The 66,866-nt window shown below is 47.6% G+C and overlaps 10 protein-coding genes and 2 pseudogenes across 12 annotated transcripts in view; 7 read left to right on the top strand and 5 right to left on the bottom strand.

Moving 5' to 3' along the window:
* Positions 1-4,606, bottom strand: part of LOC117863642 (uncharacterized) — a 5,569-nt gene extending 963 nt beyond the window's left edge. The window contains exons 1-6 of one of the 2 annotated variants that reach the window (XM_034747446.2): positions 4,366-4,606; positions 3,260-3,399; positions 2,565-2,608; positions 1,856-2,463; positions 1,185-1,265; positions 692-754 (exon numbers count right to left, since the gene is read on the bottom strand). In XM_034747446.2, coding sequence (XP_034603337.1) covers positions 692-754; positions 1,185-1,265; positions 1,856-2,463; positions 2,565-2,608; positions 3,260-3,399; positions 4,366-4,431 — 1,002 coding nt within the window. In that variant the 5' untranslated portion in view covers positions 4,432-4,606. Of the gene's footprint in view, positions 1-691; positions 755-1,184; positions 1,266-1,855; positions 2,464-2,564; positions 2,609-3,259; positions 3,400-3,674; positions 4,299-4,365 lie in introns of those variants that run through there. The other variant, XM_072295135.1, reaches the window with a different exon arrangement.
* A 1,637-nt stretch (positions 4,607-6,243) lies between these two features.
* On the top strand, positions 6,244-12,783 carry LOC117864098 (CRM-domain containing factor CFM2, chloroplastic). Its single transcript, XM_034748102.2, has 12 exons — positions 6,244-7,661; positions 8,128-8,917; positions 9,006-9,136; positions 9,474-9,773; positions 9,850-10,003; positions 10,678-10,970; positions 11,055-11,186; positions 11,281-11,403; positions 11,499-11,606; positions 11,677-11,875; positions 11,955-12,085; positions 12,163-12,783. Exons 1-12 carry the CDS (start codon positions 7,041-7,043, stop codon positions 12,352-12,354), a joined length of 3,174 nt encoding a protein of 1,057 aa, XP_034603993.1. The 5' UTR covers positions 6,244-7,040; the 3' UTR covers positions 12,355-12,783.
* Positions 12,784-18,647: 5,864 nt separating this feature from the next.
* On the top strand, positions 18,648-24,501 carry LOC117865746 (probable long-chain-alcohol O-fatty-acyltransferase 4). Its single transcript, XM_034749990.2, has one exon. It carries the CDS (start codon positions 23,244-23,246, stop codon positions 24,270-24,272), a length of 1,029 nt encoding a protein of 342 aa, XP_034605881.1. The 5' UTR covers positions 18,648-23,243; the 3' UTR covers positions 24,273-24,501.
* A 4,735-nt stretch (positions 24,502-29,236) lies between these two features.
* On the bottom strand, positions 29,237-30,685 carry LOC117864743 (uncharacterized). Its single transcript, XM_034748846.2, has one exon. The coding sequence runs from the start codon at positions 30,554-30,556 to the stop codon at positions 29,489-29,491; it is 1,068 nt and encodes a 355-aa protein (XP_034604737.2). The 5' UTR covers positions 30,557-30,685; the 3' UTR covers positions 29,237-29,488.
* A 129-nt stretch (positions 30,686-30,814) lies between these two features.
* Positions 30,815-34,397, bottom strand: LOC117864402 (plant UBX domain-containing protein 4). Its single transcript, XM_034748506.2, has 4 exons — positions 34,106-34,397; positions 32,328-32,625; positions 31,535-31,630; positions 30,815-31,437 (listed from the first exon to the last, which is right to left on the bottom strand). Exons 1-4 carry the CDS (start codon positions 34,276-34,278, stop codon positions 31,054-31,056), a joined length of 951 nt encoding a protein of 316 aa, XP_034604397.1. The 5' UTR covers positions 34,279-34,397; the 3' UTR covers positions 30,815-31,053.
* A 1,154-nt stretch (positions 34,398-35,551) lies between these two features.
* On the top strand, positions 35,552-37,298 carry LOC140223470 (protein NRT1/ PTR FAMILY 6.4-like; annotated as a pseudogene).
* Positions 37,299-39,194: 1,896 nt separating this feature from the next.
* Positions 39,195-44,094, top strand: LOC117863858 (aminoaldehyde dehydrogenase 2). Its single transcript, XM_034747727.2, has 15 exons — positions 39,195-39,454; positions 39,580-39,722; positions 40,429-40,509; positions 40,601-40,749; positions 41,505-41,597; positions 41,670-41,793; positions 41,900-41,965; positions 42,132-42,198; positions 42,288-42,364; positions 42,435-42,548; positions 42,915-42,992; positions 43,067-43,218; positions 43,315-43,375; positions 43,492-43,598; positions 43,718-44,094. The coding sequence occupies exons 1-15, from the start codon at positions 39,340-39,342 to the stop codon at positions 43,806-43,808; spliced, it is 1,518 nt and encodes a 505-aa protein (XP_034603618.1). The 5' UTR covers positions 39,195-39,339; the 3' UTR covers positions 43,809-44,094.
* Positions 44,095-44,171: 77 nt separating this feature from the next.
* On the top strand, positions 44,172-48,298 carry LOC117863857 (pentatricopeptide repeat-containing protein At4g39952, mitochondrial). Its single transcript, XM_034747726.2, has 3 exons — positions 44,172-47,127; positions 47,427-47,635; positions 47,756-48,298. Exon 1 carries the CDS (start codon positions 44,294-44,296, stop codon positions 46,610-46,612), a length of 2,319 nt encoding a protein of 772 aa, XP_034603617.1. The 5' UTR covers positions 44,172-44,293; the 3' UTR covers positions 46,613-47,127; positions 47,427-47,635; positions 47,756-48,298.
* A 1,223-nt stretch (positions 48,299-49,521) lies between these two features.
* Positions 49,522-51,538, top strand: LOC117863930 (uncharacterized). Its single transcript, XM_034747842.2, has 3 exons — positions 49,522-49,820; positions 49,963-50,035; positions 50,354-51,538. The coding sequence occupies exons 1-3, from the start codon at positions 49,755-49,757 to the stop codon at positions 51,280-51,282; spliced, it is 1,068 nt and encodes a 355-aa protein (XP_034603733.1). The 5' UTR covers positions 49,522-49,754; the 3' UTR covers positions 51,283-51,538.
* Positions 51,539-53,179: 1,641 nt separating this feature from the next.
* Positions 53,180-56,591, bottom strand: LOC117863931 (L10-interacting MYB domain-containing protein). 2 transcript variants are annotated; one of them, XM_034747845.2, is made up of 4 exons: positions 56,412-56,591; positions 54,241-54,555; positions 54,092-54,152; positions 53,180-53,986 (listed from the first exon to the last, which is right to left on the bottom strand). In XM_034747845.2, the coding sequence occupies exons 2-4, from the start codon at positions 54,547-54,549 to the stop codon at positions 53,373-53,375; spliced, it is 984 nt and encodes a 327-aa protein (XP_034603736.1). In that variant the 5' UTR covers positions 54,550-54,555; positions 56,412-56,591; the 3' UTR covers positions 53,180-53,372. The 2 variants fall into 2 exon arrangements, with proteins under 2 accessions (XP_034603736.1, XP_034603735.1); XM_034747844.2 differs by having other exon boundaries at positions 54,092-54,164; positions 56,412-56,588.
* A 5,193-nt stretch (positions 56,592-61,784) lies between these two features.
* On the top strand, positions 61,785-64,421 carry LOC117862519 (anthranilate synthase beta subunit 1, chloroplastic). The gene is made up of 8 exons (XM_034746011.2): positions 61,785-61,990; positions 62,102-62,268; positions 62,768-62,838; positions 62,947-62,984; positions 63,070-63,180; positions 63,266-63,365; positions 63,827-63,962; positions 64,088-64,421. The coding sequence occupies exons 1-8, from the start codon at positions 61,879-61,881 to the stop codon at positions 64,187-64,189; spliced, it is 837 nt and encodes a 278-aa protein (XP_034601902.1). The 5' UTR covers positions 61,785-61,878; the 3' UTR covers positions 64,190-64,421.
* An 899-nt stretch (positions 64,422-65,320) lies between these two features.
* LOC117862468 (uncharacterized) lies at positions 65,321-66,266 on the bottom strand (annotated as a pseudogene).
* Positions 66,267-66,866: the final 600 nt, after the last annotated feature.

Below are 66,866 nucleotides of genomic sequence, written 5' to 3'. Positions count from 1 at the left end.
TTTCCCCTATATTGAGAGTTGAGACATCAGCTCATTTCTACTGGACGATGAGTAAATAGAAACTTGCTAGCAGAGATGTTAAATAGCACAACACAAAGCCCTCTTGTTTGAGAAGAAACGAAGTAATTGTCTTCTGCCTACTTTTTCTAGCCATTATATCCAACGTTATGGCAAAAGCATGTAATATAGTATAGTATATTCTAGATAAGCTCTGCAGCTCCATTTCTAAAAAAAAGGAAATCAATTTACTTTGCTAACAGAAACAGTATGATTCTACTTTTTGACAGAAAAGAACCAGGTGGCCTTACTGTTTGCATTGAGCACCTACCAAGTGCATCTCAGAAATGAAATGTAGCAAAGCAGGCGTTTTCATTCCAATCACCACAGTTCTCCATTTGATTTATTTTCTTGTCTTAGAAGCCCTAAAACAGCATGCGCTCACATCTTTGCACGCATTTTGGCAAGTCCACATCCTAATAAGTTTAATATCTATGGATCCTTGATAAATTTAGCAAATGCACAAGTGTCCTTTTGGGGGGAAAATGTCATCATCCTTAAGATCATATTTGCTTTTCCGCAGAGATGCTAATATTTTTCCATGCTAGCATGGTACATAGTAAAAGGCAGAGCACGGCAAATAGTAAAAGGCAGAGCACGGCAAATAGTAAAAGGCAGCACACTTCCCACCTACCATAGGTACCCCCATGTCTTTGAGATCGCTCTCTCCCATTTGCCTCAATGCAGCCATATCCACCTGCAAAAAATAAAATAGCATGCCCCAAAAAAGGATGTAATGTTGTCACAATAATCACATAAAGTCTATGCAGCCCAATAATCTCATAAATCCAAGTCTATCATCACAATAATCACATAGAATGTCTGGATCTGGTGTATTTTTTTTTTTAAAAAAGGTGACAACTCTTGAACTATCCCATCAGAAAACAGGTAAAAAACATGAAGCTGTATCAATGAAATAGAAATAGATAACGACGCAAGAATAATGACAGAGGACCTCAGAACAAAACTGCAAAGTTCTACGAATTAACAAGCTTTCAGAAAACAGCAAGAGCTTGTTCATAACCCATGCAAAGGTACAAGAAGAGAATTGAAATAAAACGCATCATATCTACACAGAGAAAATAATTAAATAGATTGAAGCAAATAATTTAGTAATTGAAGCTTACCTCCTCAGCCTGAAAGAGAACAAGATACTTCTCAAGTCCCAGAGAATTCAGCAATCCAGTAACCGTTTGTGGGACTTCTGTCTGCAAAATAGCATAAAGCAATGTATAACAAGCACAAACATTAGTGAAGGATTGCATAGACTAATAAAATTCATGTCACTCCATAAAATTTGTTAGTACAATTTGGGTAAGGAACTTGGATTCCTAGATAACCACGGGCAAACTGAACAAAAGTTAACAGGTTGCATCTGTTTCAAATTTGTTTTTTCTTTGATAATCATAGCAAGTTTCAATAAGCAGTATCAGAAGCAGCAACGAATGATCATGTTTCAATGATGTTAACTTCAGAAGGTTGTTGGTGTTCTAAATTGTAAGAAGATTCCTGATACAAGCAACAAATAACCTCAAAAATGAGCAAATATACCACCAGGACTAAGCTTGCAACAAGGACCTTACTGTCAGAGATAGATACTATGTCATAACTTTACATTCTGGTTTAATGTTAATTTCATAACGCCAGCAGCATTGTAGACCAGATGGCAGATGTGATTTAGGAAACATTTTGAAAATATTGAGCGCAAATAAAACAATGAAGTTGGATCCAAAAATTCCTTTCTTTCCTCAGAAGCCTTGGTAAATTCAGGTCTATGAGAGGAAGTGCAGATACAAACCATAACAGGGGCTGTAGGCAGAGCTGCACTAGACGGAGTGATTCCATTAGCTTTCGGTACTGTATCGACAGAAATGGTGGATTTGCCAGCATAAGTTTGGGTTCTTGATGTGTCGGGAGCATCTCTTGTAATAAGACTTTGAGGTCTTAAAGAACCAGCAGATCTATGGGATGGCATGGGCCTAATCTGATCAAAAGCTCTTGGTGGAGACGCATCACCCCGAACACTTGTAAGCCTTTCAGGTGATCTGTGCCTCAAACCATCGGCTGTCCATGAGGAGTAAGGTTTTCTTGAAGAATCCAACTTCAACAAATCATCCACACTTCTTGCAGAAGGAATTCGACTTGCAACAGGAGAGGGTCTTGATGCTAGGACACCCTCCCTCGAAGAATATCTAGACCTTAACTCTAGCGGGTTGTCTCTCATATCATACCTAGCCCTTGATTCTGGAGCACGGCCACTTGCATCGTATCTCGGCAAATTCTTATGGTTTCGGGAAAGCTTTTCACGGAGATCCACTCCATTCTGTTCTGCGCCACCATTGCTCCTCTGTAACAAGCCTTTCCTCATAAGTTTCAGTCTCAGGTCATCCTTGCCGACATGGCGATCTTCAAATATTTTGCAGGCCAATGCAATAATGTAAGTAGTGTCGGACATCTTCAATTCAAATCTTAGTGAACGAATACTAGAAGTTAAGGTTTATTATCACCTGAACCATCATCTCCAAGGGAGCTATTACTTTCTGTCTGTTGCCTGCAAAGTGTAAGTGCAACCACAGTGCTAAGCAATCAATTACAAGTTACAGAAGAAGTGACCTAAAGCTAGCAGTGAGGGAATGTGACAAAAAACGAACACAAATGGGACCACGTGTACTATGGCCTTTCAAAAGCAAATGATTTACAAATTTAAGATAAAATAAGGCAAAGAAAAGTGGATGCAATATGCAACGGAGGGTAGCTTAGTGGATGACAAGTGCATGTCCATATATATAGATATGCTGATTTGCTAAAATATGAACAAGAGTTAAATTAGGGAATTGAGATGATAATAAAGTCAATGCCACACTCGAAGAGAAAACAGTACCCAAGTCTTCAGTAAATTAATAACATCTTCTTAAGATGATGATGATGATCACCAATAAATTGTAAAAAAATGATAGTAATAGCGGTAATCCAAATACACAGGCTACATGATGCACTGAAGTTTACACTTAATACATAAGAAGCATTTAGGCAAGTGCGAGTGATTAAGAATTTAGCATCGTGAAGCTAATGCCATGACACACAATTGGGGCAAAGAATTATGTCCTTATGTGATGCGCAAAGAATCCTTTGGGTATTACAATGTAGCTAAGAAATTTGCAGCATTTAAAAACAATGGAAATAGCAGATCCAAGAAAGATACCTTTTGTTTCTATGCCGGCTTTCATAAAAATCAGAATCAGCCACATTAGTTCCTAATCTCTCCCTCAAAGATCGCTTTTTCCCTGAGAATGGCACTTCATCATCATTAATAGTATCAGATATAGCCCTCCTTTTGACAACCTGTGGTGAAGAAAGTAAAGGTGAAGAAGCTAATACAAAAATTCATCAAGATTAGGGAAGCTAATACCAAAATTCATCAAGGAGAGTGGCTTTACTGAAAATGATCAAATGATACTAATAAGGAATCATATGGTATGCGTGCGCGCGCAATTTAGACCTTGTCACTAATAGCATAAAAGATCTGAATGCAGAATGTGCACACAAGACACAGCAGATTGGTAATCTTCAACATAACCAACGGATATGGATAATAAACGCCACTGGAAAGGGCATACCCTAAACAACGCTTGCAAGAGAAGATCCATTACATGAGCTTCTGTAGTTTTTCGCCAAGTCAAAATATTATGCAGTCATTCAAGTGATACTTACCTCATGCACATAGCAACACAAGAATGAACATGATCTGCAAAACAAATCCCACCCATTGACATTTCATTCCAGCAATGCACCCACCGCGATTCACAACCATTACCAGTCCCCTCTTAGTTCTCTCCAAGCATATTGAAGAGACATGCAAACAATAAAACAGCAGTAGATCCAGAGATTCCTCTGCTAGACTCCACAACATTAGAACAACCATACAGGCATAGCTTGTGCCAACTCACACACCTAATAGTCAAACTTAAAGCTATGAAGTTGTCAATCGCCCACAAATCAAGCCATCTTCACAAAATCACACCTGCTAGCATCCCTCGAGTTGAGGTGACACGGTACGTTTTTTTGTACCCTCGGCAGACAACAATCGAATCCAGCAAAATACATCGACAATTTGACACCCCAAATCGCATATCGTCCCTTAAACTGATACGCAACATCGCGCACACTAGATTCGACCTAAGTTTAGCCAATAGCTCTACACAGACCTCCACCAGATCATCTGCCCCGTTTCTTCTTCTGCTCCGTTTCTAATCAATACCCTGAACGACGGCAAATCTCTGGCGGGGGATGATGACAGGGACGGCTCACCTGACCGCTGCGGCCGAGGGTGATGGTGACCTGGTGCCTCGAGGACGCCGACGACGACGAGGCCATCTCCGCCGCCGCCCACGCGCAGAGAGGCGAGGGGCGCGACCGCGACAGGGAAGCGGCCGAGGGCGGCTAGGGTTTCGGGGAATGGAGATCGGGGCGTGCGCGGAGACGGAAGTTTACCGGCGCTTGGGACGGGATGGGGGAGGGGCTCGCTTTGGTGGCGCTGCGCACACAGACGGAGGTCCGTGCGGGCCTTCTTTTGCGCTTTTCGACCGCATTTTCAATATTATTATTACGGAAAATTATATATGTATATCCGATTTGTTTTGTTTTCCTTTGCAGTTTTTTTTTTGAAGAAACAAAGTAAACTAAAGTTTAAGGTACAGAACCTAAAAAGAAACGCGGAGTTGTTAGCAAGAGCCCGGAAAAAGGAAAAGAAAACATGAAAGATTACAGGGCCTCCAGCCAAGCCATCCTTGCAGGAGCCCAGGTAGAAGCGACGTGCTCACGGCGAGCAAGGATCGCAGACGATGGCGGATTAGCCACGTGACTGGATCCGCTGCACGTCATGATCTTTGAATCTACTAACGGTTTTTCTTTCGTGAGAATGAGATGCTTGAGATCGAGAGTCCTTTTACTCTGGACGTTGTTGGTATAAAATTCAACTATTCAAGGTAAAGTCAAACCGTAGACCATGAGTCCTTTCACGTCAAAAGTCAAAACATAGAAAAGAAAGTCATTTGAGAATTTGTATTATTTTTAAGGAGTATATGTTTTAAGTAAATAATGTTTAGAACTAGCTAGTTCTTTATATTTAAAATAATTAGCTTACCGTAAATATCGTACATTTAAAAGTCTTTAGCATCATTTATTTAAAACAGGCATAGTACTTTATACCAATTATAACAAGACAATGTGATAATTCGCAATGTACAAATCTAAATGAGTTTAGAGAGGAGAAGTATATGTTCAAGAATCACCTTTAGAATGCTCCCATATTTGGCAAAAGTAACACGAAGTAGTTTTTATCCACAGTTCAAGTGTTGTGACTCATTTTCAGTTGCTTCATTCCAAGGTTATAACAAAAAGAAATCTCAAAGTTACTTAGGAAAACAATGAAGCAAAATAAATTGATCTAGAGATGTCTTTTGTCACAGTTGTAGGTTGACATCATTGTTCACTATAGGGGTGTTTGGGAGGGGGGCTAAACTTTAGCCCCCCATTTTATCCAGATTTTAGCCCTCTCCTCCCAAACACCTAGGTTAAAATGGGCTAAAATGGAGGGCTAAACTTTAAACCCCCATAATCCATTAGCCCCTTGAAGGGGTGCTAAAATGGACTAAAGGGGGCTAAAAGTGGTCCCCCAGACCAATTTCCACCCCCTGCCCCCTCCCCTCTCTCCTCCCCACACGCTCCGCCCAGCCTCGCCTCTCCTCGCCAACCCCGCCACCGCCACCGCCTCCACCGCCTCCGCCTTGCCGGCCCCGCCACCGCCGCCTTCCCTCCACTGGCCTCCTCTCCGCTGGGTCCCGCTGCCTCCGCCTCGGCGGCCTCCGGCGACCCCGCCTCCTCCGGCCCGACCCGCCGCCTCCGACCAGCCCCCGCCTCCTCCGCCTCCGCAACCCCCTCTCTCTCGGCGCCGCCGGGCCCGTCCTCCCCGTCGGCGAGGGAGACGGGGAAGAGCAGTAGGACGGTGGCGACCGGCCGGATCCGAGGCGGCCAGCCGGATCCTCGCTCCCCATCCTTGTCGCCACCGCTCTTCCCCTCCTCCTACCTGCCCCCGCCGATGTCGTCGGCCCCCGGGACATGGAGCGCACGCCTAGAGCACTCCCTTCCCCGCCAGCGGCCCCTCCTCCTCCCTGGCCACCTTCTCCTCCGGTGGCGCGTTCCATGTTGCATGGCTGCGAGCGGAGGCGGCGGCATGGCAGGCGAAGGCTACGACCACTAAGGCGCCAACGATACTAGTACTCGCCACCAGGAAGGGCGCCTAGACCATGGGCGGCACCGGCGAAAGTGAGACGCCATCGACGATGCTGGCATCGGGTTGCAGATCCTGGTCCAACACCGCCACCACACGCGGGGTAAAGGAAGAAGGAGAGGAGGGGGTAAAGGAGAGGAGGTAAATAAGGGTAAAAGAGTCTTTTGACAATCAAAATGCTAAAGTTTAGCCCCCCATTTGAGGAGGCTAAACTTTAGCCATGGCTAAATTTTAGCCCCTTCCTTCCAAACAGGGCCTATACCGTATCTTAGAAATAAGATGCATCGTGTAGTCAAGTTAACAAGATGTCAAAGCAATGAGATATAAAAGTATATACTACAATAAAATTGACAGAGTGTCAAAGACATGAGATATGACAAGAATCCACAATTTTGATTTTTGAAACAGGCATTTAAAACCCCCGCGGCAAGGCCTTGAACACAGTCTTTTCTATACGCAAATGACTTTTTTTCTTTCGTGCTGTACGCCACGAACTCTCTGTTTTTTTTCATCGGGTACGCACACAAGCTCACGAAGACACCAACATTCACCAACACGCATCTCGAGGCACCGGTCACCCCCTTCCTCCCTCCATCTCCCTCCTCTCGACGCCTTATCCTCCATCTCGCCACGGCTCCTCAGTTAAACCCCGTCTTCTCCCTCCACTCCCACCCCACCATTCCCACGCAAACAAATGCTCCTCTCCTTCTCCCCGCACCCTTCCCCTCTTCTCCTCTCCCTCCCCTCCACCTCCGCCTCCAAGCCCCGCGCCCGCCTCCAACCTGTCATCGCCTCCGCCTCCGCGTCCCCCTCGCCGGAGCTCCTCGGCAAGTCCGCGCTCCGCCGCATCTCTGACAAGCTCCGCAGCCTCGGCTACCTCGAGACCGGTTCCGAGGCCCCCGCTCCGGCGCCGGTCACGAGCGGGGATGCCCCATCGGCCGGTGAGATCTTCGTGCCCACCCCGGCCCAGCTCCCGCGCCACCGCGTCGGCTCCACCCTCGACCCGAGCTGGGCCACGGCCGACGGAGAGGCCGGCTCCGCGACGCGGCGGCGGGGGAGGGGGCGCGGGAGGGATGCGCCGGGGTCTTCTTCGATGCCGCCGTCCGCGGCGGAGCTCGCGCTGCCGCGGGACGAGCTCCGGCGGCTGCAGGGGATCGGGATCAGGGTGAGGAAGAGGCTCAAGGTGGGAAAGGCGGGCATCACGGAGGGGATCGTGAACGGGATACACGAGCGGTGGCGGAACGCTGAGGTCGTGAAGATCAGGTTCGAGGATGTCTGGGCTATGAACATGAGGCGCACGCACGAGATTCTCGAGGTGAGTGCTCCCTGTGATGTTTGTTCTTCTGGCTGTGCATGTCCAAGTACAACATTGTGTTGTCCTGGGCAACAGGCTTAGTAAATTAGGTTGTTGCTTGATATAATGATGCTTGTTTATGTCAAACGCCTGAACACCACTGTTAGTTTCGTTTCCCGAGTTGATAGCACAATTGAGCTCTTAGTATATGATCACACACTCTTGGTGTGAAGCTATCAGTGAAAAGAAATGAGCAGAATATCTGGTTAAAATACTGGGTTGATGACTTTGAAATTTGAACACATATGATCAGGGTGTAGTGTATTAGCAATTTAGGCATTCAGAAAAGTATTGCTTCATTGAAGTAGTTTTCATTTCAAGTTCCATTTGACAAATGAGACATAGGAGAGAAATAGTGTATAGTTGGAACCAACTATCTCGGCTTGCATTTGACAGTTCAACATGCTCTGTTTCTTTTTGGTGATAGAGGAAAACTGGAGGTTTAGTCATTTGGAGATCTGGGAGCACCATCATATTATATAGAGGAACCAACTATAAGTATCCTTACTTCCATTACAGAGAAAGGATGGGTGGTTTTCTTGACGAAGAATCATCAGAGCAGAGCAGCTCTGGGGATGAGGATGAAGATCCTGGTGTAGAATCAGAGGCGCTGAGTAACAGTGCGGAGGAGGATGAGACTAGTTTTCATCATGATAGCAGTCATGAGAGTAGCGAGAATCCTGTTATAGCTTGTGCAGAACAGAGGAGTACAGGAGAGGGAAAGAATAATAATATAGGATATTTGAAACAGAGCTTAAGCAGAGAGAAAGATACAGCTCATCCGATATTATCTACCAAACGGCTTGTTTTTGATACACTCGGGGGCAATTTGGACTTGAGAGCTGGAGCTCCAAATCAACAGCATGCAAGATTGCACGTAAAAACTCATGCTGATCATCTCGGTAAAGTTGGTCCTAGAGATCGATCATCCTTAGTGGCTGGTGTTGGTTCTCCAAATAAGTTCCGATTACAGTTGCCTGGGGAGGTCAAACTTGCAGAGGAAGCAGATAGATTACTGGATGGGTTGGGCCCAAGGTTTTCTGGTTGGTGGGGGTATGATCCCCTTCCAGTGGATGCAGATTTATTACCAGCTATTGTGCCAGGATACCGTAGGCCTTTTCGCCTTCTTCCTTCAGGTGTTCCGCCTAAGCTAACAGACAGGGAAATGACTATCCTTAGGAGACTAGCTCATCCCTTGCCCTTCCACTATGCACTTGGTAATGTTTGGTACTTTGCTCTTTTCCACTTCCTTTGACAATATTGATAAGGATTGCTGGTTTTAGTTTTGTGGTGTCCACTTTCCAGGAAGAAGCAGTAACCTTCAAGGGTTGGCTGCATCCATGATCAAGCTATGGGAAAGATGCGAGGTAGCAAAGATTGCAATCAAGAGAGATGCTCACAACACTGATAGTGAGCTCGTCACTGAAGAATTGAAGGTAGGTAGGTACTAATGAATTCATTGCTCAATGCCCAGTCATACAGTACATTTTTTGTGTGCTCCTGGATTGTTCTGGTAGAAGTGGCAGAGTTTCAGTTTCTTGCCATATATCATCAGATTTGGAGATGTAAAGTGTCGTGTATGCTTCTTACTTGCTTTTTGTACACTTGTTCATTGCCTCTGTATATGATCAGAAATCAGGCAAAATACATGCTAGTATCTGGTGTTATCCAAATCTATATGGAACTTCCGGCTTTCATTATTTTTTCATTGTACTTAGATTATCCATTCCCAAAATCAGAATGGTAAGTCCCATTTTTTTTAAAATGTTGCAGGGATTGACAGGTGGAACCCTATTATCAAGGGATAAGGAGTCCATTGTATTCTACAGAGGGAAAGATTTCCTCCCCCCTGCTGTTTCTCTGGCAATAGAAAAGCGCAGAAAGTGGGGCAGTTCTACAATCTACAAGACCAAGCCTAACGCTGAAGAAAGCACGCTTGCTCAGGATGCTTCTGTACTGAAGGTATCAAGTGATGTCTCTGTACAAATTCATGAAGAGGTAACTTCTGTCTCAGAGAATAGAGCAGAATCTCTTAATACTGTGGCCCAGAATGTGGAGACTAGATTATCTCAGGTATGCTTTCAGCTATCATATTTGTTTTTCTTTTATGTCTGCTGTCTGACTAAACATATATACAAATATTTTTCAGGCCATAGCAGAGAAAGAGAAGGCTGAAAAACTTCTTGAAGAACTAGAAAATGCATCTCAGCCTTCAAAAGCTGACACTAGAGAGGTCATCACGGAAGATGAGAGGTACATGTTGAGGAAAGTTGGATTGAAGATGAAACCATTTCTGCTGCTAGGTGGGTATTCTCCTCGATAATTTCTGAACATTGTTTATAAAATACAATTTCCACTCTCTACATACCGAACAATTAGGTTGCCCCTATCTTAGCTTTAACTAGATTAGCTGATTGAAAAACAGTATTAAATCTTTATATCTAGAACTATAATGAGTTTGTGGATACAACAATTCCAATACTTTCTGATCATTTCTCAGTTCTGACATTGACAGGGTGGGTCCTATGTGATTTTTTGTTGCTTGAAGCACACAAATTTGGAACTATTCTTTTATCTCCTGTGAATCACCTGGGAAACTTCTGTTTCAATACAACCCTATACATCACAATTTGTCTGTTGTCACTTTATCTGCAATAGCAATTCACTCACCCCATCCAAACAGAGCTAGAGGGAGGAGGGACACAACCTGTTGCAAGGATAATAGCATTATCCCTGCCAAGGCACCTAATAAGATGCATAACTGGTTTAGGAACACATCTTACATCCTGGTTCCACTTAGTTAATGTCAAGTCTGGGCATGTAATACAGAGATTATCTTTAGGGAAAGGTTATATTGTGTAGCTAGGGCAATGGAAAGATCCCTGTAGTTTCTCCATGGAATGTCTTTCTCGCTCACTTATGCTTTACATTTATTTCCATTTTTCGGTCTTTAAATCACCTTTTAATTGATTTGCAGGGAGGAGAGGAGTTTTTGATGGAACTATTGAAAACATGCATCTTCATTGGAAGTATCGAGAACTTGTCAAGATTATCTGTAAAGAACACAGCCTTAAAGATGTTGAATATGCTGCTCGAACTCTAGAGGCAGAGAGTGGTGGTATTTTGGTGGCAGTGGAAAAAGTGAGCAAAGGGCATGCTATTATAGTATATCGAGGAAAGAACTACCAGAGGCCATCAACTCTCAGGCCAGAAACTTTGTTGACTAAAAGGGATGCTTTGAAGCGTTCCATGGAAAACCAACGTTGTAAGGTGCGTCTTATATCCATTGTTTTGTTATGATTTTCTTGTGCTGGCATCCTTGGTATTCTTAATAATTTATCTTGTTCATTGTAGTCCCTGAAGCTTCATGTGCTTAATCTGTCAAAGAATATTGACTACTTGAGGGACCAGATGAATTCTAGCTACTATTACAATGCCATTCATGATCCTAGTGTCAACTCCGGTACACTACAGCAGAAAAACGAAGTAAACATATTCAAACTTGAATGTAATTCAATTGCCACTCAGTGTATTCCATAAATGCCTGATTATTTGTTTTATTTCCATATAAATGGTCAAGGAAGTGCCTGAACTTGCTCCCATGAGTTCAGAACCAGAGGTTGAGGAGTGCACTTCAGTTGAGATGGATGGTACCTTAAATTTAACAAAGTCTGGAGCTCCTTTTGATGACAATGATATGCAGGTCATTTGTCCTCCCTTATGGAATCCATACATTATAGTTTGGTCCTTTACAATCAGTTTATCTGAGCTAATGTGGCTACTGCACTGTATTTACAGAGCAAAGTCTGTCTCAACAAGCCTGGAGATGGTCCCTCTGTGACCGTAAGTCCACCATGCCTGACTGGGAGATCTAGCACTGTTTCATTCAATGGTCTGAACAGACATGTAAGTTTGTCTGCTTTCCCACCATATGCATTTGTTGTTCCCTGCTGATGCCGATTAACTAATGTTGCAGCAAAACCAGTATGGCTCTACTGTGACATTCAATCCAGATAGTCATAGTGAAGGAGATTCAAAAGATGTGGATGCATCAAAATTTGATCTGGAATCTGATCCTCTCTTGCCTCTGAGAGCAACACCACTCACAAATCAAGAAAGGCTTATGCTAAGGAAGCAAGCGCTCAAAATGAAGAAAAAACCAGTACTTTCCATAGGTATCTTTCTTGATCTTATCCGAGCTATTGTCTGCACTAACTTTTAACTGCTTCGCTAAGCATCTGATTTATGTCTTAGGGAGGAATAATGTCATCACGGGGGTTGCAAAAACAATAAAAACACACTTCAAGAAGCACCCTCTTGCTATTGTGAATATTAAGAACAGAGCTGATGGGACTCCAATCCAGCAACTGATATCAGAACTGGAGGTATGTAAGTTGTAACATGGAATAGATCCTGAATACCCTGAATTCATCTGAGCTTCTTTGATGTCCAATGGAAACAGGAGGCGACAGGATCGGTTCTAGTGTCACGAGAAACGAACAAAGTGATCTTGTACAGAGGTTGGGGAGCAGAAGTGGCCCAGAAAAGCTCAATGGAAAATAGTGCAGATGGAGAAGAAAAGGAGGTGATATCGCCTCAGCTCCTGGAGGCCATCAGGTTAGAGTGTGGATTGCTCCCTGGCGAGTCAGGATAGCTGGATCCCGGATAACCTCCCCACTGATCATGTGCTACGGAGGAATCGTACTATTTTTGCCGGTGGATTAGTGGATCATACACATATAGAGCGCATGTATGCAGCGAAGAACTGAAGCTGCGTAAGAGCAACGTGTGGAAGAACTGCTTGCTGACGTAGTTGTGCCATGCTGTCGAAGTGTCGATGCATTTCTTTGTCGCCGTCGCAATTGTTGGCGGCTGCGCATCTTTCCTTTCTCTTCGTTTTCCTGGGCCATTACATCCAATTATTATCCATTCGAGGCTCTTCCGTGTTGTGCAGATAAGAACGCAGACATGGGCATGTTTTAGCTGTAGTGTCTTATCTTCTTCCCTGTAGATATTAGAACGACCTGAGTAAATTTTCCTGTAACCTGTAAACCTAATGCCTCAGAAACTCGTTAGCTGTTAACATCCGGCACAAGGTAGTGCCGCCCGTCTGCTGGAATCTGGCAAAAGACCTGCTGCAACGGTGATGTCCGCAGGAATCCCACTGAGGGCAGCACCTTTGCTCGCATCAGCCATCCATCCATCCATCCGTTTGCCCTGGCCTGGCCATTGCAGCGTGCAGACTCCAGACCGCAGGCGGGCAAGAACAGTGGTGCTACATGACCTGTCGATTTGTTTCGGCACTGACGACACCAAGGTTCCAGTTGCCACTACCAGATCTCCTCCTGCCTATGCGACTAGTAGCAAATTTTGCCACACCGTGCGCTGAAATCCTGCGCTTCTTTTTGTGAAGGTACGAGAGGTTTGTCCTCGCAAACTGCCATTGTTTGGGGTTGAGCTCTCACTTCGTTGCAGGCTTGCACAGCTACCCTGAACCGGTCTCTGCTCTCGGCATTTTATTATAGCAATCTGTCGTACGAAAGAAAGAATCGATGTCGTGAATATACTAGTACGTGCTAGATGCGGCTGTTGTGGTGCGGTACGTGTATAAAGCCGTATCTTGCTGCCCTGAAAAGAAGAAGAAAGACGAGGGGCACGGCTTTGGGCTCTCTTTGTTTTCCCCCAAACCTGAGTACCTGACGCTGCCGCTTTGCCAGTTTGCCCCTGCAAGAGGACAAAGGGATGCCTTTTGGCGTTCAGCCTGGTGCGAACGCAAGTTGTCGTTGTTGTTGTATCGAAATCGCTTTTGCCTTGCCTGGGACATGCAGACCGGGGGCGCCACGAAAAAGAAAGGTAAAGCTTCTAAAAAGACTGCACCCTGGGCTGCATATGCTTTGTTTGGCGTGTCTCTGGTTCAGTTGGTTCAAAGGGAATCAATCTGACAATCTCAATCCACCGCACCCGCAAACCATGCCCTACAGGCCTACACTGCATGATAGTGGCTGACGTGAGTGAGGCCTCCCAACAAAACCAACGCGTGTACAGTGATGATCAGATTCAGCACATGATGCGTTCATCATCAAACAGATGGTCTACCATGTCCGAAAACTAGATGCTCTCTCTAAGGAGTGTTTGGATATTAACAGTGTCACATTACATCAGAGGTTCGGATGCTAATTAGGAGGATTAAACATGAGCTAATTATAAAACTAATTGCAGAATTTATAGGCTAATTCGCGAGATGAATCTATTAAACCTAATTAATCCATCATTAACAAATGGTTCATGTAGCACCACATTGTCAAATCATGGACTAATTAGATTTGATAGATTCGTCTCGTGAATTAGACTCCATCTGTGCAATTAGTTTTGTAATTAGCCTATATTTAATACTCCTAATTAGTATCCAAACATCTGATATGACAGGGGCTAAACTTTAGCGGTGATATCCAAACAGCCCCTAGGTAACAAGCATCTATGCAAACCTATAAACGGGTCAATCTACTGAAACCCGAAACATTGCAGATGGCAACCATCATTCTTTTCATAGTTTCTGTGAGATTCCTAGATGGTGCAACGAGTTCAGTTTTTCCGGACCAGGGCACAGCCACCAGGCTAGGCAAGTAGACAGTGGCGAGTCTATTCCAGATGGGTCCGTGCAAGGCAGGCAGTGGGAGCTACCAGGAGCTGCATCGGATGCCCGTGCGCCGTGCGCCCACCAACTTATTCCTTGCGCGCGATCTCCTCCCCTCCTTGCCGGCTTATCATGCCGCTCGACATATATGGGGCATCATGATAGCCAGCACAAGACAATCCGTCATCAGCCGGGCACATGAAAATGAATGCTCCTGGGACATCCCCAGAATTACAGGTGACCGGGCCACGAGCCCATGCGAATCGCCTGTTTTCGCTTCGGGGGACACCCCGCTGGCTGGCACCATGGATCTGCAGCGTCTCTCCCCTTGCTCGTTTCTGCTCTGGAGAGTAAAAGGGACTCATCAGACCAATCATGCGCCATTTATTTCTTTTGGTAAGATGGTGATCTGGTGGCCTCGCATTTGGATAAAAGTAGGTTTTACATATGAGATTGTTCCGGTAAAAGTCGGTGCTACATTGTTCTTGGTGAAATTCCTGACCTGGGAAGGAAAACATTGTAGTAGCGCAGTAGCCTTGATGAACATCCTACACTTCAGTTTTGCGCAGCTTATTTCACAGCTTTTTCACAGATTAACCAAAAGCTGTGCGATTAAACTACAGAAACCAAGAATGAAGTGTAAGTAGAATCTGCTTTTCAGTACGGGCTTTTGGAAAAGCAAATTTTGCACAATGAAAATGCTTTCATGGACTCTCTTGCGGCTGGATAGTATAGCCTAGGGTAGATGTTGATCATAGCAGCAGTTGGAGGTTCCAGATCTTTTGAAGGGGCTGCACTATTTCATAGCTCGGAGATCTTGGCGAGATCTCTGCACCATGGCACGTTCAGTGGACGCTTGATAGATCGGTGCGCGGACCATGACTCCATGACATTCCGGTCAGTGCACAGTGCATGCATCGCGCACCTTTCCCATGATTCCCCATCACCAAAAAGGCGGTAAGCATCCATGCACAACATGCAGCGCTGGCAGTGCCTGCCCGGCCTGCAATCTGGAAGGAGCAACATGGAGGGCGCACATCAGCTAGCCATGTCACATGTGACGTATAGCCTGTGTGCTTACAAGAGAAATGCATTTCACCACAGAAACCAATGATGCATGCAGTTGCATCTTGCTTGGAAAGATTTTCTTTTCTTTTCTTTGAAGCACCGATCAAGGTCAAGTTTCTGCAAGCTTATGAAGAATAGCATACGACGCATAAGTTATTTTGAAATGTAAGGAGTAGCATATGTACTTATTCTTCTGACGTTTTGATATAATAAAATATACTCGCTCTACTTCAAATCGTAGATCATTTTAGTTTTATCCTAAATCAAATAACTTAAATGAAACGAAATGAGTATAGTATCATAAACAACATTGACTGATTAACTTGACTGAAGAAAATTAATGTAGTAGATGCATTTCGCACCACCAAATTCGCGGTAGATCAGCGGTGGGAAGACATTTTTGAGAACCAACCACCAACCAAATAGAAACCCCACCTACCCCTTCTTTCTGTGCTCCCCTAGCGCCACCAGTGTAGTTTATTCTCAAACAAAAAGCGGTCAGTTAACTTTGGCTGATTTTTTTCCTTTTTGACTTTTGTACCTTTTTTATAAAAAATGATCATGTCAGTGCTTTTGATCTTGTCGCTCCAAGATATAGCTTTGCTTGTAATTCATATACCTCGGCACGTTGAAACATGCATGTAAAAGACTAAACCAGAAAATTTAAATGTAAAATACATTCCTAGTGTTTTGTAGATCAGAGTACACGTAGAATTTTTAATCAAAATCACAAATTTATGACAAAATTTATTGAATCAAGACATTTGTCCTCATTTAACATTTCCCACGGAAGCATTACTGATTTTTCTCACACTTAATAAAGACTAATTTACGATATGAGCGTTCATAAAATATATTTGCACTGTTCAAATTGCAAGAGTAAATATGATTACTCCATCCCTGAGTTTCAAATTACTTCACATATATGCCCTTTGTTTTATGAGAAATTTTAGAGTGCTTGAAAAAAATAACAGCCGTCCATCCGGCGAAATCGAATGGTGGAAACAAAGGAAGTACAATGAAGTATCGAAAGAGAAGTACCACAAAAATAGTGAAAAATTACTACAATACCCTTTTAATTATGTGTAAATCTATTTAATTCTTTTTTGGTAAAAGGGATGAGAAAGGAAAGTACCTGTTTAAAAGTATTGTAACTTTTAGAAGTTATTTATTTCTTTAATTTACAGTTCTTTGCTAATATATTCCAGTTTTTAGAGACAAATAAAGTAAAAACGGCCTTGCTAGCGCTCGAACGTCCGGCGGGAGCAACTCCCGTCGGATGCATGCATCACCATCCGTTTTAAATCTAACGGCTATAGTAGTATCATAATAAATACCACTAATTATCCGACATTCCGTTGCAACATCAAAACAAAATAGCTGCAACATCGAAAATCTATGGTTGCAACATGAAAAAGATGTGAAAAAAATAGTTCAATGTAAACATAATATTCATGAGGAAAAATTCCCACCGCAACATTGAACACATGTTTCATGCAACATTTCCAAAAAATCATCATATGTTGAGTTGGGGTTGAGCTCGTACGGGAAGAAATATTGCAACATGAAAAATTGACAGATGAAACAACAAAAGCCAACTATTGCAACATCGAAACATCTCAGAAAATCAATCGTGCAACATCAGACGATACGTTCATCCGCAACACCCGTGCGCATCTACAGCGTTTGCAACATCCAAGAATCCCTACTGCAACATCGTGAGATACCTATTGCAACATGGCAGTCGGGGGCTATCTTCAGATCTAAGCTCCTATGGCCATCAGTGCTGAAGATCCTGCTGCGGCTGCTGCTAGTGCCGACGTGCACGATGATGCTCAGCTGCAGCGTGTCAGCCTTGATCTCTTCTTCTCCATCCTCTCCGTCACCTCGACAAGGCCCTTGGAGCGCTACCCCCTATCAGTGGGAGGGAGGGAGAGGAGGGGGCGCTGCTGGGCAGAGCAGCAGGAAGCAGAGCAGGTTGGGGAGGAGCCCTCGCGACGGCGAGGCACCATGGCCAGCGGGAGGGACGGAGAGGAGGAGGGCGCGGTCGGGTAGAGCAGCAGGAAGTGGAGCAGGCTGGGGAGGAGCCCCCGCGTCGGCGAGGCACGAGGGACGGAGAGGAGGAGGGCACGGCTGAGCAGAGCAGCAGGAAGCAGAGTAGCCTGGGGGAGTGGGCCAGCGGGAGGGACAGAGAGGAGGAGGGCACTGTCCGACAGAGCAGCAGGAAGCGGAGCCGTACAAGGGGAAGCGGGCCAGCATCAGCCTCCACCGCCGATCTCGCCGTCTCGAGCACTGGCATCGATAGGGAGCAGAGCAGGGAGCATAAAGCAGAAGCAGCAAGGGGAGAGGATGAGGTTGCACTTGCAAAACGAGATTCGGGTGCGGTGGAAGGAATCTTCGTGCAGATAAGAATGTTGCGCTAGTTTTTTATCCATGCGTGATATTTTTGCTGATGATAATATGTGGACGACACCGTGCCACGTGACTGTCCAGAGAAGGGACGCGCTGTAAGAGTAAAAATCACCGGTAAGAGTACCAATATTATATAGGTTCCTCACTGCTGTTTTGCATTAGAAATGCCCTAGCTAGCCTTGGAGCTAGATTGGCCAAACCCCATCACAATCCACTGCCGTCACCATCACATTATAGGAGGAAGGGGGAGGAGACCCCCTAGAAAGAAGATCAGCGAGGCCGATCGAGCGAGCCCAATAAACCAAGGGAGATGTTTGCGGCTGCTAGCGAGATGTGTGCCTCCATCATGCCACACCATGTGATGCGAGGAGCCTCTGCAGCCTCTCCTCCCCCTACTACTTCCAAGATGCAATCATGCTGCCCCAGCAAGCTCCTCGGGCCCTCGGCCGCCATGATTGCCACACCGCACCTCAAGAGTCGCCTCCACCTACCTCCAAGAGGAAGAGGCCGGAGAAGCTATAGTCGATGAGAAAAGCGGGGGCGGAGAGAGAAGGGCGGCGGCGTGCGAGGGGGCCGCGGAGGAGGAGAGAGATGGGGAGGTGACAGAAAGCGAGAGGGAGAGAGATGCATGGTGCATGATGATGGCGTGGTTGATCTGCTCTTGTACTCCTCTCATGTGAGTCAAGAGGCCATCATCAGATCGGTGCAGTTCTCCTGGCTCCTTCGTCTTCTTCCTCCAGCAGACTAGCTCCTCTCCCTTCAGCTTCTTTTGTACGCTGCGCCATGGCTTTGGGGAATCAAGCGTCTTGGTCCGAAATCCGTCTTCTTTCCAGCTAGGATCTACGTACTTGTGCGAGAGTATGTCATGCTATGCTATATCTGTTACTCCTACCTGTTCCTATTCTGCCTTCTACATATGGTTTGTGCAAACAAGATTCGTTTATCTTGATTGATTTCTTTCGGTCTTTATTTTGAAGTTCTATTCATGTAATATTTCATTATTGGTTATGTGGATTATTTCTCCTCTTTGAGCTATTAACTCTAGTTAAAGAACTTCGATGATTAGTTTTGATGCATACGTGTATCTTGATTGACTGATGATCTGAATATATCCAACCGTCTGTCTAGAGAGATAACATGTCACATAGTAGCAGGAGATGAACGACATGAAATATATGTGCATCTTCTAGCTTCGATCCATATATATCTTTGATATCTTCTTGTTATAGATGCTTCTCTAATAAGAACTTGTAAGTTTAGCTTTACCTTACTTTTTTACATATACTCATATCTTTTATTTGTGAGAAAAAAAGGAGCGCTGTTCATTACATGCTACTCTATGCGACAAATTAGAGCCCAACCGTATTCACAAATCACGGGCATAAGTAAGACCAGGCCTGCTAAACAAGATCCTTTGACTGCCCCAGCTTTGCATATCTGTGAGAGGTGCAGCTGCTGCCAAAGCAAGAGCTAGCCCCTACTAGCATGTCATGATAACGTATCGGCCAGCAGTTAGCTGAGGCAGTCCTTCTAGCTTCACATGCATGTCTTTCTTTTCCAATGCAATGGCATTGCAACAACTCCCAATGCGAGGACTGAAATCCGCGCTATGACAGGGAATGAAATAGCTAGTTTACTGCTGAAAACAGAATCGATCATTTGTCATTGCATTACTATCCACTCATATGCATTCTCAAATACTTGTGTCCACCAGTGTTTTCTGGGGGAAAAAGTTCTCTCTACGGGCCTTATAGTTGAATACTTGGGTTATCGATACCCTCTTATATTATTAAGTTTAAATAATGGATATTAATTGTTTTTAAGTTTGTAGTGAAAACATCACTGGGTTGTGACTTATTTGTTGCTAGACGGAGAAAATCCAAATGAGGAATCAACTTAGTTGTTATTATATATTAACATAGTTTTTTCTACTAACTACTCCAAATGAGGAGTATGTAATTTTACTTTTAGGATAGGACGTAAAGATATTTAATGGCTGAAAATATATTACCTAGTAGAGATAAGCATGGTCTGGTTCTACCTAGATGCTTTGCATTCTTGGTAATACACAAAGGTTCATTTGGAAAATTATATCAATCTGTAACTATTTAACAAATAAATTGTGAATTAGGTCAGCAAAACATCACATTTTCATTTTGTCTCTTCGTGTATATGTTATAAACCTCGATTACAAATCTTATACTACAATATTCTAATTGTCTTATACATGGGATCTTGTTAATTAATGGCATTTCTAAGTTTGTTGCATTCTACATTTGATTAAAACATTCGGCTTCATTGGTTGCATCTTGCATGGGAGAACTGTATCTAACGTACGGCTAGGAATATACTCCCTCCGTCCATGATTACTATTTGTTTTGGGTTTTCTAGGTACATAGATTTGATATACATTTAGATATATATTATGTCTAAATACATAGCAAATGTTATGTATCTAGAAAAGCTAAAATCAAAACCAATAGTATTTTGGGACGGAGGGAGCACAACTTTTGTTTTATAGATGAACGAACTCATCTATCGAACTTCATTACCAGTTAGTAGTACATGTATATCTGTCAATGCTGGAGACATGGAGTAACAGCGTAGCACAATAAATTAGACGACTTGCTTGCAAAGTAGTTATCAAAAACTTAAATAAGTTCTATCTGTTATATTCCTACTAGTAGTTAAGGAATATGTTTGAACTTTGAGTTAGTTAGGATGTTTTTGGTGCATAGCACTAGCTCCCTAGCTAGTAATTGTTGTTTATTAGTTGAGCGAAATTATCTTTGACAAATGATGAATGGCATGAAGCCTATATATGCAAAATATAGTAATGTTTATACTAATTTGAAAGCTTTTTAAGACAAATCTAGCCATGTCGTTCTCAAAGGTTTACTTTAAAAATGTTGGAAGAGATATTTGCATTTAAGTTAATACTATTGAGTAGATGCAAGCTGGAATGAGATGGAGTATATTGAGCTTCAAAATATTGGGTTCTTTCACCCAGAGAGGTACGGGCCAACAGTAAGTTTGCTTTACTTTGAAACTTTATAGTGGAAATTTCATTGGCATAGGGGGTATGAGGATAAGGCGCATTATCTTCGTGTGTTTGTAAATCCTCTTGCTCATCCTAGTCCCAGATGGATATGTACGTCTTGTTACGAACAGCTGATAGTGCATGATCGAGGAGACGATGTTGCGAAGCCAACTTAATTTGTCAATTGTCATAGAGATTAGCCATGCACGATCTTCGTTTAGTTCTATTTGTACAGATTTACCTCTCTGAATCGTACATTGAGCTCGTTCGTTCTCGTTCTATAATGACTTTTTTTAAAAAAAAAAACCGTGCTGGTCTAGTTTTTCAGATATACGTACGCTGCTATGGATCAGTATAGGGAGCCCATGTTTCGACCGTACGTGCCAGCGAGTAGTCGACCGTTCCCTGCACAGCGCTGCTCGTAATCGGGTGAGCATTTACGCCGATGGGAGCATGGACCGACCTCGGGCCATCATGGAAGTCGCGGGCGTGACCATCCCTGAACCCTGATCCGAGCAAGATCGCCATCACCAGGGCCGTCAGGTCGGGGTAGATCCATAAATGAAGAAAGGAATTCGGAATTATTCCTCGCTTTCAAGGGGGGCCTTTGCTGTTTGCTCCGTCCTACCGCGCCTACCAAACGCGTGGCCTACTGTAACAAATGACGTGGATCCTGTACGTACGCCTGCCAGCAGCTCCGGCCGACGACCGGCGAGGAGCCGGCCGGCCGGCCGGTGGGGCAACGCTTTCGCCGTGCTTAATTGCACGGGGAATGTAGATGGACCCTGCCACGCAGGCCGGTCGCTAATCCGTCGTTGTTCTTCAGGTACTTGCGTCGCATCCGGGAGGAACGACGAGGATGGCCGCGCGTTCACACGAGCAAATCGTCTCCGGCTCCGCGCCGTACGCGCCTACGTAACGTACCGGACGCTGGCGGGCGTGCCAACCGCGGCGCCGGCCGTAGGCCGTATGCGCCTTCGTTTTCAACGGGGCCGGCGCCATGCACAGCCCGGCCTGTGCTGGTTCCCCGGGCCGGCGAGGTGTCGCTGGGTTCGAGCGTCAGGCGGACCCTAGCGTGGCGTCGTTGGGGAGATCCCACGAGCTCGTCGCTGATCCACCCCACCCGCGCGATCACCGCGTCTCGTGTCGTGCGACTGGCGCAGCGGCCCGGTAACAGCGACGGCGACTCCTCCTCTAGTCCCCCTTCGCAGGAAGCTAGCCACGGCGTCGCACGCGACCGAGCCGATGCGATATGCGTGCGGTCACGGACTCACGGCCTCAAGCTGACCGTGCGTGCGATCGGCGGGCGATAGGAGAGGTCGTCGCACCGCCAGTCCGCGCCACAAGCGAACCGGGCCGAGGCCGACCAAGGCGCGACACTCCTTGTGCCTCTTAAACTGCGGCCCATACCATGGTGCATCGCGCGTGTCGCCGCCGGCCCCGCCGGCCCCGCACGGGTGCTCGCCTGCTCGTACTCGTGCTGATCGGCGGCTGCCGGCTGCCGAGTTGCTCCCGCTCCCACCGTGTGAGAGCACCTTGTCACTCACAAGTCACAACCAGTTAGAACACTTCCATAGTTGCAGACTTGTAGCAAATATATACAACATTCTGACAGGGAATTCCCCATTGGAACTTTCTGAAAGCTCCGGCTGCCAATCCACCATTCAGAAAAAGGGTCAATCAGAGAAAATCAGGTTCAACCCTGTCCGTTCCGGCACACATATTTGGCTTAATTGGAAGCCCGGTTGTAGCTTCAGCATTATCATCATGTACATTACCGCCATTGCTGGCACCGAGCTCTGCCATGCTGCCGGGTTGCCACCAACGTCCACTCCACTGGGCACTGGCCACTGGCGTCGTCATTGTCATGCTCAAGCTCGACAACCGGACCTGGACGGCAATCACACGGCACGAGGGTGGAGAAGACACGACGGTCGACGGTTACAGATGCATACGGGACCCCCCGCCTCGCGGCTCGCCACCTCGTGCCTGGCCCCCGGGACCCCCCGCCTCGCGGCGCACCGACCGATCTCCGCGATGCTGCTAGTGCCAGCACTGCGGGTTGCCACCACCGGGCGCTGGCATCATCTTCGTTGCGATGCTCAAGCTCGACAACTGGACGGCAATCGCACGGCACGAGAGTGGAGAAGACACGACGGTTACACATGCATACGAAACCCTTTTCTTTCTTTTCATCCCCAATTCTTAACCCAACCTGCGTGGCGCAGGATGCATTTTCAATTCTTCCTTGCGATCGCCATTTCTACTAATATATTCCATCGCCAGTTCGATCGACATCACGCGACCTCATCCGGATCTCGATCGGTCTTTGCCCGCCGTGGTCATTGGTCAACGGACGACGGCTAGCCGGCAAGGCAGTCAGGCAGGCATGGCGTCCGAGCTAGCGGCCCTCGCCGTGGTCTCGGCCGCCGTGGCCGGGGCCCTGTCCTACGCGCGGCTCGCCACCTCGCGCCTGGCCCCCGGAATCCCCCGCCTCGCGGCGCTCCTCCCGGTGCTCCTCTTCCTCCCCATCCTCCCCTTCGCCTTCTCCTCCATCCACCTCCGCACCGTCTCCGCCTTCTTCCTCGTCTGGCTCTGCGCCTTCAAGCTCCTCCTCCTCGCCGCCGGCCACGGGCCGCTCCACCCCGCCCTCCCGCTCGTCCGCTTCGTCGCGTGCGCCGCGCTGCCCATCAAGGTCCGCGACGACAGGCAGCAGCGCCAGCAGCCGCCGTCCCGCTCCCTCCCTTCAGGATTCCTGCTGTCCTACACGGCCAAGGCGGCGCTCTTCGCGGCGCTCGTCTCCGCCCGGTGCTACAGATCCCGGATGCCCGCGTGCGCCGTGCCCGCGTTCGACGGCGCGCACGTGTACCTGATGCTGGAGCTCTTCCTCGCCTCCGCGGCGGCGCTCGCCCGCGCGCTGCTGGGCGCGGAGCTGGAGCCGCAGTTCGACCGACCCTACCTCGCCTCCTCCCTCCGCGACTTCTGGGGCGGCCGGTGGAACCTCATGGTCCCCGGCGTGCTCCGGCCCTGCGTGTACCGCCCCGTGCGCGCCCGCCTCGGCCCCGCCGCGGGCGTGCTCGCGGCGTTCCTCGTGTCCGGGGCCATGCACGAGGTCATGTTCTACTACATCACGCTGGAGGTCGGGACCGGGGAGGTGACCGCGTTCTTCGCGCTGCACGGCGCGTGCGCGGTCGCCGAGCGGTGGTGCGCGGCGCGGCTGGGGCCGCGGCGGCGGCTGCCGCGCCCCGTGGCGACGGCGCTCACGCTGGCGTTCGTGGTGGGGACGGGGTCGTGGCTCTTCTTCGCGCCCGTGATCCGGAGCGGGCTGGACAAGGCCATCGTCGCCGAGTGCGAGGGGATGCTGGCGTTCTTGGAGCGGGCTGCCCGGAATCTGGCCGCGGCGGCACAGTTGACTTGATTGAACCGTGTAATCCAATTTGGTTGCCTGCAGAGTCAGAGATTGCATAATTGAGAGCAACGTGCTGATACGCGGTTTAGTGAGACTGGCGTATCGTGTATAGCAAGATTCAGAAATCAGAATGACAAGGTTCAGTAATAAATACTTACGGTAGTGTTCGCAGTGTCGATTCAGAAATCAGAATGACAAGATTCAGCAAGATTCAGAGATTACAGTCGTTGATTCCTAATACTGTTTGCAGTGTCGATTCAGCGTTTTTTTTTAGAGCAGTGTCGATTCAGCGTTGACAAGGTTCAGTAATGAATACTCGAAACTCGAAAGCAATCCTTTTCCAGCGTATGCTTGAATCTGGTCAGGCTATGTTCAGCATAGTTTGCAATTTCTATCCGGTTTCAGTCGATAGATCATCGGCTGCTGCTAGGGCGTCACAACTGACAAGTGACAACCGACGGAATTGATGGTGCCTCCGTGGCTCGCCGCGCCGGCGGCGGGCGACTTGTGTCGTCGGGCAAAGCGGCAGGAATTATAACAAGAAGCGCTGGGGCGACACAGAACAAATTGACGCGGGCCTCAACAAAAAGAAGGATGGGCTCAAGTAACTGGGCCTACTCTTGGCCCAGCAACGCTGCTGCATCACTTCGAATTTTTTTTATTTTTATATTTTTTACGAATTTGCAGAAATAAATAGACGATCCGAAAATTTACAGATTTGGATCCTGCCGCCGGATCAAATAGCGGTTGGAGTGGTGGATGTAGGTACCGCCGTTTGAAATGACAGCAGCTGGTTACCGCTAAGTGAAAGGGCGGTAGCTGGCTACCGTCGTTTGAGCTAGCCAGTTCGCACCAAAGGCCGGTTTTGTCCATTTTGTTGTGAGGAGGCAGCTATAACTAGTTCAAACGGCTATAACCGTATGCACTGGTTGTAAATTATTTTTTTATTTTGTTTTTATGTAATTTTGTATGATAGTAAAAGAAATCAAGTTACATTGGAAGCACTAAATATTCTGGAAGCACTAAATATTCAGATATGTCACTATTGGTTGCAATGTGAAACTTCATAATTTAAGAGAGGTAGAGCGCTTCGAGAAAATAATTGAAAATGAATGAACTCCCGACCATTAGATGCATAGCTGTTTCCAGCGAAATTACAATAGATAGATACGAAATTCGTGCACAACATACGAACACCAACAACTCTAGAGTGAACAATTAATTATAGATTACAGTGGCATGTGTGGCACTGATGCTATCCTAAACATGTGCCGTTGCTAAACCTAACATGCCTTAGTTAATTGGAAAAGCTGGGGATAGAGCCATCTCTACTTTCTAGTAGAACTGGCTTTGCGAGAGCTGGGAGGACCCAGCCTCATAGTAGCCAACACCCCCAGAGGATGGTGGAGACGGGAGGCGATCCTTGTTGTGGTGGTAGGGGCACTTGCACCATGGATCGGTACAAATCAAGTCACGTGCGATGTTAACCACCCAAGGATTTGCATCAACTTCGGATTGAAGATACTCGACCTTACGCTTGAGGTCAAAGATCTTGCTCTTGAGGTAGTGGATGTACTCTTGGGCTGGCTCACGAAATGGAGAATCGACCCACTTTGCGTAGCAGTAGATTCCTTCATCGAGATAAGACTGAACGTGATGTTAGTTTGTAGCACGAAAAGCTTAGGAAGAGTAAAGAAGTAATAACTTGACTTACCAAGCCATACAGGCATCGAAAGAAACGCCGGCTTTCACCACTGTAGCCATCAAACAGTTGGACGACACAAGCCACGCCATGGTGACACGTTAGCCACGCATCATGACGGTTGTCATAAGGTCTAAGGGAGTTTGGAGGGGCGTAGTTAGCCCTGTCATATAGAGGGAAGTCGTCGAGGGGTGCCTCATATTCCGTTGGACCAAAAGAACCTGGCCAAGTGATGGTGGGAATAGGAATATCCCCTCTTCCCACGACCTCTCCCTCTTGCGGATGCCATTATTCTTGCTCCTGCTCAGTGGTGTGGAAGGATACGGGAAAGGGAGGTCCAATATAAGGAGTGTTGAGATGGAGATGCACTGTGCCCCATGTGCTCAGTACCCCGTCGTGTTCAATCATTCTGAAAAAAGGTTAGATATAGGTTTTGCAGAGGTGCAGGGACGTAGGGCTCAGTGTCGAGTCCCATCTGCCTGAGAAGGCTCACGTTTAGGGTCATTGCAGTGTATAGTGTAGGCTTTTCAGTGAGGATTCATGTCAGTAGTGGTTTAGTAGTATTTGAGTATTGTACTGGCAGCATAGCAGTAAAATGGGAATAGTGTGGAATCTGAGTACTCGAAGCATGGAGACGAAATGTTATCACGGTACAAACAATGGTACAATGGCATCCGAGGCGCCTAACATGACAAATCTCTAAAGAGCACCTTCCCTAGAATAAAATGTCTTAGGTAATGCAAATTGGTGGAGCAAAGGTAACGTTCTATTGGGTGAACCGGGGAAGTTTCCCCTTCCTCGCTGTTCTGGAGGAACATTCTGCTTCTTCATCTTTTTCTATCGCTCTTTTTCCTGGAGGAGTTGCACCTGACGAGTTTCAAATTCTTCCTCCTACCGTTTCAATGCTGCCTCTTGAGCACCTAACTGGTCGCGCTGCCTCTACAGTTCATCCTCCTTGCCCTTCAAATGGATCTGTTGTTGGCGGATGCATCGCTCTTGCTTGAGCTGAGTAGCACGTACCGCATCTCGAGCCGCTTCCAGCCTACCATAGTATTGGACTTTGGTCTCTAAGACCACTGGGATTATGGGCACCTCCCCTACAGGCCTAGTGTCGATCCATTCCATAAATGTGTATACTTGCATGTTCAATCCTGATTAGTTCACGGTACCAGTACATAGAAAACATATTCAAAATATTTATGAATGGACTGATCTTGAAATCATCATCAATGTCGGGACACTTGAAGTACCTACACCCCTTATTCTCCCTAGGTATGCGATCCTCCCATACTTGCAACAACGCACGGAAGCTACAGTGGCATTTCGGACGCTCATTCCATAGTGGAACCCCATATTTTTCTATATCTCATACGAACTATAACATAAATAACTAAGCTAAATCCAATACACCAATAAACCTATATTTTTCTATGTCTCATATGAACATCTAGATTTCATCTACTAATTACTACTACACCATTTATATAGCTACTACATCAACTACTACATCTACCAACTATGAGTTAATATAAACTAGGGGATTTGTGATAATACCTCATACGAATCGAAGATCCAGAATTCAATCTCCACTTCCGTTCTCCCTCCCTTTCTGTCTCTTCTCCTCCCTCCCTCCCTTCCTCTTCTCTCTCAGCCGCACACTCGCTTCCTCTTCTCTCCCGGCCACTCCCTCCATTCCTCTCGATTTCTGGAAACAGGCGCGCACACGCACGCATGCTTAGGGGCGGCCGCTCCGTGGCTTTTAAAGACGCAGGATAGCTACCGTTGAATCAGGCGGCGGTAACGATCCCACTCCTACCATTTGAATCGGCAGCACCTGTTACCACCCCCTGGTGGAACCGGATACTGTCGGATGGCACGGTGGAAATAGCCTCATCCCACGCGCCGCTAGAACACGTGTGCCAACCGCTGGACCAGAGGGCGGTAAGCAGATTTGGCAGTTGACGTGGTGCACGCACGAAGCTACTGCCGTTTCACCCGGCGATATCTTCTCTTACCACCGGTTGAGACGGCGGTAGTCGTTTACCGCCATTTAATCCGGCGGCAAGGTCCAATTCTGCAAATTTTCAGATGGCTTATTTATTCCTACACATTCGTAAAACAGATATATAAAAATAAAAAAAATCCATCGCTTCAGCATATCCAATCGTAGCCGCAGCCTCCGGATCCAACGGTCCTCCGGACCCCGGGTGGACGTCAAATGAAATACCGTCCACCCCCGACCCTCCTGGCGCGGCTCTGGTGCTCGCCTCGCCGCCGCGCTTGGCATCGCCGGCACCCACGACGTCACAACACGCTTCCCTACTGTCATCTCCACGGCCATCGGCGTCGCCTCCGCCCTTGAACGCGCACCTCTCCTGACCCCTCGCTGCGTTGCGCTCCGCGACGGCGGCATATCCCCGCCGTACGTCGTCCTTCGTGTCCGCGCCCGCGGTCCGTGCCATCGGGACCACAACGACAGCACCGCCGCGCGCATTACTGCCGCCTGAAGCCCTTACGCGTCAGTTTACATGTCCCAACTCCGCTGCTTGGCGGAGCGCGAGGGGTCGCTGGCGTTCCTAGAGTGGGATCGCCGGAATTTGGCCGCGGCAGCACATTTGGTTTGATTGATCCGCCGTATGGTACTGACAACCCAATTTTGTTGTCTGCAGAGTCAGAGTTTGCAAATTGACAGTAACATGCTGATATGCGGTTTAGTCAGGCTGTATCTCGTATAGCGAGTTTCAGTATTACAGTCGTTTCGTTGGTTCCTAATACTCATTGTAGTGTCGATCCAGCATTAACAAGGTTCATTTTGTATTCGGTTCCAGTCGATTAACAAGTGCTTATCAGGCGTGGTGCCTGCGCGGCTGCTGCTAGCCAGCTGCCAGCGGGAGGTAGGAGCGTCACAACTCTTTTTTTCGAGAATACGCAGGAGCGTCACAACTCACAACCGGAATCTTCCGCCGGGCGGCTCGGCAACGGCGACCCAACTTCAAATCCGTAGTGCATTGCCCGCCGGCCTGACGAACAGCCACAAACTGCGCTGGAGAGCTCACAAACTGCAGCTCCCCAGCGGTCGGACTGCGCTGTCGACGGCAGCCACGCGCCAGACTTCCTCGCAGTCGCAGCAGCTACGTGCGGTAGTGACGTGGACGTCGACAGCAGTGGCGTAGAGGCAACGGTGGAGCTGCCTTCTACAAGAGACACCGGCACCATGGAATGTGTTTGGGATTGCGTTTCATTCTGACATGTGCATCCTAGACCGCAGCACTGATGTTGGTTATCGTTCAAATGGCATCAGCTATAACTAGGAGATCCAAACAGAGCTCTCGAACAGATCTACCTCTTCCATGTTACAAGATCATCAGAGGCGATCGATACATTGGCGCACAAAATCTTGCTACTCTTAAGATGATATGATGAGTTCATGACACCACCAGCGTGCCATGAAGCCCATGATCCATGCTTCCTTTGAAAGGGATCCCAAGCCGAGCAAACTCGACTATGTACAGAGAATCATCTTTCAGCTACCGTTGCTGGAATCCTCGCCGTCAGAGTCCAACTTCCACCACGGCTTCCCCTTCGACTTGCGTGCCAACTCCTCGGCACCATCGCCGTCGCTGTCCTCGAACACCACCTCTTCCTCATCGTCCTCCTCGTACCTCCACTCTAGCCCCTTGAGCACATCCCTGTCCCGCCACTTCCCAGACACTGACGGCGCAGCCGTCCTGGCCTTCCCTGTGATCACCTCCGCCCAGCTGAACCCCACGTCCGCCCACCTCGCCAGCCCGGACTCCCCGCCAACCACCACCGATCGCACGCACCTCTCCCTCGCCACCCGAAGCAGGGAGGCGAGCTCGTCTTTGCCAGAGACCAGCATCAGGCACCCCACGGACCCTTCGTCGAGCACCTGCTGCGCGCGTTCCCGGAGGGACGCGGCGGGGGTGCGTGTGAGTACGACGCGGACGCCGGCGCGCCCGATCTCGTCGGCGGGGGTGGCGGCGGCGGCGTCCGCGCCCGCGGTGAGCTCGCGGGCGGCCTTCTCGTACTTGGAGAGCTTGAGGGAGAGCGCGGCGGCGAGGCGCACGCGGCGGTCGCCGCGAGAGGAGTCGATGCGGGCGAGGCGCTTGGCGTGCTCGCGGGCGTGGATGGCGTCGAAGTGGCGCAGCAGGGCGTCGCGGGCGCGGAAGCGGCGCCCGCAGACGCGGCAGAGGTGGGTCGTGGCGGCGGGCGCGGCGGGGGCCGGGAGGCGGTGGCACGGGTGGACGAAGGCAGCGGAGAGGCGGAGGCGGCCGAAGGAGGTGGCGGCGAGGTGGAGGCGCACGGCGGCGTCGTAGAGGGGCAGCGTGGTGGGGGGACGCGACGCGGCCAGGTCCCAGAGGACGGCCACGGCGGTGCTCGGCTTGCGGGCTGCCGGTGCCGCGGCGGTCGAGAGGGAGCGGGAGATGGGCGGGGCGAGAAGTTTGAGGGCTGCGGCGAGGACGCGGCGCCGGAAGAACGACAGCGGCCGGAGCATGGGGGATGGAGTCGCTCCCGGAAAGGGGGCTTCCGCGGCGGCGCGAGTGCTGATCGTCATCGGGCGTCGCCGCATCGGGCACGGTTCCAACTTTCCACCCCTATCGCCCAGCGGGCGTGGCAAGTGGGTCTTGGCCTCTTGGGCCGAAATGGTTGGCAGTAAACTCTTGGGGCTCCTAACACGTACGCGGTTGAACTATAACGAACGAAATCGTGTTGCGTCTTGATCCAGTTTAGCGTTCAGATAACGTGTTACGAAGGAGGCAGACCCGCAGACATGTCTATACTATCAACATGCCAATTACGTAAGAAACTATAGCAGTGATGCAAGCAATAAGTCAATAACTGGTTATTAAAAACCAAACACGCAAATACGTGGATGTGGTAATTCAGTAGTTGATTTAAATATGAATGTATGCATAGTTCACTGACGACTCTGATAGGCTGTCAACGAGGCTGATACGGCAATAGGCCAGTACACAGTACAGTGTCTGATACGATGACCAACCACTCGATGATACTAAGTTTTCAAAAGACGCATTATGCATCTGGGTTCCCAGCTTGGTGAAGCATTTACATCTTCTGCATGATAACGGAGTTCGCCAGGCCAGCTTGCTCGACAGTCCGCGTTGGGTCAGCCAGCTGCTTGGGTGGGAAGCCAGTCTGCAGCTGATACGTCCTTGCAGCTCCGGGCCGGGATGCGTCGATGAAGGACCTGATGTCCCCCACGGTGTGGTGCATGTTGAACCTGGCGACCATACGAGTGCCATCAGCCAGCCTCAGCTGTATGGATGTAAATGGCTGGGAGTCGTCTACGACAAAGCTGGTGGACCTCGAAGCAGCAGGGGGTGCTGAAGTGGGAGCAGCAGGAGCAGGTGCTGAAGTCTCATCTGTGGAAGGTCCACCGCCAAGGGTTCTTCCAACACCCTGGAAAGCTGATCGGGACCTTATAGGTTCCTACATGAACAAAACAAGAGAGGATAAATGTACTGGACTTGAGGTATTGCTGATGCAACTGGGTCAACCGTAGATGGATGAAGGGTGGAGGACTCACCCGATAATCTTCGAGTCTTTTCATAACATTCACATGAACTGGTGTGGTTCTATCAGCAGGCTCCAGCTCCTGGGGGCACCGGGACATCTTAAGGCTCTGAAAACCAAACAAAGGTACAGTTGGCATGAATTCATTCAGCTATGAAGAACTAGTATGGCAACCACTTCATCAAATTTACAGTTACATGTTCCACTGAAAAATAAGCAGCCAAACAGTATGTGATGACCTCTTACAATACTTAACCAACAACTTAAATAACAGCTCAACAAATCCTTATATTGAATGAGAACAAACGGAACAGCCCAACATTATGCTGTACAAGACATGCATATCAGGGACGAAAATCACAGAGAACCAGCAATGCAACAAACAAGTTTACATTTTTTTTCCTGGCACAGTAAGGCTGAGGTCTGTCTCAAGTTATAATGAAGATTTAAGGGTGTTTTGAGATTCCAGCTTATATATCCAGTCAAAGTTAACTTGGCTGAATGGCTTACGGAATTAATAGCATTTTCAAGATGATAACCTGTTTAAGGCCCTGCTTGTTTAAGCTTGCAGATTGTGGATTGCTTGCAGTATCCAACAATCTCCCTTCATTTACTTATTGGTTTTGACATTTCTTCAGTCTCTAATGCAAATCTTCGACCATTGTTCTACTAGCTCCATTTTATGTGACAAATTTTAAACTTCAGTTTCTGAAGTTTGAGAGCACATTTTTAAACAATATCTACTTGACTACAGAGGGTGGAGATGGTATAGATAAATTATCCAAAAATATCATGCAAGGAATCACCTCAATGAAGTCTGCATTTTCAGGATCATCATAGGCTCTCAGTGGACCATCATCTACACTGAAACCATTGTTCCACAAGTGTATAACGTGGAGTATGTGAACTGGTTCCTGAGGCGCAGGCGCAGCAGATGGTGTTGTCTCCCCTGAAAGCAGTCGGCCAGTCCCTGTAAAGCTCCTCGAGCTGGAAGATTGGCTATCAAGAAAAGGGGGTGGCGCTTGGACAGCACCCGTCTGCCTAGCTTGTTCAAAGATTGCGTCAGAATCATTCCTTCTTGTTGGATCTTGAACAAGCATCCCACTGCACGTATATAAAGAAAAATTACTTGAAGAACACAAGATCAACATTAAAAAACTCGAACAAAACCCATACTAATCATTGTGGACATCTTCTCTAAGCCAATTATGGGACTAAACATTACAGAGATCTTCTTCCCAATATTTTGCATTAAGTCTAGAGGGAACAAAGTGTGCTATGTAAGTAGAACGTGATGCCTCTGCACTTAACAGATAATGCACCATAAAGGGTTATATTGTCCGTAGCATACATGGGACGTTAACTATGAATATAGTTCCATTTTGATAGGCCTTCATTATGTAGAAAAGCTTTAAAAAGAAACAAGAAGCTCAGGTGCTACTAGTAGGAATTTTCCTTCCTATTGGCTTCCCACATAAAGTCCCCCCCCCCTCCATGAGTACCAACCATGTTTTAATGGTACCATATTCTACATATTTAAGACTGAAAGAACTGCCCTAAACACCAGACACATGTCGGGTTTTATTTCATTCTTTCGTAGAATCATGTATGCACATCATGCTATACTTGAAACTGAAATAATCAAGCATTGTGCCCAAAAAAAATTACTAGGGCATGTCCCCTCTCCTGTAACTTTTTTCGCTGACTCAAGTAGAGCACTCAGATTCACATGTACAAAAACAATTTTCAGTACCTTCAGGCTTCAGTGGCTATGTGCAGTGTTATCTTACCCACATCTAATGTTTACGATTCCTTCAATCAAAATCACGACCAAAATAGCCATAGAATGATAAGGAATTTCATGGTAACCTAAATAAACTAAAGTAATCACAACAAGAAATGCATTCTTTGCTAGCACATCATTACATGTGTAGAACAGTTTTCCATCATGATTCGAGGGATGTACCTGATCGATGGATATTTTCACTACTAAATTTGGTCAGAATATGTACCACAAGTTTGAGCTCCATGTTTTTCACTATCTAACAGCTGCATTGATTTTGTGTTGAGGTGCAAAGAGCATGCAGCTTAATAGTAGTGTAGGTGTGGGTGACTTATATTTTTCACCTGGTGACTTTCCATGGACAGAAATATATCACATAATCCAAAATCAACAAGCTCACTCACACCAAAAGTATGCTGAGCGTAATCCAATCATGCATAGTTCCGACCAAAAAGTACCGCACATAAAATTCAACACAAATTTCCGGTAGGTTGCAACTGATGGGCATCAACTGCTACCGTTCAGACCACATCTGTAGTCCCGGTTGCCCCAAATGGCCATATCTCGCACGGCTCGCATGTCAAACAAAATTAAATCCACGCAAACTAACAGATGAAACGCCGAATAAACCTAAATCCAGCGATTTCACCCTGAAGCCCCTTCTCAAGCTAACGTCTCGACCTAACAGATCGTAAAATTAAGAGGCTGCGATTCCGATGCCCACACGCACGATCGCCAGGGAATCCCACGAGTAAAGTCAACCGGGAGACATATAACCCGCAGAGAGAGACCGAGATGCACCTCTTCTCGCCGCCGGTGTAGTACTCCTGGGGCTCGTCGGAGTCGCTGCCGCTGCCCCCGGCGCCGGGGAAGCCGGCGGGCCCGCGGTTGATGTCGGCGAGCGTGCGGATGGTGGGGCCCCCGCGGCCGCCGCCGCTCGCCGGCTTCTTCCCGCCGTTGGAGGCGGAGCTCATCTCCGACGAGGTGGGGGATCGGGGTCGCGGCGAGTGGGTAGGGTTTGGTTCGCGCTTCGCGTCGCGTCGTCTCGTATGTACTCGCGGAGTCGAACAGCTCTGCTTCGGGGTGGGTCGATAGAGAGGGCTAGAGGCTTGGGAATAGGAATATACGGGGCTGCGGTTGCGGAGGTATCACGCACGCGTTCCCCCCGCATCGTCGGAGTCGGTGCCCCGTATCGTTTGGCCCGTTGGGCCGTAAAGAAACGTGGACGGCGGCACGCATTTAAAAACAAGGCCCGATCAGGCCTATTTCGTAGTCGAAGCCCATTGGATAGAGGCTGAAAAATCTGAGGAGGGCCTCCACCAGAGAACGAGCCCAATTAATAAAGGTTAACACGTGGTTTTCGTTCTGATCACTGATCAGGGCAAGTACATTATTACATTGCCGACCCTGAGACATTGTGATCAACCATTGTGCACATCAAGTCTGGACGGGATACTTAAATTGCCAGGCGTTTATGTGCTAATAAGGTAATCTATATCTATATTACGGTGGTTTCTTCCCACCGTCATAATTATTTTGCAAAAAAAGTCTCTCAATTTTTTTCGTAATCAACCGACAGTCCTGGGAGTTAAACCGTTGCCGTTCGTTTTTTCTCTCTCCTATCGTCTTCTTTCTTTCTCCATCCCGCACTCCCTTCATGAGCCCAAGCCAAGCAAAACCAACAAGCGGCGAGCCTACCCCTCCTCTTTCTGGCAGCCCCTTTGCTTCCGGTGCAAATCGTTGTAGGTGATGGTAGCTGAAGGCACTGGTGACGATTCCCCCTCCTGCAACTCTCCCAGTGACGCGGGATACAAGAAATCTACGGTGCAAGGCCATGGCCACGGTAGCTACAAAGCGCAAGCGTCGAGGGAGGTTGCCCCTTCCTATTCCTGCGCCGACGCCGCGAGCAGCGGCAGTCACGCCCTTCTGGTCCATCCTCCGCGGCGGTAGCTACAAAGCTTGGCATCCGAAAGATTGATTTGGGAAGCGAAGAGCTCGAGCTTTGTGTCTGAAGCTTGGTTTAGGTTGCAGGGAGCTCAGGAAGCCCAATTTGTGTTGTTCTTCACCGTCAACCCGGTCATGTTCGCCATGGACAACACCAGCGGTGACGACGGCGAGCCGGCGGCACCGCGGACACGCGGGTTGCGGCGGGAAGCACGTGCGGACAGCAGCACTACAGACGCACGGGGCGCACTAGGAGCTTGAGGGGTGGCAGAGGTCGGGGGCAAGGTTCAGGCGGGTGGCGGCATGGCAATGGTGAGCTCGAGGAGCGCCGTTGGGAGGTTGGATGAAGTTGTTGCGGTGTAGCCACGGCGAGCTCGAGGGGCGGCGACCCCTCCTCTTCGCGCACCGTCCTATGGCGGCCATGCGAGGCCAAGGACGTGGTGGTAGGAAGGTGCTGGGCCGGCGGCCGCCATGGATTGCTGGTCTAATGTGGTCCCGCAAAAAAGTTTGAGAAGAAACATCAAATCCTTCAACGCGAATTTGGCCGAGTCTTTAACTTGTAGGTCGAACATTTGGTCATCATTGACCATATTATGAGGAGCAAATTGCAGAAGGATAATGTTGATTGCTCATGTTTTTTGGAGCAACTAGACCATGATGTGAGGCTGTCAGGCCCAGGCATGGATTGTTGAGCATATTATAATTAAGGACTGAGCATTTATTTTTAGCCTTGCAGTTTTTTTTTCTTTTTACATGTTAAAAGTTTTGTGGACAATCTCTCATGTTCATAATAACTTGCATATTTATAAAAATTAAGATAGAAGTTTTTGCGTGGGGCAGCACGCGCCGTGTGCCACGAGATAGGAGGGAGGCACGCAGCGAGCGTGTAGGTTGGGGTGCTGCCATGAAAGCGTCCGATGGATTTGACTCCTGACGTCCGAGCGCTAGCAAGGGTCGTTCTTTATTTATTTTTCATTTTTTTTTACCTTTTTGCAAGAACAGTTTTCGGATAAGGCTGCAATAATCGTGAACGCGGACCTGGCGTCGGAGCACCCGGCGGTGCCGGGGCCGACGTTGACGGAGGTGGAGGAGGTGAAGATGGTGGCGAAGCTGCTCCCGATCTGGTCCACCTGCATCCTCTCCTGGACGGTGTACTCCCAGATGAACGCCTTCACGATTGAGCAGGCGTCGCGCATGGACCGCCGCGTCGGCGGCGGCGGCTTCGTCGTCCCCGCGGGGTCCACGCCCGTCTTCCTCTACCTGGCCATCCTCCTCTTCACCTCGACCAACAAGCGCGTCCTCGTCCCGCTCGCGCGCCGCGTCACCGGGCGCCGGGAGGGCCTGAGCTCGCTCCAGCGCGTTGCGGCGGGGCTGGTCCTCACCACGCTCGGCATGACCGTGTCCGCGCTCGTCGAGAAGAAGCGCTGCGACGCGTCGGGCGGCGGCGCCGGCGTCGCCATCAGCGCGTTCTGGCTGGTCCGCAGTTCTTCCTGGTGGGCGCCGGCGAGGGGTTCGGGTACGTCGGGCAGCTGGAGTTCTTCATCCGGGAGGCCCCCGAGCGGATGAAGTCCATGAATGAGCACGGGCCTGTTCCTCACCACGGTGTCCATGGGGTTCTACCTGAGCAGCGCGCTCCTGGCCGCCGCCAGCGCCGACACGGGGGGCGCCTGGGTGCGGGACAACCTGGACGACGGGAGGCTGGAGCTGTTCTACTGGATGCTCGCCGTGTTCGGCGTGTTCAACTTCGCGGGGTTCCTCTGGTTCGCGAGCCGGCACGAGTACAAGCGGGAGGCGCCCGCCGCCCAGCGGCCACGGCGATAGCGGCGGCCGTGGAGCTGACGGACCAGCCCGTCCAGCCGAAGGAGGAGGACGCGGTGAAGTTGGCCGTGGCAGTGAATATGATCGACGTCTAGGTGTAAATAAAGGGATGCCCGTGCGTGCTGCCGCTGTGTAATCGACGTGACATTGGCTGCCGTGTATTTCCTTTGTGTAAATTTCTTTTTCCTTAAGTTCTTGCAAAGAAAGCAGCAACAAAAAATAGTTAGGCAAATTTTGGCATTTTTTCTTTTTGCAATTTGCATGTCTGTTAAGAGTTGAATTTGGATACTTTTAAACACGACATAGAAAAGATCAACAATTCAAATAGAGGAATGATCAACAATTGTACGGATTAGAGTACAAAAAAGTAATTTAATTCTGTTATGATACATTTAAATTTGAAGAACTGTTAAAGAGATAAAATCGTCGGTATTGATAAACTAAACACACAATTAGGACACCAATGATCTAAATGGTATTTCAGACAGTATTATCTCATCGGTGGTTTCTCGGACTAGCTAGCTAGATTCTTAGGGCAAGTACATTGCTACACGTCAGCGGTCTCATAGGTCGTCTCATGCAGTGCCACGTAGGATTTTTGATGATGTGGAGGAGAGAGAGCGAGGAGAGAGAAAGAGGTCGTTGCTTCGCGAAACAACCACCTCATGAGCTAAATTGTAGGACTACGAGACAACTTAACAACCATTGTACGAGTTATTGTTGCCATACAACTTATAATATTTTATTTTTCTTATGCACAAATTAATGAATTATATACCACTATCAGACAACTTATAGGACAACCCATTGTACGAGTTGCCTGTTGAATCGTCTCAAGATCACGTGTCAATGCATGAGACCACCTATTAGACGACACCAATGTACTTGCCCTTAGATGGGCAGCTTTTTCAAAAAGCTCCAGCCCCCTCAAACATAGCCATATAATCTGTCCCGAAACATGTCATTAATGGCACTAGGACGTTGCTCAAAAATCTTCTAGTCTAGACGGGCCAAAAGAGATATGCCTTCAGCAGAAATACAAATGTGATGCCTAATATGATCATTTCACATGACACAGCCGGCCTAGTTACAAGTTTTTAGGATGCACGCATCTATATATCGTTGTACATCTTTCTACTTAACTATTTGCAGGGGCAGGTTTAGAGGAAATAATGAGGGAGGGCACCTCTTAAGAGAAAATAGATTATCAAGACTTTAACATGATAAAAATTTGTTGACTCCTTTAGCATAAAATTTTTTAAGCATGTGCCCTAATAACTCAACGGTCCGCCCAGTTCATATTGTCGCCCTCGTATAACCCACCCCTGTTCGCTTCAGCTTATAAGCCGGCGAAAAGCTGAAACGGCTGATTTGTTATGAGAGGAAATCACTGTTTGGTGGCTAATAAGTCGGCTGAATAAGTTGAAGCGAACAAGTCAATCTTATCTTAGCAGCTCATAGATAAACTAAAAGCCTAGAGAGCAGTACACAGGAATCAGTTACAAAAAGTTTAAGCATTTGAGCAGGAGATTGAGATATTCACGCATCTTATATTTCCACGGTAAAGCTGTAGATGTAGTCACGCAACGAAATAGGTGTGTGAATTCACACAACAGTAGCACGAGAAAACAAAAAAGCTCTCAATCTCCTGGCAACATCAACTACGAGTCTACGACTACGCTCTCGTTCGCTGTCAGCAGAGACGTTCAGCCATCGACAGATCACAGCCTTTTTTCTGCCAAAAGTCGCGGAGAGATGGCGACTCTGGCGCCACCCCACGCACCCACCAACCGGTGTGCGCACGGGTTGCGGCTCGGGGCATCCGCGCCCATACACCACGACGTGCGCGTGCGCCAATCTCCTTGCTCCTCACATGGCGAGCGGGCCACCACCCATCTCTCAATCATCGCGTCCAGAGACTTCCTCGCCTTGCCCAGCCCCAGTAATTATTAAGCAAATCGCGAATCACGGCGAGCTGGGAGGGAAATCTTGGATAATCCACATCCCGATTTGATTAGTACTGCACCAGTAGCAGCGTCAGCACACTAACCCCCCCGTGGCGACGTGACGCGACGAGCACTAGCGGAGTCCAGATCAAAAAGGTGGTGCGGCACGGCGTTATACCCCACCCCTCCCTGACCCCTCTCGTGCTCCTCGCTCGCCGTTCGACCACCAAACACTTGCCGCAGTCCAGCCAGAGCCAAGGCAATCTAGTGGCGGCGGCGGCAGCAGCAGCAGCAGGGCGCTCCTCGGCTCCGCTCCATCGCGTCGCCATGGCCGCGCCGCCGCCGGTCCCGCGCCGCGGCCTCTTCGTCGGCGGGGGATGGAGGGAGCCGTCCCTCGGGCGCCGCCTCCCCGTCGTCAACCCGGCCACCGAGGCCACCATCGGTTCGTCCGGCCCGCGCTCCCCCTTCTCTCCCCTTTCCCCCGATCGCTCTGACAGCGTACTGTTAGCACGGCACTGAAGCTGAACTCGGCCTTTTGTTTTTGTTTTTGGGTGGTGATCGGCGAAGGCGACATCCCGGCGGCCACGGCAGAGGACGTGGAGATCGCGGTCGCGGCGGCGAGGGATGCGTTCTCGCGCGACGGCGGGAGGCACTGGTCGCGCTCCCCCGGGGCCGTGCGGGCCAAGTTCCTCAGGGCGATCGCCGCCAAGGTGACACGATTTAACCCATCTCTGTCTCAAGTAGCTGGTTGATTTAAGTCTGTTGGAGCCGTGAACTATCTCGTTGCTGTGTGAACAGAGTTAATTTTAGGGCGACTAGGAAGGAAGGACGGTTTTAGCTAGTAGATTAGAGTGTGATAGATAGCTTTTGGATAGAGGGAAAAAAGAGACCCGTGATCGAGATGGATGACTGCTGAACAATTGTTAGATGACTGACTCTTTTGTTTGGCTAGTCATCTGGTACCATTTTAGATTTTACTAATGTTGATTTGTTTGATTGTTATGTATGAACTTCTTCTACTCTTTGGGTCCGCTAATCTTCTGTACAAGTTGTAGCTTTGAGGTAATAACAGGACAGCAACAGCACAGGCTCCCATCATAGACAATATTGTTCCTGCTATGCCATGGCAGCATGGCACCAGCATCGGCTATACTAGTCTTTCAGTACCGCGTTGCAAAATCTTATAATGTAGATGTTCTTCAGCTATTAGCCAATGGCATTGGATGCTACTGTTATCATTTAAGATCAGTTTGTGTGTGAACGTGGAAGGTTTACTGTTTATGCTGTTCGATGCATTTAAAATGGAAGATGCAAATGCTGAACCTCTGTTAGTATGGGGAAAATTTCCCATTGCTATCTGTTGGATGGTTGTTTTAACTGACATTAAATTTCTTTAAATGTTGTTGGTGGGTGCAGATTAAAGATAGGAAATCTGATCTGGCTTTGCTTGAGACACTTGATTCGGGGAAGCCTCTGGATGAAACAGTTGCAGATATGGTAGCTTCAGTTATTTGCACTCTGATCTTCAGCGTGCCTGAAGAAACTAGATGATCCGTGTTTTAATCAGTGTCTTTACATTTTATATTAGGATGATGTTGCTGCATGCTTTGAGTACTATGCTGATCTGGCAGAAGCTTTAGACGGGAAACAACATTCACCGATCCCTCTACCTATGGAAAATTTCAAGTCCTATATACTCAAAGAACCCATTGGGGTTGTTGGACTGATCACTCCTTGGTATGACATCTGCTTAATTCAACATGTTCTCCAAACATTTAATTGCATGTTGGTCCATGTGTGTATGCAGATTCCATAGTGTATCAAATATCAAAATATTTTGATATTTCCATTAATCCTTTTCTTCTAAAAATCAGGTGTTTTGTGGTTTGTACCGAATTAATATTTCTTTTTTATCTTTACATGTCGAGGGTTTGTGTTTGATAAATAAGAAGCAAGTGGACATTCTGAAGTCCTATAAGAGGTCGCCCTTTATGTTTTATATGAGTAACTGAATAATTGATAATTGTATTTAGCAATCATACCAAGATCATTTTGCATTGGTTTCATTTTGTATCTCGTAGTTTAATGTCTTTGAGGTAGCTGCTATCAGTTATAAATGAAATAGTTTCTGTTTTTACGAACAAATAGGTTCTATGTGATCTTTTCTCCAAGTGTAGCATGCCATGACCATTTAGAAATGTGTTTTTTCTTCTCCAAGCCCCTTGAGGCCATGTTTCAACCTTTTAGTCGTTATGTTCATTTTCAATTGTTGATCCCTTTAAAAAATTAGGGATATTTTGAGTGCATTTACCCTATCACTTGAACGTTGACATGCATCCTATTCTTATAACATAGTACTTGACGAAGTGTAGCTGGTTCTGTTGGTGTTTTGTGCAATTGCAGAGCATCTAGTAGAATCAGTGGACTGCCTCCCGCAGGTTTTTTTTAGATGATCATTCTGATTCATTTTGTTTTTCCATGTGTAAATGAAGGAACTATCCTCTGTTGATGGCTACTTGGAAGGTTGCACCTTCCTTGGCTGCTGGGTGTACAGCTGTGTTAAAGCCATCAGAGTTGGCTTCTCTGTAAGACTTGATACCTTTGAAGTCACTTGTACAATTGTTAAATCCTAGGACTAAAATCTGGTCTAAATTCAGGACTTGCTTAGAGCTTGGTGCAATATGCATAGAAGTAGGCCTACCTCCAGGTGTGTTGAACATAATTACTGGTCTGGGCTCTGAAGCTGGTGCTCCATTATCTTCACATCCCCATGTCGATAAGGTCAGACCTCTTTGTCAATGAGTATATTCATATGTTCATGGACATCACGTTATCTGAATGATTATAATCAGTTCTGGAGTCAAGTTTTTGTGGCCCTGTTTTGTAGGTTGCTTTTACTGGAAGTACAGAGACTGGTAAGAAGATAATGACTGCTGCTGCCCAAATGGTTAAGGTCTGTTCTCTATGTTTTTAGTTCCCTATCCTTTCTCAGTAAATTTCCACACCCTAAATAAATTCCATCAACCTGTGTTGAGATGCTTTTGTTGATAAAAAAACCTGTAAATCATGCTTTCTATTTCATATAATCCTTATTCCATTGTTTATTTGTTTTTCAACAGCCTGTTTCGTTAGAACTTGGAGGCAAAAGTCCACTTATTGTCTTCGATGACGTTGACATTGACAAAGGTCTCTTCCTCCCTCTCACGTTTCACTATGCCCCTAATTTTATGCCAAATTTTGTTTGCTGTACTAATGTCTCACTGAATTTAAATCAGCTGTTGAATGGGCCATGTTTGGGATCTTTGCGAATGCTGGTCAAGTCTGCAGTGCTACTTCTCGTCTACTTCTGCACGTATGTAATCCTTCTAGCTGTTTTGGAGGTCAAGTAATATTTCTAATACATGACATGAGGAAATTCACAGGAGAAAATAGCAAAGCAGTTCTTGGATAGATTGGTCGCATGGGCAAAGAATATCAAAATCTCCGACCCACTGGAGGTAGGCTGCAGGCTGGGGTCTGTTGTCAGTGAAGGGCAGGTAATGCTTATGAAGTGCATAACGCTTGTTGAAGTGTTGTTGCAAATATGTACCTTTTCTGAATCTGTAAAGACTTCAATGAAAAGATTGTGCCCAAATCAAATAACTGTTCAATAATCATGACAATAGTGATGGCATCCTACGCAAGAAACTCTTAATAGTTTTACTTCTTTGAACATTACCCTGCCGAAAATATAGTTCTATGCAGTTATGTTTCAATACGAACTTAGAATAGTCTGGAGTCGGGACAGGGCCTACTTGCATGTGGCATTCACAGCTCCGCATGTCTTAAACTGAAGAACTGCGCCATTGTGTAATACAGCAATTCTTATTTAGACAACTGAAGAGCTTTGTTTCATATTTCAGTATGAAAAGATAAAGAAGTTCATCTCAACTGCAAGAAGCGAAGGTGCCACAATTTTGTATGGCGGTGCCCGACCACAGGTAAGCATCCTTAGCTAGGTTATCCGTTTTTGGCTCCTTGGCTATTGATCCAATTTACATTGATCAACTGGCAGCACCTCAGAAAAGGGTTCTTTATCGAACCTACAATTATAACAGATGTTAGTACATCAATGCAAATTTGGCGAGAGGAAGTCTTCGGACCAGTCATCTGCATCAAAGAGTTCAGGACAGAGAGTGAAGCTGTGGAACTCGCAAATGATACTCAGTGAGTCACTATTGCATGATCGGAATATGGAAAAAGAAAAAGAAAACCCTTTCATGCCTATATTATTTATTCACCTTCTCTACCAATTCTTTTCAGCTATGGTTTAGCTGGTGCAGTGATCTCTAATGATGAAGAGAGGTGTGAGCGCATTTCAAAGGTAACTTAGTATGGCATGAACATTGGTTTCACCTCCTGATTAGTTGCAAGGATCTTAGAATTGTCATGGAATGGAAAGATTCACTCCGCAACACATGTAAAATCTGTCACCTGCAGGCTCTTCATTCTGGTATTGTTTGGATAAATTGCTCGCAACCAACCTTAGTCCAAGCTCCATGGGGAGGGAACAAGCGGAGCGGTTTTGGTCGTGAGCTCGGAGAATGGTGAGTGCCGCATTACTACGCATCAATATTGAAAGATCGCACAATTTCGTTGTCACCACTGCTAAATAAAAGGTTTTCGCAATCCGTGCCCTCTGAATTGTGTTCGCTGTTCCTTTCAGGGGCCTTGAGAACTACCTGACCGTGAAGCAAGTCACCAAGTACTGCTCGGATGAGCCATGGGGATGGTACCAGCCTCCATCGAAGCTGTAAACGGATTCATGCCAGGAAAAAGGAGCGCATCACACTGAAGACACAACATCAATCCTGCGCATGGACAGAAACTTGTGAACAGTACAGTGCTCTTCCAATAAAAGCCCTTAAAGCAAAGCGGCTTGTACTGCTGCTAACGAATTCAGGACAGAGTGTACCTTATCATGGGCTGTCTAGTCTGCACTCTTTATCATTCGCCATTTCACACTGGTGCGCAGTTGCTCTAGACAAGATCGGAGTGAAAAGATAATTGGATAATCTTGAGACTTAACGATATTTAACGCAACCTCTTTTGCCTTTTTTTAACAAGAAAGCGAGTCAAAGTTTCGAGCTTAGGATCAGATTTTACATCAACCGTTATTTCGTTTGAATCGAAGTCGTTTCTGAATCCATACGACCCGTTTCTGAATCCTGATGAAGTGCACGCACACTGCAGCGCTCCGTGTATAAGCTCGCCCGAAAGACCATTTCGAACGAGCGATCAGATGCCGCCTCCACAAACCGCGACCCCTCTCGCCATCCTCTCCCGCTTCCTCTCGTCGCCCTCGCCCCCGCCGCTGCCCGAGCTCCTCCGCGTCCACGCGCTCGCCGTCACCTCGGGCCTCTCCCCCCGCCCCGACGTCGCCGCCAAGCTCGTCTCCGCCTACTCCTCCGCGGGGCGCCCCGGGCTCGCCGCGCTCGCCTTTTCGGCCACCCTCCGCCCCGACGCGTTCCTCTGGAACTCTCTCATCCGCGCCCACCACTGCGCCTCCGACTTCGCGGCCGCGCTCGCCGCGCACCGCCGCATGCTCGCCTCGGGCGCGCGGCCCTCCCGCTTCACCACGCCGCTCGCCGCCTCCGCCGCCGCCGAGCTGGGCGCGCTCGGCGTCGGCGCCTCCGTGCACGCGTACTGCGTCAGGTGCGGCCTCCTCGTCGGCGATGGCGGCTCCGTCGCCGTCGCGTCGTCGCTGGTGTACGTGTACGCCAGGTGCGGCGTCGTCGGCGACGCGGTGAAGGTGTTCGAGGAAATGCCCGAGAGGGACGTCGTCGCGTGGACCGCGGTGGTATCCGGGTGCGTGCGGAACGGGGAGTGCGCAGAGGGGTTGCGCTATCTGGTGGAGATGATCAGGCTTGCGGGCGATGGCAGGGCGAGGCCAAACTCACGGACGATGGAAAGTGGCTTGGAGGCGTGCGGGGTGCTAGGTGAGCTGAATTCTGGTAGATGCTTGCACGGGTATGTAGTTAAGATCGGGGTTGGTGATTCCCCGTTGGTGGCTTCTGCACTTTTCTCTATGTACTCGAAGTGTCACAGCACTGAGGATGCGTACATTTTGTTCCCGGAGTTACCAGAGAAAGACGTAGTTTCCTGGACAAGCTTGATTGGAGCTTACTGTCGGAGAGGGCTTATTACGGAGGCCATAGAGTTGTTCCAGGAGATGGAGGAGTCGGGTGTGCAGCCAGATGAAGTTCTTGTTAGTTGTCTGCTTGCAGGGTTGGGTAACAATGGAAATGTGCGTGGAGGGAAGGCATTTCATGCGGTTATAACAAAGAGAAACTTTGAAGATAGTGTTTTGACTGGAAATGCTTTGATCTCAATGTATGGAAAATTTGAATTGGTGGATGTTGCAGGCCGAGTTTTTATATCATTGCATCAACAAGACGTGGAATCTTGGAACTTGATGATTGTAGGATACTGCAAAGCTGGATGGGATGTTCAATGCTTAGAGCTGTACCGTGAGCTGCAGTTCAGAGATAAGGATGAATTCCTGTGTGACGCCAACAGCTTGGTTTCTGCAATCTCTTCTTGCTCACGGCTAGCGGAACTAAGACTAGGTCGATCAGCACACTGTTATTCAATTAAGCATTTGCTTGATGATAATTTATCAGTGGCAAATGTTTTAATTGGCATGTATGGAAGGTGTGGAAAATTTGATAATGCACGCAAAATATTTGACCTGGCCAAACTGAAGGGGGATGTTGTCACGTGGAATGCACTGATTTCCAGCTATGCTCATCTGGGGCATTCAAATGCTGCAGTGTCACTGTATGATCAAATGCTCACTGAAGGTTTGAAACCCAACTCAGCGACCTTGATCACTGTCATTTCAGCTTGTGCAAACTTGGTTGCATTGGAACATGGAGAACAGGTACATTCTTATGTGAAAGAAATGGGATGGGAGTCTGATGTATCAATCAGTACAGCACTTGTTGACATGTATGCTAAATGTGGGCAACTTGGAATTGCAAGAATGATTTTTGATTCTATGCTTCAGCGTGATGTTGTTGCTTGGAATGTGATGATATCAGGGTATGGGATGCATGGGGAAGCAAAACAAGCATTAGAATTATTTGGTGAGATGGAGAGAGGAAGTGTTAAGCCTAATGGTGTCACCTTTCTTGCCATTCTATCTGCTTGTTGCCATTCAGGGTTTGTTGAGGAGGGCAGGAAGCTGTTCACTAGAATGGGAAAGTACTCACTTGAGCCTAACCTGAAGCATTATGCCTCTATGGTGGATCTCTTAGGGAAATCTGGGCATCTCCAAGAAGCAGAAGATATGGTTTTGGCCATGCCAGTGGAACCTGATGGTGGGGTATGGGGAACTTTGCTTAGTGCCTGCAAAGTGCATGACAACTTTGAGATGGGGTTAAGGATTGCACAAAAGGCATTTGCTTCTGACCCAGAAAATGATGGATATTACATTTTGATGTCTAATTCTTATGGCAGCGCTAAAAAATGGGATGAGATAGAGAAACTAAGAGAGATGATGAAGAATCATGGAGTGGAAAAAGGTGTAGGATGGAGTGCAGTTGATAATTGTGGGTGACTTAAACTGCAGCTATGCTCTTTCCTTCCTCTCAATTACTTATTTCATCCCTCAAAAGATAGTGATCTTATAGACAGATAAATGGTTAGATACTAAAAGTTAAGGCCATAAAAATATTGATTGTGCTTCTTTTGGAGAATACACAAATTGATCCTTGTGCCATCTGTATCATAGAAGTGGGAACTGTGCAGTTAAAGGTGTATATGTGTAGATAAGAGATCCGTGCATCAGACTGGCTGTACCATGGCAGATACAGATCGTTGGCAGTAGGTTTCTGAATGATGAGACTGAAGCAGCACCACTGATAGATATTATTTGACCATGATCATGGTGTCAGTGTCACTAATGCAGTTTTCTATAAAAGGTGCTGAGCTAGTATTATGTCGCTGCAATTTTGCCATGATCATGGTGTCAGTGTCACTATTGCTGTTTTCATAAGTACTGATCATTATGTTGCTGCAATGTTGTAAAAAATGGACACGCCTGAAAATGTGCACCCAGCTGCTTATAACAAGGTAATTCATTCTGCTAGAGTGCTAGTTGATCTATTTTTTTACTAGCTTCCTTTCTGTTTTTAGTATATTTTGTTCACTACGTACAATAGGCAGAATAGACATGGGGTTGTGGTGGTGGAGTGAAGACTTCCCAGGTTCAGCTGCAAATGCAACTTCCCCGTTACTTTTCTTGTGTGACACATTGTTCGTTTTGGCTGCATCCAGATTTCTAGTGTTTACTTTTCTCCTTGTGATACATTTTTCGGCGTGGCTGCCATTTCCTTCAACTGCTAATTCAAATGTTGTCTTTGAATGGGCAGGGGAATGATTATTCGCATAGTCCTCGCCAGTCGTCACAAAACACAAAGGAGGGTTCATGCCTTGGCAATATCACAATTCACACAATCCTGCCTGATTGCTTAATCACTCGTTTTTCGTTGGCAGGCGCGTGTGGCCACGCCTTCTAGCGATCCCAACACGATCAACTTACATCATTACATAATTCTTGATTGGTCTCCTGTTGCTGCAGGTTTGGTTTTTCATCACTTGATAGTTGGTTCTGTTTCTGTGTTGCATCAATTTAATGGGCGATCGTTTAAAAGGAAACTTAACGGGTGACACTGTCCTGTTATGCTATCTTGATTTGTAGGAGCACAGAAACTTCCTGCATCTGCATGGAAGGGCATGGTACGAACCATAATTATGAGGTAGGGTCGGAAAATGGTACCCAGTGTCACGTGCCTTCGATGCCACGTTGATCTGTTGATGCAGAGCTAGCCGTGGTACTGGTAGCGCTGACTAGAGCCAAAAATCGGCAGCTGCATATGCAGTGACATTGCGCTGCTTTTTGTGTCATGTTGCTCATTAAATTTCTAGCGTAACTGATGCTTCGCATTTGGCAAGCCGGTGCAACACATCACACATGAAGCTGCAAATTGATAAGCTCCGACCGACCTGCCACTTCTTTTGTAGTTTTGTTGTCTGTTGACGACGTACAGCTGAGAACGGCTGCGCTCGTCGTGCGGGCCTGAAAGAATAAATGCAAACCTGAGGCAAATCCTGTTTCGACGAACGGCGCCCTGTAATATTTCAGATATTCATGAGTGTTTTTTTATTGCGAGAAGGCGCATATCGGCATATTCATCTTTGATTAAAAAAAGTGGAGTCTTTCCACAGAACCGTTGGACCAAAATATCTGGCATTCCCTTTTCATCATCTGACAAAATTGTTGCCGAGTTCTCATAGTTCCAATAAACTCTTTTTGTTTAGGGCAATAGCTCAAATAAACTGTCATGAAGCTCAATCACGTGAGGAGCACGAACCGAACCTTCTAGCAGCTTCTCACCTTCCTCTCTCCCTCCCCCGTTCGCCCTCACAAAATCCTCAGCGCCGGCCATCTGCCAACCATGGACGCAATCACGCAACGGCCCGCGACGTCGCAATCGCGCCGCACGTTACCGCTCCCATAAAAACAAAACGAAAAACGCCGTTACGACCAGGAACCCCCCGGTTCCAACGAAAAGACCTTCGCGAAAACGCCCCCGGCCACCTCGTCACCCAACCAGGCCGAACGCCCATACCCTCGCGGATCGGACGCCCCGATCGCACACTGCGACTATATGTCGCATATGCGACTCCTCTTCCTCCATTCGTGCGCCGTTCCTCTCCCTTTGGAGATGAGGTTCCAGCGGAGCCAGGTTAGAGCAGCGGAGGGTGGTTGCAGCGGATGCGGCAGCGGGAGCTATCGGAGTCGAAGGAGGAAGGCGACGCAGGGGCAAGCAGAGGAGAGGTGTTAGGGGCTCGCTGCCGGTAGGGTTAGGGTTCGGCATGGACTTCGAGGTTCGGGTTGCTGGGGTTGGGGTCTCCTGTAACCTTCGGCTGTACAGGGAGGGCTTTGGGCTGCAGCGAGGTAGCGGGAACCACCGGCCGCGGGTGGCAGAGGATAGCTGGTGGGCGGAGGAGGAGGTGGGGGAGTGACGGCGAGCATCCCGGCGGAGCCAGGTTAGGGCGGGGGCGGTGGGAGTCGGAGACGGTGGAGGAGTCGCCTTCAGCGACGTGTCGGCAACACCTATACCTAGGCTAGCCCCCAGTTGGTGTAATAGATTGTTCAGATGAATTCACTTAATTACTGTCGTGTGTTTTATTCCGTATTTTTTATACAAAGAGACAATAATTGTATCACTTAAATGATTTAATTTGCACGCAAGGCAATCTTGGAAAAAGTTCGTTTTGCGTCTTAAAAGAAAAGGACAGTAGAAGAACGTGCTTTGGGCCCAAAACAAGAAAGAGCGTTTCGCTTTGCGGCCCTTGAAGCCCCACTACGCAGCAAGCTCAAGATATCCCGCAAGCCTCGCACGACCCCCGCAACCCCGTCATTTGCCCCCGCCCTGCATCAATAAACGCGAGCGCGGCGGGGGGTGGGGCTTCCCCTTTAACCACCCGTGTTATCCATCCATCCATCCATCCGCCCCCCGCGTTCTCGCTCGCCTCCCCTCTCTCTCTCGCCCTCCGCTCGCCCGCCCGCCGCATCGCTTTTTAGGGTTTTCTCCGCCTCCTCCTCCTTGCTCCCCCCCCACCACCCCACGCGCGCGCGTCGACGAGGCCGGCATCCGCGAGGCTGTTCCGCCCCCCAGCACCACCTAGGCGAGATGGGACACAGCGACGCCGCATCGCCCGCATCGGCGGCCGCCGCGCGCGACGCGAAGAAGAAGAGGGTAAGGTGGTCTCTGCCTGTTGGGGGTGGGGGGTGATCTCCGCGATTCGATTCGGGTCCGGGGGGTTCCGGGTTGGGTTCGATTTGATTGCGCCGCGCGCTGATCTGATCTGCGTTCCTGTTTTCTCGGGTGCGCCTCGCAGGGGAACCGGACGGCGGCGAAGCTGAAGCAGAGCAAGCTCGAGACGCGCCGCGAGCAGTGGCTATCCGGGCAAGGTACGATCTCGTGCCCGTTCTGTGCGATTGTTTTTTTAATCCGCTGTTTGTGATTTGGGGACGATTTCTGGCTGGGGTGTGGGGATTCGGCAGTGGTGCGCATGCGAGAGTTAAGATCTCCCTGCGATGGATCAAGGCTTCGTCCAACCCCTTATGATATTTTCTGGGCTAAGAAGATGGAGACAAAGTTTGGGGGATTTTTATAAGGGATGGCTTAGATTGCAATGCCTCGTTGATTTGGGTGATCTAGTGGGAAAAATAGTGTTTTTATTGACGATTCGTTAAAAATCTGACACTTTTCGGTTTGGGTTGATCCAGGCAAGGATGGGAAGGAGACAAAGGTTGCGGCTTCGCCAACAGGAGCAGGGTCAAATGCTGGCTCACCAATCCTCGCTTCTCCGCACCCTCCACTCCCTCGTCGGCGCGCGGACACAAGGTCAAGGGGAAGTGATCCGGAGGACAGGGAGGAGGCTGCGGCTGCCACCCTAGAGGTAGGCGGCAGCGACCTCGACTCCCCCATGCACAGCCCTGGCTCAGACAAGTCTCAAGGCGGTGGCTGTGCTCAGAGGAAGGGGTTCTCCGGCAATGGTGGTGGGCCCAGCCTCAGCAGTGGGAGCAGTGTGTGGTCCAGCTCAAGGAGTGTGAGTGATGCTGAGGAGGACCATACAGGCTGCCCAGAGGATGAGAGCGAAGTCTTGGATGATTGGGAAGCGGCTGCTGATGCACTCTATGATGATGACAGTCATTGCCACCAGAGTTCAGTTCCCACAACACCCCCACCAGCTCCTACCAATGCAGCACCTGCCAATGCAGCAAGACCGGAACCGATTCGGAGCAAGGCAAGGGCTTGGGCACCTGATGATATATTCCGTCCACAGAGCTTACCCAGTATCTCCAAGCAGGCCAGCTTCCCAGCAAGTATCGGTAACTGCTGGGCAGGGATGGGGATGAGTGCTGCACAGCAGGGTATTCTCTCTTTGCCGTTGTCGTGCCCTATATGCTACGAAGATCTTGACCCAACAGACTCGAGCTTCCTCCCCTGCCCCTGTGGGTTTCACCTGTGCCTCTTCTGCCACAATAGGATCCTTGAGGCAGATGGGCGCTGCCCAGGTTGCAGGAAGCAATACAACACAGTGCCTGCAGCAGAAGGTGGTGGTGGCCCAAGAGCAACAATGATTGGACGAGAGATGGCAAATATAGCACCAGTGCGGCTATCCCGTTCTTGTAGCATGGGTCCAAGATACTAGACTGCCAGGGTTATACTAGTTCTATGTTGTAGCTCTTCTCATTGCATGTTACCGTTGGATATGCTAGTTTTTTGCGTATCGTCTGCTTTTGGTATAAAGAAATGTGAATATTGGAATAGGTGCTGAATCCATATAGACTTGTCCAAAAACTATGTTCTTTAGACTGTTACTGTTGCATGTGTTGCTGGAGGACTGTTTGTTGCTTACAGTTTGTGAGATAATATATATGCTATATAAGGTGACTGTTATGTCCTTATCTACGAGTATTTGAGCAGTAACTGTTGTTTGCTCAATGTGTAAACACGAGGTTTAGCTGTTGGCAAGCCTTGTTATGGATCTATACCTATTCCTTTTCTATCTAGTTTTTGATCTGAGTGTAGCTTCCCAGCATGCCGTTGGAATTTGTTTCTTTGCTGGGCTTCTGCTTGCTTTTACTATGGGCATCTAAGCATGTAGCATTTAAATGGATATGATCTTAACTAACTTTTCAGATTCTAGTACACCAATATTTCCCAGTCTTATTATTCTGCTGTTGGCAAGAAGGGACATGCATCTTCATCATATTGTAAGTTGGCACATCATGTCCCTCTTGCTCTGTTGCGTGAGTTCAAATATTTGCATCATGTTCTCCCTGTCATATCCATGTAAATAGGTATATGTGAGTTGTGACCAATACTTTTATCTCAGCTTCATAACCATGCAAGTAGGCTATGTGAACATGAACCTGATGACTCCTCAAGTACTAACCTAGCTAGCTACTGTAAACTTACTGTATGACATTATCAACTAATGAAATGTTATTAAACCAAAGGAACTTGTTACTTGTTAAGACTTCCATGAGCTTCTACTATACATTCAGCTTAAGCTTTCTGCATGTGAACTAATTTTTGCATTAGACTTCATCATTCATGTTGAACTACATGTCTGCATTATAAATTTCTGATCCTGCTTGGACCGTTTGTAATCAGTGACATTCAAACCTAGCGTCCCTGTATGTTGAATAGTGTCAGACCTAGAATTTGTTTGTTAGCAATTAGCTTACAAAATTTGAGTTGTAGAACTTCAAAGCTTTTGCTTGATGCTGTCATGAGCGCTTGATTTTACTGGGGAAGAGATTGGAGTTAAAAGCGACTAAGCTTCCAGTTACCCATAGCTAAGTTTGTATTTATGAGTGCAAGTGTTTGTCTTCAAAATATTATGAGCATGTGCCGTCGAAAAGCTAGTTCTCATCTGATGGCTTAATGGTTTCTTTAAAGTCTTTCATTACCCCTGAGTATTTCGTTTGTGGGGATTTGCTTGCCCTGGGTTTGTTCTCAGTACATTTAAGTTTGTCCTGACTGTTGTGATCTGGCGTTTTTGAAGAAGGTATGAACTTGACATGCATCTAGAATGATGGCTCTGGCTCTGCAGATTCGATTAAACTGACTAATCAGAATTTCAGCTTTGCTGGTTACTTGGTTTCATGCTGTTTGAGGTTCAACGCCAGACTTAGTTTTGTTTGAGCGTGTAAATTCAGCATGGCCAGTAGTCCATTCAAGGTGCTTCGTACATGAAAATATCGAATGTTGGCTTGAAAGACTGACATTGTATGAGTGTTTATACTGTGCGTGTTGAGTTGACCGATTCTTGCAAATCATATTTTGTGCTTCTGGGTTTGCGTTTCATTAATGCATCTTTCAAAGTGCAATCTCTACCTGTGCCACCCTGAATTGGTTTTGCAGTCCATCAGGCGGTATTATAGGGATGAACGATGTGATATCTGGCACTATGGGCTTAACGAAACTACGAAACGAGCTCGTGCACGACGATATTGGCTTCTGGTGTTGTCGTGTTTACAAAGGGAGAACAATCCTACATTGCGGTTTTCAAAAAACAATGTTGGAAGCACTATACGCCATAAGCACACTACTGATCATGAATAACTACATTTCTGGAAGCGTAGTGAGACTGTACATGGAACACGTTAAAGTTGCTAAAAGGTTTAGACTTGCATCTGCCTCCAGAATCAACTTTAAGCTGATACACAGATAACAAACTAAAAAAGAACAGCAAAAGTTGCCACTTCAAAACACCTACAAAGAACGAACACATCAATAAGCCGATGTGAGTTGCTTGCCAACTTCCCTCTTCAGCCACAAGGTACGCAGCCTGGGTTCGTAGGAGAGAAAGATCTCACGGTTCTCGGCATCTTTGAAAACATCAGAGGCTAGGATCTTGATCTCATCAGACACATCAGACATGGTGTTCATTGCCTTGATGCAGTTTGAGATGGTGAACTGATCTGCTTCATTTGCTTTCTGTTCTTTCACGCGAGCTTGCTTCATCCTGAAGTTTAGATAGGCCTCCATGATCTGCTGGATGTCTGTAGCCTTGCGCTTCTTGCGCCTGTCTCTATGTGGCTCCACGCAAGAACTTGAATGTGCCTGTTCATCAGCTCTCTGTGCCCTTCCGTCTGCACCATGTTGTTGTCGTCCCAGTACCTCCTCAGTGTGGTTCTGCAGAACATCAAGATCATCTATACCTTGTGGTCCTAACGACGTTTGTTGAAGTAGGCTGACATTTTTCCATGTCTCGTCAATGTTTGCAATGATCGTTCCACTAGGTCTTCCAGACATGTCTGGGGTCATGCTCATGTTGTTGCCTCCCTCATCAACATTTCCAACAATATTCTGTGGTGAATTCTGTCCTCCTTCAGGAATAGGGCCTATCATGGTTGAATGTACATATCAGAAAAGCAAAGGGTAACACAACAATCGGGTCAAGGTAGCGTGCGTGTGCGTGTGCACCGCGGATAAGGGGAGGTGCCTACCATCAAATAACAGCCCCAGCGAGTCATGCATTTGAAAGCTCTTATTTTGGTACTTCCGTGCCTTCGGCATATCCTACCAAATTTATAAAGAATATCAAAATTTTACCTCAGCTGCATATATAATCAGAGCAGAATAGTTAAATCCTCACCTCGACTATCTCATCCCAGATTTCATCTGTTGCTCTAATCATGGATGCACTCTGGTCCCATGAAACACCATCTCGCTGGAGGATCAATTTTATTAATTTATAGTCTTTCTTCAATTGAGTCTCGTGTTCCTGGATTTGCATTTTACTAAACTTTGCTTCTGGGTACCTCATGTTGAAATCCCTAACAATTTTCCTCCACCCCTCTGTTTTCCATCCAGTTGGGGTCCGATAAAGTGAGGTATTGTTCTCATGAAGTATATCAACAAGGCCCTTTTCATACTTCATCATCCATCTTGCTCTGTTTGCCATTTAACCCTGCAACATGTCAGAAAGCATCAATTGCATTGCTCTGAAGAGGGAACCTAAAACTAAAATGGACAAATGTTAAAGACAAAAATAAATGGAAAAAGTCCTTTACTCCCCTCATCTGTTCACTTTGTCCGCTTAACACCCTAAGCAAAATTTAGGCTCGATTTACTCCCCCAAATTATTTCAGTTGGCCCAATCTACCCCCTAATAATGCTTTCCTTTTTTTATTTCTCTGTGTATAAGTTGAATTTTAAGTTCCAATTTTGTGAGCAAATACAAAACATGATGCCCTACGTTAAAAAATTATACTAAGATTTTTCATGATTATTTTCATATGTTAGAACATTTAATATGAAATTGACTTTAGATATACAAAACTGTATGAAAAGTAATCATGAAAAATTTCTAATGTATTGTATTTTTCTAATGTAGGGCATCATGTTATAAAGTCAACTAACAAAATCTGAAATTAAAATTCAACTTGCACACAAAGAAACAAAAAAGAAAAAAAAACTTGTTAGGGGTAGATTGGTCCAACTGAAATAGTTCATGGGAGTAAATTGAACCTAAATTTTGCTTAGGGGATTAAGTGGACAAAGTGAATAGTGAGGGGAGTAAAATGGACTTTTTCCAAAATAAATTCACTAATGCCTCATGTTTTGAGCTTAATCCTACTATATGATAAGCATACTAGAACCAAACCACTTTGTACATGTTCTTTACTGACTCCGTAGTAGGTTACATGGCATTCTCATTGGAATATATAACTCAGTTCTGTAGGTACAAGGACAACTTATATGAACCATATTCTATATAGAAAGAAAAGAGTGCATTATCTCTATTGAAGGTAAGCGCGAAGGAAGCATGACAATTCCATGTCACTACGTCAGCTTCTTTTTCACAAGCTATCTATTTACAATCCAGGCTGGTGAACAAAAATATAGAGAAGAAATTTTTACACCTCACCAAGAAGGCCAGAACCTACTAAGTACTTGCTAAAGATCATACACTTAGAATCATGTACATAATTCTACAGAATGATAAACCTAAACAGGACACTAGATTTCCTTGTTATGTTTGGCACAACCATCCACCCCAACATTTTCTTTAGCAATTGGCGAATAAGTATTCCAACAATCCTACTACAAAATTTGAAATCACCGACAATACACTAGCTCTCCATTAAGTCATTGGTAGCATATGTTTTCCTGTACTAGTTTGCTACAGCAAATGAGGTTACTGCAACTTTAGTACAAACTCAATCATGGTAGGGATATTTCATCCTGACTATGCTATCGGAATCTGTGTAGAAATGTTGCTACTAAATAATTCAAACAAAACATGAGCGAGCTCTGGAAGCAGAAAAGCTTCGCCTCAAGGACACAAACAAAAAGATATAAGCAAATATTTTCTGCTTCGTTAGAAAGATTAGCTTCAGTGAGATAGGAATTCAGATCCCAGGACCAAATGGTGTCGACCAGCGTTGGCAAAAATGCATGTGGATAGTTGGAAACACATACATCTTGCTCCAGTTGCTACTGGTCAGGAACAAACAGAAATCTACTTGCACAGAGACGCCCAACTCATAAGCCCGACATGAATTTAATCGAACAAGTTGTAAATGGCACGAACAAAACTACATAGAGCAACCACCGGTTCGACATCATCATCCAGCACGGAGCAGGCCGCTGCCTCGACAGCAAACTCTATCAGCGTCGCCGTGTCGAATCCAGAGACTCACCGGATCGAGGCCGCACTAACCCACGCTATCAGCGAATTCAAACCCGCCTGGAAGGCGACCTAATAAACGGCGGGGATCGCAAGAGCAGGGATAAGGCAAAGATGAGAACGGGATCAGGTACCTCCCGCGCCGAGCACGCAGGAATCAGGCGAAGCCGTGGCGGCGGGGCCGCGAGCCGGCCGCCTCGAGCTCAACGGCGTCGACGCCTCGCGTGCTGCAGACCCGCCGGTCCCCAATCGCTGCCCCGGGCTGTAGGGTTTTCCCCTTCCCCGGTTTGGTCGAGGAACCCAGCTGTTTGGTACCCGTGATCTGTCCCCAGCCAAACGTGGTTAGGCACGATGGGCTTGTTTGGAACGGATAAATCCAAATCAGAAGAGGGGAAAAAAAGTAGTAGGAATGGGCTATCCATGAGGGAATTTTGCTAGCCCTCCATTCCAAATTGTAGACCATTTTAACTTTAGATATAGATGCATAATAATATCTATGAAACTTAAAAAAAGCTAAAACGACCTACAAGTTGGAACGGAGGGAGCACATGGCAATCATAGTAATTGTTATGAGCGTGTTAATTGGCCCAATTACATAGTGCCCTTAGCAAATTTTGACAAGATAGTAGGAGTGTGGTGGGTAAAATAGATCGGGGAACACTTGAAAAAGGAGAGGAGGTCTAGAATGCATGACCTCATATGATGGGAATGAGAAAACATGCATATCAATAATGTTTAATGATAGATTAGCTCCTCTGTGGCTCATGCTAAACTTGGATCAGAGTGAATGTTTCTCTTTCTTGTGTCGTGTGCAACGCGTAGGTATAGGATCACGTTCACCAGTCGTTCAGGTTGGCCTGACTCGGACGATCCAAGGATCAGTAGCACATAAGCTAGATTGGAACCTCGGCCATCATGTTCGGTTCTAGTATGTATATTACATCCCAGCTGAGCTTCAATGATAAGCGAACATGGTCCAATTTGATAACGGAAGGACAATTTTAACAAAGTAGCCAAAGATTAATGAGCAAGATCAGAGATAATGGGAATGCTTGGAATGTGCACATAAAAAACCATACTCATTCTGTCCAGGGCAGACCTACAAATGCTCCAGTGAGGTCACATGTCCTCACTCAAATATTTGAAGCAAAAGCAATAAATTTTTTTCACCATGTAAATCTTTCTAAATTCAGCTTTTCCTTGAGTTGTGCCCCCCGCCCCCCCCCCCCCCCCCAGTTTTTTGCTCTAGGTCCGCCCCTGATTCTGTCAAATGCACATAAAAAATCACACTCCTTCGTCTTTACCTAATACAGCCTCTTCGCTCGAGTGAGCTCTATATTTCTTTATTTCTATTGGACAGCAAATGAAAGAATAATCAAAATTCATAGCGACACTACACTTCTCGGTAAGAGAAACACATATACCTTGCACTTGTAATGAACGCGCACGAAGAAATTTGTAGCTACATGGTGGGAGTACCTTGCACTTATAATTTCTACATTTCCACCGGATGATCCTGTTCCCTACTTAGGGACATATGGAAAATGACATCCTTCTCTAGTTGCTTAAAGCTGATCTTAGGAACCGAATCAACCATTCTTGGCCTCCCTTTTTCTTTTTCTGAATCACAGAATTCTCACTTCTCGGACAATGAAATGAGCTGCAAAACCAGAGAGAAGATTTTGCTTCAAAACAATAAGAGACAAGAGCTGCTGACTATTGGGTGCTATGTAATGACCTGAACTTCTACATCACATTGCACGTTAATAAAGGTAAAGAAAAGCAATGCCACATACCTGACGGTGACGGGCGACTTCAAGCAGCCACCTCTTACTTTGTGGTGAGTTTGTGAAGATCAATTGTGTTTGAGATTTGCATTCCCGCGGGGTCGAGCTCCTTGGCGGGCGGCTGCGGTGGCGCGGGTCTCCTCGGCGGGCGACCGCTCACGGCAGCGGCGGCAAGGGTCAGGTCTCCCTGGCGGGCTTTGGCGGCGCGGGTCTCTCCTTTTCATGGCCCGGACGGCATCCCCAGCAACTGCACGCGGGTGACACAGCTTGCGGCGGTGGCGGTCCGCGGCTGCCACGCCTATGCCGGCGGCTAGGCCTTCCTCCCCACGGCCCGGACAGCATCCCTGGCGACCGCGTGCGGGCGAGGCGGCGGCGAGCCATGGTGGCGGTGGTGGTGCGTGGCGACAGCCTGGCAGCGGCATCCCGGTGCTAGATCCGGTGCCCCTACGGGTGGATCTGCCACTCCCCCGCCTGGATCCGTGTCCACGGTCGTGGGGTCGCTTGCTCATCGCTGATGAGGGTGGTCTCCGACCATCACATGTCGGACCTGACCTCCCTTGGTCCGGATTTGCGTGCCCCCGGTTGTTGGCGCCATACTTCACCTGTTACCGGTGGTCGTCGCCTCAGGGCCACGGCAGGCGCGCGCATCGCCATCGCCTCCTGCCGCCGCCGCCACCTGCCTCCCGAATCCATGGTCGCTCTCCCTTCCCTCTCCCGTGGCGCGATCCCTCGCTGGCGTCCCTACGGCGTTAGCCCGGTCGCAAGGTCACTCCTTTCTCTGCCCCTAAGCTCCTACAGGCTCCTCTCCCTCCCGTCCTTCCACCTCGCCTTCTCCTCCCCAGGTCACGCTCCTCCTCCTCCCCTCACCCCCACCACACCCACCCCACCACACCCAGGTCGCGCTCTGATCTCCCCAAGGTCGCCTTTTCTCACCAGCATAGGCTCCTCTAGTAGGCCCGACTGCTCCCCCTTCGATCGCTTGGTCACTCCTTGGTAGCTCCATGGGTTTTTTGGTCATCTTGATGGAGGCCCCTTTCTGTTGTGCCTGCAGGTGTTCCTCATCGTTGTCGCCGTGGACTACTCACTACCATGCCCTCGCTTTGGCTATCATCCAGGCCTTGGCGGTCTGCTGTGCGGAGTTGGCTTTGGGGGCCTCTTGCGAAAGCCTGGTCGGGCATTCGCCAGGGCCGACAACGGTTGCGTCTTTGGATGTAGTTCACCTGGTTGGAGGCGTTGTTGTAGCCTCCAAAATTCAGTAGTTTTTGCCAGGTGAAGACTTGGTCTGCTCCTCGGGGACAGACGGACGATGGCGGTGTTGGCATCGCTTCCTCCCTGGAGGCATCATCTTGCATTAGCTTCTAGTTGTTAGGGTGATGTGTGTGTGTTCGTGGTGTCTTTATCTCTCCTGCAGGTATCGGTTGTCTTAGGTCGTATTGGGTGTGTTGTGGTGTCGTGGGTTTCTTTTCTATTGTTGTGACGTTTTTCGCAGGGGTTGCTCTTGTAACTTTGCACTTTGAGATCTCTCCTGAAGTTGCATCATTGTAATTATCTTCTTCTTAATGAAAAACGTGCTATGCACGTCTTAAAAAAAGATTTGCATTCCTTTACTGGATCCATAAGATGGATTCTCTTGTCAGTTACGGAATCCTCAGCACTATTCTCAAGGTGTTCGCTCTTTCGCTTCCTTCGGTTGAATGTGTATATGCCTGCAGTTTGATTGGAACTGCCAGAGGATATGATGCTATTTTTTTCATTGATTGGGGAGCTGACAATGGGAGCAACATCAAATTTGTCTAAATCCAGGTTGCGAATATGCTGGTTCTTATCTTCTTTCTTGTCTGATCTATTGTTCTCTCGTGTTCTGCTCTCTAAGAGGTCTTCTGGCGTGTTAACTGCATCAAGATAATCATCTTTAACTGATGATAATACATCAGGATTGATTGGTTCAACGGCTGTAGTGATCTGTTATCAGAATTAAACGGACTCAGGGCATTGGGTCAATCAGATACATCATGGCTTCAGTAGCATGTTGCCCCACAGGATGCGCTGGAACTCCCGGACCCAGTGCATCATCAATGTGACCATCCAACATTACTGAGCTTAATCTTCTAGCATCGAGCATGTTACCGTTGATTTCCTTCAAAGGACTCCTGGCAGACTTCAGAGCTCCTCTTAGAGAAAACCCTCCATGTTGAAGAACATTCTTTGACCGTTCCCATTTCTCATTTGAATTCCTTTGGCTTGTGTGTCCTTCCCACCAGAATTGGCGGAGCATGAATCTAAAATCTCCTTTCTTGCCATGTGTAAGCCCTCCATCGTATTAGCAGAATGATTGGCACCTTGTCTATCCAAAAACTTTGAGGCTTTGGTCGGTTGTTCACGATTGAATTGAATCATGGAACGGATTCGTTCCTGGAGGGGAATGAGTGGATCTGTTTGTGTCACTCGATCCTGTGGGTTTCATTCTAAAGGTCAAGACATGGGGATTGATTCTGGAGCGCTAAGAGGTCGGAATAACCAAAACAAGTTGAAATAGAATGAAGGCCAGATCTATTCCAATCCAAACCGAACGGTTATTTTATGTTAGGTCGGATTTTAAACCGAGTCAAATCAATCCGTACGGAATAGATCTCGTTCCGGACGGTTCCGAGAGAACCGAACGAGACCCGAAGGAGAAAGATCGTGTTCAAGGGCGTGAAGTGGCAGCATACATCCGTTACCGTCAGAAGTGTTGGACAGCAGCTGAGAGCACCTGCTTGCGACTTCGTAAACGGTGGCACGTCCTGGTACATGTTTTCCGTGTGGGAACTGGGAACATCTTCGTACTTAGTAGCTCGTAGCAGCAGCATCGCAACCAGAATACAAGAAATTCGCCCGCATGCTCAGACAACGACGCTGGGTGTCTCTTCTATAACAAGCGTTTCCCCTCGTCTCTTTTCAAAGTGTTGTTCAATTGGCTGACTGTATAAATAAACTATCCGCGGACGATTCATTCAGCGCGGCTAGACATCGATGAACACCCGATCGAACCATTCATCCTCAAGATTTGAAAGACAAAAAAAGCTCGATGGAGACAAAATTTGACCCAACAACAAGCTTCTGACAAAGTTGCAGCATTGGACAGCAGCCACGAATTTCACGAGACAAAATCCCCTTCTTCTGCCCAGCCACCTACCACTGCTACCAGCGCCATCCGGTCCTGCAACAATGCGGTGGAGCAGGACCGGCGTCTCCACCTTGCCGGTGGGGTGGGGCACACCACGCGCGCGCTTCCAAAACCCTGGACGCGAATTTCGCGTGCTCACTGCTCACGCGCGGGCCTCGTGCCCCGACGGCGACGGCCGCGACCACGAGGAAGAGGTGCTGGCCCAGCTGACGGCGACGTGTGGGGGCGGGGGTGCGCCGTGCGCGCAGACGAAAGGCACCGGCGGCAGTAGGCTGTTGACTTCGCTCCAGGCGCGGCCGGCGCACGCACGGGCACGGCGCTCGCCTCGGCGGGTGGCGCGACCGCGCGAGGGGAAGGAGAAGAAGAAGAAAAAAAAAACGAGCGACACGCCGCGCCGCTCGTGCTTACCGATTGAAATTTTCAATTCGTAAAGACCACGAGGAGCGGAGACTGCCGGAGGCCACCACCCCCTCAGATCTGATCCGATCGGATCAGCAATAAAATCCCTTCACTACCCTCCGTTCCAAGTTCCAACCCGACCAAAAACAAAAGGCCCCGTTTTCTATTTATATAAGCAGAAGCCCACCTCTCCCCCGCGCTCCTCCACCACGTGACCCCTCCGGCTGCCCCCCTTCCCTGTAGCCGCGAATGGCCTGCTCCCACCTCGCCGCGGCGCCTTCCGCGGCGACCGCCGCGGCCCGCGCGCGCTCCCCGGCTCCCTCCCATGCACCCGCCTTCGCGCGCGTCCCGGCGACGCCCCGTACGGACCGCTCTTCCCAGTTTCACTCTCACACCCTCGGGCCGCGCGGCCTTTCCTCGCCTGATTCGGCTCATTGTTGACCGATTTGGCTGCGCTGCCTCCCACCCGCAGGTCTCGCGAGCGGCGTGCTGTCGGCTAGGGGCGGGAGGGCGGCGTCCCCCGTGGCCTTCGCCGCGGTGGCGGCGCCGGTGGCGGACCTGAACGGCCGCCCGGCCACGGAGAAGCAGCCCATCATCGTCATCGACAACTACGACAGCTTTACCTACAACCTCTGCCAGGTATACGCCGTTTTGTGTTTGTTTGGGACGTGTCCCCTTGTTCCGAATCGTTTTGGTTCTGTGATCTGTGTATGTGATATCCTTTGCTACTCGAGATGAGTGGCGGCGATCTTCTCCCGTGGCATGTGTGCAGCATTGTTCATTTGGTTGCTCAAATGCTGTTGTTCTTTGCACATTTCTGGATAATTGTTTGAACATTTTTCCTTCGGCTTTAATTAGATTGAAAAATGTTTGACTATTCGCAAGATGAGATGTTATGCCATGATGGGATTATTTCTTTTATTTTCGCTCTTGATGCTAGATCTTAGGATAATAGATCTTTCTTGGGGCATGTCATTATTATTGACAATTAGGCTAACGGCGTGTATTTCAATTGTTCCTCATAGGTCGCATCCATTTATCCTTTTTTTTTCAAGATACATTTCTTTTTGCACTTTACTAAAACATATGCTATGAGCCCAGCATGCCTTTTTTTGACATTTTGTGTTTTATGATGAAGTATATGGGGGAGCTTGGATTAAACTTCGAGGTGTATCGTAATGATGAACTGACCATAGAGGATGTAAAAAGGTATATATAGTTCTCTTAGAGCATTTTTCAATTTTGACGTGGATGCTTTTTATCCCAAAAGGAAACTCTCATTTTGATGATCATGCTCCTTTTTTCATGATTGTGTAGGAAGAACCCAAGAGGAATACTTATTTCTCCAGGACCTGGTAAGTTTGTCTTATTGAATACCTCAAGAGTTGAAGCTCTGAATCCTGAGCATAACAAAATACTTTCAAATTTGTTCTTTATTAGGTGAACCACAAGATTCTGGTATATCATTGCAGACTGTTCTTGAATTGGGCCCAACCATCCCAATTTTTGGAGTTTGTATGGGTCTGCAGTGCATCGGGGAGGCATTTGGAGGTAAGAATTATATTTGTACCAGGTCACTAGTTTTTCCATGACCTCATATTTTATCTCTCAAACCTTTATGTACATGAATATGCAGGAAAGATTATCCGTGCTCCTTCTGGAGTGATGCATGGAAAAAGCTCTCCAGTTTTTTATGACGAGGAATTAGGAAAGGCCTTATTTAATGGCTTGCCAAAGTATGATTTGATTTCTGAACCATTGAGTCAGCCAAATTGTATTTTGTTTGTGATGTGTATTGTTTTACATTTTACTGATGCCCATAGCTTATTGTAGTGTTCACAGTTACTAATTCCCATAGTCACTAGTTTTCATCAAGTGCTATTTTGTTAGTTAACATTGTGACATGCAACTAACGCTGAAGTTACTAGTCATAGCAAACATCATGTCCTTCATTCTCCTTTTAACTGATAGGTCATTCAGCTATCTATGAGAAGTTCCTAATTTTTTTTGTTTCTTTTCTTCAAGAACATAAATGTTTTCTTACTTGAGTTATTGGGGAGATGGTTATATAACATTCACATAGTACTGACAAAATAACATTTTTATCAGAAAACCAAAGCTGTTTCTTAATTCAGCTTGCACTGCCCTCCCAAGTAAGCATTTGATTTTTGACACCATCCTTTGCTTCCATGGACAGCCCTTTTACTGCCGCGAGGTACCACAGCTTGGTCATCGAGGAAGAAACCTTCCCACACGATGCTCTAGAGGCCACTGCATGGACTGAAGATGGGCTTATCATGGCTGCTCGCCACAAGAAGTACAAGCACATCCAGGTATTTATACTTCCCAATCCTTCACGTGCACGGCAGTTGATGCTTACACTGACCCCTTAAGCCATGATGATGAAGTTTACCTGGAGCTGTATACTTGTCGTGAGTGCTAACACTAACTGTTTCAGGGCGTCCAATTCCACCCGGAGAGCATCATCACCCCTGAGGGCAAGAAAATCATCCTCAACTTCGTCAAATTCATTGAGGAACTGGAGAAGCAGCGTTCGTAGGGGAGATAGGTGCTGCCAGCGTCTCCATAGATCAGGCAGAAGCAGAGAAAAGTCGCTTGAGCCCTGCAGTTGCAGGGCTGGCAGTGAAAGTTAACTAGGAAACAGCTTTCCTCTCTTCATTCGTTGCTGTAATTTAAGCCGTGTGGACTGAGATCTCGAATAAAGTTCATCTGGTGAAATAAGCACCGGTGCTGGTGCTCTTTCGATGAATAAATCTGGTTATTTTCGGCAAGCAGGCCTGGGCAACATTCCCGTTAGTTATGGGACTTCTGGGCTTCTGCCCATGGCAAATTGGCAAGACTTCTGGTGTTGCTCGTACTACCAAACCTTCTGCTGTTCTCCAGCACGGTCGGTCTTGTCCTGGTGTCATGGTGATAGCTTGGTGGAGCCGGGTCAGCCTATTGAGCCCGTAGCAAATCAACCATACCTCCAACAAATAGCCTATGTTGTCATCTGGGCATTTGGATATAAGACCTAGAATGAAAGTTATAAGTGGCTCAAATAAATTTCCATGAGATCCTTATTGCTAAGTGAATTTGCCTCATAAAACAAAAGGATCTTCGATAATCACTAGCTGATGCAAATCCACAAGATAATAACAAAACAGTATCCATGAGTAGTTAAAATTGACGAGCAATGAACAACCTTGGCGAATGGAGAGACACAAAATGAAAAAATTCTTCAGCTGGAAACACTGTGCTATCTATCCATACACTCGAGCACAAAGATTTCAGCAATCTTCAAATTGAAAATAAAAAAAATTGTCGTCTCCCTGCCATGAGAAAGAAATTTGGAGCAAGTTATGTGCAAAAGATGCAAGCACAACTTTATCCTAAAGCATGCACGGCTCTTGGAGAAGGACAACTCAAAGATACAGTAAGTTATCTCTAGATAAAAAAAGACATCATCAGCGAAGGCATTATATAATGCCTCCAACTATACAGCTAACTTATACATTGACGAACAATGCATGAACGATAATGGTAAAATTTTTGAATTTTAGAGGCATGACAATACTCACCTTTAGTTTCGTCCTAATGCTCAACGAATTAATGTTCAAACAGTTGTCATATATTACTATCTCCATACTTGATCTTGATCTGTTTGAACTATTGTGCCTGTAAACGCAAAAGACTAAAAATAGACACTTTGCACACAGGTGGAAGCATATGGAACACAACACGACCGCTTAGAGAAAAAGATGTTACAGAAGCATAATTTTGTATACATAGAAGCATAGCTTAGCACGCATGGAGCAGCAAAGCACAACTTATTACAGTGGAGTGATTTGGTGAGTTCATCTCGTTCAGGTTCAGGGTCTGGGATTTCCCTAAAGCAAACTACTCTGCTGTAACATCTTCAGCAGCACTGGACAGCTCCATCCTTCAACAGCTGCTTATTATGCTCGCTAATAACCGGGTCTCAACCATCGGCGAACGGACCCAATTCCATCGGCAGGTACCACTCGTCGTAGCTCGAGACCTCGCCTCTCGAAAGAAGTAGCCTGGCCTCTCTCCTCTTCCGATGGTAAATGGCCGCCTCCTCCGGATCCGGAGGAAGATGGTTGTTGCAGTGGTGCACGTGCTTCGCACGGTACCTGAATATCTTGAACCGGCGAGCCATCTCGGCGTGGTCACGCTCCTTGTTGAAAGCCTTGCACCAGCGCTCGTACAAGGCTCATACGGCTTCGTCCGACTCGAGGTCCTTGTCCGTCGGGGTCTTGGCATCATCTATGGCAGTTTCGTAAACGTTGGTGGTGTCAAGCACGCACAGCGATCGAATCGCAGTGCAATTTGGTTTGTCGCGAGCACAAAGAATTTGTGAGATGGATGAGGGTGGGATCGGTTACCTGGCAAGTGCTCGCAATCGTCGCTGCAGAAGTACTGGCGGGGAGCGTTCGTGGAGGCATCGAGGCCTGAGCGGGCGGCGCTGCGGCTGCGGCGGCCGCACGCGCTGAGCGGGAGGCCATCGCAGCGGCGCGGGATGCTGCCGCCGCGGCGGTGCGAGACGCGAGGGATGCGTTACGGGCGGCCCGCAGGATCAATCTGGCATACGGCCGGTGGCCCGGACAATTCATGGCTCACGATGTGCACATCATGGATGCATCGTGCAACTTTAGTAATAGCCGCTTCATTTTGTTCTGTACTTGCCAAATAAATTGTAGTCGCATTGTAACAGAGCTGGACAAACTTTTAGAAAACGCATCTATCATACACATGCAGGGTACGATATATTGATTTTTTGCTTGGTATGTTCTTCAGTGCACAGTGATTGTCTTCATAACATATCGCGTATATAGGAAGCATGACAAAACTTTTCAAGGTCCGGAAGATCGGATGATGCAACTTCCCCGTACATTCCGTTGCTATATACACACGAGATTATAGCTAGCTTTCTACTTGAATTTCATCCGAGCTGAACTGTTGTGTACGAGTAAACCATAACGTTTTAGAGGATGGCGATTGCATCCAACAAATTTAACATCCTCAGGTATACCATGAGCACACTGTTAAACACAAGTAAAATATGATTTGAGGGCACGATTTTAGGATTAGCTATAAGTTCATTACTTGATTGAGACATGAGCGATTCTACATTACGTGCAATGGAGGCATACACCCCACCCCCTCACTTTCAAAATTTTGCCTTACCGCGCCCAAATACAAATACAGTGCAA

The sequence above is a fragment of the Setaria viridis genome, chromosome 7 (assembly GCF_005286985.2).
Source record: "Setaria viridis chromosome 7, Setaria_viridis_v4.0, whole genome shotgun sequence".
Taxonomy (NCBI): Eukaryota; Viridiplantae; Streptophyta; class Magnoliopsida; order Poales; family Poaceae; genus Setaria; species Setaria viridis.
This window is presented reverse-complemented; position numbering and strand designations above follow the sequence as displayed.

Bases quoted from the DNA above. Each gene is read 5' to 3' on its own strand.
- LOC117863930 (XM_034747842.2), top strand. From the start codon at position 49,755: ATGGGACACAGCGACGCCGCATCGCCCGCATCGGCGGCCGCCGCGCGC. The intron at 49,821-49,962 runs GTAAGGTGGTCT...TGCGCCTCGCAG, and splicing joins GCGACGCGAAGAAGAAGAGG to GGGAACCGGACGGCGGCGAA. The intron at 50,036-50,353 runs GTACGATCTCGT...GGGTTGATCCAG, and splicing joins GCAGTGGCTATCCGGGCAAG to GCAAGGATGGGAAGGAGACA.
- LOC117863858 (XM_034747727.2), top strand. From the start codon at position 39,340: ATGGCCGCGCCGCCGCCGGTCCCGCGCCGCGGCCTCTTCGTCGGCGGG. The intron at 41,794-41,899 runs GTCAGACCTCTT...CCTGTTTTGTAG, and splicing joins CACATCCCCATGTCGATAAG to GTTGCTTTTACTGGAAGTAC. The intron at 43,599-43,717 runs GTGAGTGCCGCA...TGTTCCTTTCAG, and splicing joins GGTCGTGAGCTCGGAGAATG to GGGCCTTGAGAACTACCTGA.
- LOC117864098 (XM_034748102.2), top strand. From the start codon at position 7,041: ATGCTCCTCTCCTTCTCCCCGCACCCTTCCCCTCTTCTCCTCTCCCTC. The intron at 7,662-8,127 runs GTGAGTGCTCCC...TTTTGGTGATAG, and splicing joins GCACGCACGAGATTCTCGAG to AGGAAAACTGGAGGTTTAGT. The intron at 10,004-10,677 runs GTGGGTATTCTC...ATTGATTTGCAG, and splicing joins GAAACCATTTCTGCTGCTAG to GGAGGAGAGGAGTTTTTGAT.
- LOC117863931 (XM_034747844.2), bottom strand. From the start codon at position 54,549: ATGGCAAACAGAGCAAGATGGATGATGAAGTATGAAAAGGGCCTTGTT. The intron at 54,165-54,240 runs GTGAGGATTTAA...TAAATTTGGTAG, and splicing joins TCTGGGATGAGATAGTCGAG to GATATGCCGAAGGCACGGAA. The intron at 53,987-54,091 runs GTAGGCACCTCC...CAACCATGATAG, and splicing joins GCTGGGGCTGTTATTTGATG to GCCCTATTCCTGAAGGAGGA.
- LOC117862519 (XM_034746011.2), top strand. From the start codon at position 61,879: ATGGCCTGCTCCCACCTCGCCGCGGCGCCTTCCGCGGCGACCGCCGCG. The intron at 62,985-63,069 runs GTAAGTTTGTCT...GTTCTTTATTAG, and splicing joins ACTTATTTCTCCAGGACCTG to GTGAACCACAAGATTCTGGT. The intron at 63,181-63,265 runs GTAAGAATTATA...ATGAATATGCAG, and splicing joins CATCGGGGAGGCATTTGGAG to GAAAGATTATCCGTGCTCCT.
- LOC117864743 (XM_034748846.2), bottom strand. From the start codon at position 30,556: ATGCGGCGACGCCCGATGACGATCAGCACTCGCGCCGCCGCGGAAGCC.
- LOC117865746 (XM_034749990.2), top strand. From the start codon at position 23,244: ATGGCGTCCGAGCTAGCGGCCCTCGCCGTGGTCTCGGCCGCCGTGGCC.
- LOC117864402 (XM_034748506.2), bottom strand. From the start codon at position 34,278: ATGAGCTCCGCCTCCAACGGCGGGAAGAAGCCGGCGAGCGGCGGCGGC. The intron at 32,626-34,105 runs GTGCATCTCGGT...ATATACGTGCAG, and splicing joins TACACCGGCGGCGAGAAGAG to TGGGATGCTTGTTCAAGATC. The intron at 31,631-32,327 runs GTGATTCCTTGC...TTTGGTTTTCAG, and splicing joins AAAATGCAGACTTCATTGAG to AGCCTTAAGATGTCCCGGTG.
- LOC117863857 (XM_034747726.2), top strand. From the start codon at position 44,294: ATGCCGCCTCCACAAACCGCGACCCCTCTCGCCATCCTCTCCCGCTTC.